Raw genomic sequence first — 71,714 nt, 5'->3', positions numbered from 1 at the left:
TCAGATCCTGGCATCAGCTCTCAGCTCATGTGGTGGGAGCACTGGAGTTCGAGAGGCCAGGAAGCAAGGACCACTGAGGTCTTTCCGGCTGTCAGCATGGGCTCGCCTCTCCCGGTTTCAGCCTCATCGTTTTCCCCAGTCTGCTTCTCGTGACCTTGTCCGTCTGGCAGCACATTGGAGGTCACATTCGTGCGGATGCCCCCCATTGCCACAGAATGCCCCCCATTGCCAGAGTGTGCCTCCCCACCTCACCAGGAGGATTCCTGTCCGCTGGAGTCCCCTCCATACTGTCATAACCCTCGGGGACACTTTGATATGTGGGAGAAGAAATATTTGTGCAAATAAAGAAAAAAGGCAACATCAGGGTACAGATTGCCGGATGATTAAGCCCAAGGCTTGTGGCGAGGCCTTGGGTCAAAGGAAAGGGCCCTCATGGTCAGCCGTGTGGTTTGGGAGCAGAAGCAGGCTGGATTCCAGACTTCCCCGGCCCCCTTGGCCTAGCCTCAGGGCAGTGCATAACCTTCCTGTCATTTAGCTTAGGAACACTTCAGGTCACGGCAACCGCCAGCTGGAGATGGATGTCTGATGTCACTAACAACAGTGCCAGAGGTATTGGACACTTTGCAATGTGTGTCTGTCACCAGGGACGCTCGCCCCGGGTAGATCCTTGCCAGTGTGTCCAGCACTGGATGTTCCCTGAAAAAGAGGAAGACGTTGCTTCCCTTCATGTAATGCTTGGCTATGGGCAGAGGGCGGGGGTGTTGAAGAAAAACTGCTGCTGTTCGCACATGACAGCAGGTCAGCTGTGGAGTTAAATATCTTTAAATGTCTATATTCGCGTCCTTTGTTCCCCATGCCCAGCATAGCGCCTGTGTGGCCACACTGCCCCGGGTTCCACCACTGGCCTTTGTGGCATCTGCAATGAGGCCTTGGGGAGCTGCTCGTCCCACTTCTAGACCTGTCTTTCCCTCCCTCCCATCTAGACCCATTTCTGCTCAGGGCACTGCTGTCCCTTTCCGCACGGTGGCCTTGGTCTTGCCACTCTAGTCAAACAGGACTAGTTTTAGATTTTTAAGCCTTAATTTGTTGGGAGTGGTGGTTAATAGCAGAGGGATCTACCTTTATTATCCCAGGCAGCTTCTCCCTCCTTTTCCAGCTTTGGTGAATATATAGATGGAGATGCGCCAGGGAGAGGACTCCCCACTGAGAGCAACCAAACCCTAAGTCCAAAAAGAGATGGTGGGGGTCTCAGCCTCAGACCCCCAAGTGTCCTGTGCAGTGTGGGTGGGGTCTCAACCTCAGACCCCCAAGCATCCTGTGCAGTGGGGGTGGGGATCTCAGCCTCAGACCCTCCTGTCCTATGCAGTGGGGGTGGGGGTCTCAGCCTCAGACCCTCCTGTCCTGTGCAGTGGGGGTGGGGGTCTCAGCCTCAGATCCTCTCGTCCTGTGCAGTGGGGGTGGGGATCTCAGCCTCAGACCCTCCTGTCCTGTGCAGTGGGGGTGGGGGTCTCAGCCTCAGATCCTCTCGTCCTGTGCAGTGGGGGTGGGGATCTCAGCCTCAGACCCTCCTGTCCTGTGCAGTGGGGGTGGGGGTCTCAGCCTCAGACCCTCCTGTCCTGTGCAGTGGGGGTGGGGATCTCAGCCTCAGATCCTCCTGTCCTGTGCAGTGGGGGTGGGGGTCTCAGCCTCAGATCCTCTCGTCCTGTGCAGTGGGGGTGGGGATCTCAGCCTCAGACCCTCCTGTCCTGTGCAGTGGGGGTGGGGGTCTCAGCCTCAGATCCTCTCGTCCTGTGCAGTGGGGGTGGGGATCTCAGCCTCAGACCCTCCTGTCCTGTGCAGTGGGGGTGGGGGTCTCAGCCTCAGACCCTCTCGTCCTGTGCAGGCAGTGCAGGTGGAGGCCTGAAGCTGGCTGCAGCTGTTGACACCCCGGCTTTGCCTTTTTCCCTGAAAAGAAAGAAAACAAAAACCACTTGAAATTAGTTGACAAGCAATACCTTGAAAAAGAAAACTGCATACGTTTGCTTTTGCCTTGGATACGAGTCTAATGTCTCTTGGTAGTTGATAAGCATTTTATTTACGTATTTAGATCTGCAGGAAATACACATGTATCCCCTACAGTCCACTCTTACTTCCATCTGGAGCCCTCACTCTGTTCAGTGATAGGAAAGGAAAAGCCCTTAATGACTGCCCGTCCCCACGTGGTGTGGAGCTTCAGTGTTCTCGGTGCGGAGGCACGGGGGTTGGCGTGTTCCCCGGCGCAGGTCTTCAGGAGCGGCTCTCGCTGGTCTGGGTCCCTGGTCCCGGCCCATCGGCCTCTTGGCTCTGCCTTTCTTTGCAGCTTCCACACGGAGCCCGGAGCGTGGGAATCTGCTGTGAGGCCCCGGCGCTGCCCGCCTAGAAGCCGTGGGGAGCCATTTCTCCCAGGGGTCTCCCCACCTCCCTTGCTGTGCTGCTGGGAAGTGGGATGCGGCCCCTTCTCCTGGGCTTCCTCGCCTGCCTCTCACTTGCCCTTCTCCTTCCATCGGATATGTGGGGGAGCGGGAAGGGGAAACCCTGGGGCCTGAGGGAACTCCCTACCTTCATCTTCCTGGCCACGTGTGTTCTCAGATCCTCTCCTCCCACCTCCGCTCTGGGGCTGATGCTGCAGGAAACAAGGTCAGGGGCCTCTCAGGCCTTTTCTTCCTCTGGCTCTACCCCTCTCCTCCGGCAAAGAGCACAGAGCCCGCTAATGCCTACACGGGAGGGCAGGGCCACCAGGGTGACAGTGCTGTGTGTGCGATTCGAAGCCCCAACACAGCTGGGCCGCGCAGGGAGCTATCGATTGTGATGGAGGGAGGGAGAAGCGTGGCCACCAGCGATGCCTGGACGGCTGCTTGATTTTTCTAACACTTTCCTACTTCTCGCCTGCAGGTGAAGAAGAAGCAGGAAAAAAAAAAAATAAAGCATAGGTCTTTGTTATTATATTTAAAGAAAAGGAAACCATTTTGGTTAAGGCCACATCTTAGCAGTTGGTAAGAAGGGGAAGGATCCGCCGGTCAGATATGGAGGGTGGGGAGCAGATGAGCGCAGGGGCGGCTGCAGGGGAGAGCCTGTCTTTTGGAAAAGTCGCGGGAGAGGAGTGGGGGCGCCGCTCAGTGTCCCTGCACCCCTGCACACGCTGCGCCCGGTTCCAGTTTGAGGTCGCGGAGTGCTCCCCCAGGCACAGGCTATGTGAAGGGTTTGGGGTTATACGTTTGGGGCATGGCTGGGGGTCCCGCATGAGGGGTGCGGTGTAGGCTCCTGTCTTTCCTGCTGGCGATGCTGGAGAGCCCATAGCCCTGGCTCCTGTCGTGCGGACTCGCCCTGTGCCCTGTGCCCTGTGCCCCGGTTCCTGCTGGCTCTGCGCCTCCTGGACTCACTTCCCTTCCAGGGTCCGCAGCCGCCTCCTGCACTCCGGTTCACTGTTTTCCAGCGGCGGCAGCTTCATTCGCTTCAGCTCCGTGGTTGTCAGAGAGAGAGCCCAGAGAAATGGGAAGGAGTCCTCCTAGATGGGTGAGGACAAGATTTTTGGCAGCAGTTCCGGGGATCCTCCCTGATCAGCCTGTGCTTCCGCCCTGGCGGGAGCCTTTCCAGCCAGGAGGTGAGGCGGCGGGAGCAGCTGGGGAGAGCCAGGGGCTGAGTGAGGGTCCTTTGCTCTCTGAAGTGTGGTTCATCACGGGTGCTGAGGGAGACACAGGGTGCCTGGGTGATCAGTCTCTGCCCTGGAATCTGTGCGTTCAGCCCGTGTCGTATTCTCAGGAGCGATGGAAGCTCCTGCTGGAGAACACTTTCTGGTCTTGACCTCCGATCTCTTGATCCCTGTGGCAGTGAGCCCCGACTCTTGCTCTGGTTGCCACCACATCATCTGTGGGTGCTGGCAGGGGTTGGGGGTAACATGGAGCCTGTGCTAGAATACCGTGGGGGAATGTCCACAGGAGATGGGACGGAAGTGAGAGAAGAGGACACCCCTGCTTCAAGGGGCAAGTGGACACGACCAGAGGATGGGACAGTGTGGCCCTGGAGAATGGCATAGGCTCCATCTGTACCTGGCAGGCCCCAGCCCCAGGCTTGTCCTAGGCCCTTGGCATCTGTGCTGGCAGCAACCCCAGGGCCACCCTCAGCCTCTCATGACTTCTGCCCTTCGCTGGTCCCTGTAGAAATGATATTCAAAAGAAAACACCCAGGGGGCCACAGTGATTACAATAACACCGCCACCTGCACGGAGCAGATGTGAGGGCTGTTGCATAGTAGGCAGAGCTCCTGAAGGGGCCTCAGCTGAGACAGGGCTGGAATTTCCTGTGTGGGTTGTGGGGAGTGACTATGGAATTCAGAGGCAGGGAAGAATCTACTGGGGCGGCAGGAAACTGAGACTCCCGAGGGACCCGGGTGAAACTCTCAGAGAGGAGAGAGCCTGGGAAAGTGAGCCAAGGAACAGGCGTTTGTCCCCAAGGCTGGGGCCAAGGGCCCTGCTTCCCTGGTCAGAGGCAAGGGGGGCCCTTTGGGGTCTCACGGCCTCATGGTTCAGGTGGCCTCTTCTCTTTTAGGCCTCTTCGTCCAGATCCCCACTCACCCCACGCGGCTCAGCCGCATGCGTGGAGTCGGCCTTGACTCTGACCTCAGTTTCCCTGCCCAGAGCCGGCTGCACCCACTGTCATTCCTCAGCCCTGCTTCTGGCAGGCCCTTACCCGGAGACTGATGCTGTGGCATGCAGCACCACATGGGGGACCCTGGGCAATGCCTTGGTGCTTGGCAGACATTGGGCCCTTGGGTCCCCCTCCAGTGCAATGAGCTAACAATTCTATCTCCACCACTCAGATGACAAAACTAGGAGGCTGCACAGCTCAGGAGCTTGTGCGAGTCCACACAGGGAGTGAGTGACGGGGCTGGGATTCAGATGCAGGTGGATCTGCCTCATCTCAGGCTCTGCTGCTCCCCAGACTTCTCGGCCCTCATGCTCCTCTCAGGGTTATGGAACTCTCTTGAATGTCTCTGTTGGCCGCAGGCAGCAAACTAATGACTCTGCATGAACGGGGACTATGGGTGAAAATTTCCTCTGTCCCAGGTGCTGGCTCAAGCCTCCATTCTATTGGGTTAGGGGCCAGATGACTGAGGACCCACAGGAGGTCAGGGCTGCACGCTGAACGAGAACCTTACCTGGGCCACCAGGTCCTTCTGAGCACAGGTGTCGCTCCCTGCAGTCAGGATGTGCTGGCCGGGGTCTCTGACTCCACCTGGAATGCTCCTGGATTCCAGGAGCCCCTGTGAGTCCAGGGAAGCCCCTGTGTGAGAATCTCTGCCACAGTCAGCTGCAGCCTCTCAGGCCTCGTGTCATTTCCCGCTACAGGACCAGGGAACCAGGCTGACCAGAAGGCCTAGGAGAAACAGTAAACTCAGGAAGCTGCAGTGGAAAGCCAGATGTCCATTTCTCTGTCTGCAGAGTGAGTCCCCAGGGAGTCCTGTGGCCATGGCAAGGTGTCAGGGGCCCCGGCACAGCATGGGGGCACCTGTGGGCATGTGACCATATGCCCACCTTGTGGCCTTCCCACACCCCTGGGGTGTCTGAATGCAGCTCCGGGGTGGGGCCAGTCTAGGCCTGGAACTCCTGCAGTTGGTCTAGTGCCAGGCGTGGGGGAAGGCAGAGGTGGAGACTGGGGGGCTTTCCTTCTGCTCATTGTGTCCCCAGTGTCAGTACCTGGCTCAGGACTGCATGAGTGTCCATGTCAGAAGAGGGGCTTAAGCCATGAGGACTGACGCTTCCCTCCAACCTGAGTGGGTGGGGAGGGGTGGGGGTGAGAGTGGTGGCCACACCTGATCCACCCTCTCCCTGGAATAAAAAAGTGGTGTTTTTTTCATTCCTTTCCCTCTCATTCTCCCGTTCATTGTGTGCCAGGACACGGTTTGGTGCTGGAATAGAGTCATAAAGAAGACAGACATAGACCTTGCCTTCAGAAAGCTTTTGTTTGGTGCAATGCTGTGGAAATGCATCTCAAATATTACATAGGAACAATCTGGAGTGGAGCTCAAGTCATTCCAGAAAGTCTCACTGTTGAAGAATTTTACTTTGTTTTGTATTTTTGTATATCTTTTTCGAGACAAGGTCTTGCTCTGTTACCCAGGCTGGAGTGCAGTTCTGCAATCATAACTCATTGTAGCCTATACCTCCTGGGTTCAAGTGATCCTCCCACCTCAGCTTTCCAAGTAGCTGGGACCACAGCTACACACCACAAACTCAGCTAATTTTAAAAATATTTTTGTAAAGATGGAGTCTCTCTCTGTTTCCCAGGCTGGTCTTGAAATCCTGGTCTCAGGGGATCTTCCCTTCTTGACTTCCAAAAGTATTGGGATTACAGGTGTAAGCCAACACATCCAGCTGTCCTCACTTAAAAAAATTTTTTTTTTGAGACAAAGTCTCACTCTGTTGCCCAAGTTAGAGTGCAGTGGTGTGATCTCGGCTCACTACCACCTCCGCCTCCTGGGTTCAAGTGATTCTCCCGCCTCAGCCACCCAACTAATTGGGATTACAGGCATGTGCCATCATGCCCAGCTAATTTTGTATTTTTAGTAGAGACGGAGTTTCACCATGTTGACCAGGCTGGTCTTGAACTCCTGACATCAAGTGATCTGCCCACCTTGGCTTCCCAAAGTGCTGGGATTACAGGCGTGAGCCATCACGCCCAGCCCTGCTCTCACGTTTTATAGGTGAAAAATTATGGAGAATTTGGGAAAATCCCACGAAGAAGAATCACTAGTGAGGTAGTGGGAAAACCCTGGGAATATACTGTTATAAGTAAAATTTTGATGCCTCAAAAGAAATAGCACTAGAAGATAAATCCTCTCAGCAAAGCAGTTTACGTCTATGGAAGGATGTGGCTCACGCATGGAGCAATGGTGACCACACGTTTTGACAAGGGAGGAAAGGGGTACTTGTGTCTGACCGGGGTCGCCCCTACTGTCGTGTCATTCCCTATTGGCTAGGGTTAGACTGCACGAGCTAGACTAATCCTGATTGGCTATTTTAAAGAGAGCAGGGGTCCAAGTTGGAGTGGCAGGGTGGGTGGTGGGTGGTTTGGTGGGAAGGATGGTTACGGGTGGGTCAGAGCAGGTAGCCAGGGGTGACCTAGGTCAAAGAAGGTGACCAGAGCAGGTAACCAGAGCAGGTGACTGGGATGAGTCGGGATGAGTCAGGATGGAGCCAGGGGCTGGGGGAACAGATGTGAACCACTGATTAGAACCAGTGGAGAAGATTGTTTACTGGAACTCCAAGGAAGTTAAACTTTAAAATAGAGAATCAAAGAACAAGAGAGCTGAACATATTGATGTACTGATTCTTTGAAGAGAAACTTGGGGTTCACTGTATCTAGCAGTACGAAGCAGCTGTGGAATTGTACAGGAATTATCCCTCCCTCTCTGTTTGGGTATCCCTTGTCTTTTGGTGGGGTTTTTCATTTCAAAATCAGGTCTCTCGCCTGCTTTTAACTACCATTCACTCATAGCTTTAACCTTCACAAAGCTGTTTGCTAACATATTAATCACTTAGAGTTTAAGAACTTTCTATTTCCACTCCTGATTATTGTCTGTGGGCCTCTTGTGCCTGCCAATATCTCTCTAGAATCTTCCAGAAGCAACTTGACTCTATAAAAAGCGGGCACTTTGTCTTACTTGGCAATAAACCACCACCAGCCTCAGCAGCAATAGCAGCACCCCTACCCCCACCCAACCCAAAACAAACAAGAAAACCTGTGAGCAAAGCCCAGGGGAGCTGTGTTGAATGTAGGCGCAGAGTCGGGCTGAGGGCTGCAGCTGGATGCCCAGACACCAGAGAGAGAACAGGCTGGAAGAAAGCTTATTCAAAATTCTGCCCTTGAGCCGGGCATTGTGGCTCATGCCTTTCATCCCAGCGCTTTGGGAGGCTAAGGCAGGAGGATTGCTTGAGTCTAGGAGTTTGAGACCAGCCTGGGCCACACTGGGAGACCCTGTCTCTACAAAAAAAAGAATTAGCTGGATGTGATGGTGTCTGCCTGTGGTCCTGTCTTCTTGGGAGGAGATGGGAGGATTGCTCGAGCCTGAGAGGTTGAGGCTGCAGTGAGCTGCGATTGCACCACTGCACTCCAGCCTTGGAGACAGAGCAAGACCCTGTCTTGAAATAAACAAACAAATTTTGCTCTTGTCTCTCCTTCAGCCAGCAGCCCGCTCGGCAGGGCACATGTCCTCACAATAATATCAAAGTGGTAGAAAATGTCCTGCTAGGTGCTGACAAACACTGCTGCAGAGGGAGCAGCTGCCCTCCGTGTTCTCTCTCCAGCCCTCCTCCTCCAGCGTCTCAGGATTAGGAATTACAGCCTGCAGACACCACCTCATTATAGTCTGAAGTCACCACCTCCTCCCAAGGTCGTTTCTCACCAAAGGGTTGAAGATGAAAACTGGAAAAAAGTAGCAAACAGAATCTTTTCCGATTTCTTTCTTCCAGTGTTCAACCTTTTAGTCCTGAGGGGCTTTCTGCTCTGGGACTCGTGTTTTCCCTTGATGTTGACTTATCAAATATGTTTTGTTTTGTTTTAAAATTTTAGATAGGCTGTCACTCTGTCAGTTAGGCTGGAGTGTAGTGGCTCAGTTAGGACTCACTGCAGCCTCAGCCTCCTGAGTAGCTGGGACCACAGACATGTGCCGCCACACAAGTGTAGCGGGGAGATCCGATAAGTGCCGAGGCAGGAGCCGGAAGCCTCAGCCTATTTCCATATAAATAATAAAAAAGAAAGTAACTAGAAGTGTAACCATAGTAGTTACTAGTTACTCATATGTGATCTTAGTTATTCATAGGTGATCCTAATTCTTTTATTTTTTTAAATTGCATTTTAGGTTTTGGGGTACATGTGAAGAACATGCAAGATTGTTGCATAGGTACACACATGGCAGTGTGATTTGCTGCCTTCCTCCCCATCACCTATATCTGGCATTTCTCCCCAAGCTGTCTCTCCTCAACTCCCCACCCCGCATTGTCCCTCCCCTATTTCCCCCCGACAGACCCCAGTGTGTGATGCTCCCCTCCCTGTTTCCATGTGTTCTCATTGTTCAACACCCACCTATGAGTGAGAACATGCGGTGTTTGATTTTCTGTTCTTGTGTCAGTTTGCTGAGAATGATGGTTTCCTGGTTCATCCAAGTCCCTACAAAGGACATGAACTCATCATTTATGGCTGCATAGTATTCCATGGTGTATATGTGCCACATTTTCCCTGTCCAGTCTATCATCGATGGGCATTTGTGTTGGTTCCAGGTCTTTGCTATTGTAAACAGTGCTGCAATGAACATTCGTGTGCATGTGTCCTTATAGTAGAACGATTTATAATCCTTTGGATATATACCCAGTAATGGGATTGCTGGGTCAAATGAATTTCTATTTCTAGGTCCTTGAGGAATTGCCACACTGTCTTCCACAATGGTTGAACTAATTTACACTCCCACCAAGAGTGTAAAAGTGTTCCTATTTCTCCACATCCTCTCCAGCATCTGTTGTTTCCAGATTTTTTAATGATCTCCATTCTAACTGGTGTGAGATGGTATCTCAATGTAGTTTTGATTTGCATTTCTCTAATGACCAGTGATGATAGCATTTTTTCATATGCTTGTTGGCCTCATGTATGTCTTCTTTTGTAAAGTGTCTGTTCATATCCTTTGCCCACTTTTGAATGGGCTTGTTTGTTTTTTTCTTGTAAATCTGTTTTAGTTTTTTGTAGATTCTGGATATCAGCCCTTTGTCAGATGGGTACATTGCAAAAATTTTTTCCCATTCTGTTGGTTGCCAATTCACTCTAAAGACTGTTTCTTTTGCTGTGCAGAAGCTGTGGAGTTTGATTAGGTCCCATTTGTCTATTTTGGCTTTTGTTGTCAATGCTTTTGGTGTTTTAGTAATGAAGTCCTTGCCTATGCCTATGCCCTGAATGGTTTTGCCTAGATTTTCTTCTAGGGTTTTTGTGGTGTTAGGTCTTATGTTTAAGTCTTTAATCCATCTGGAGTTAATTATAGTGTAAGGTGTCAGGAAGGGGTCCAGTTTCTTTCTGCACATGGCTAGCCAGTTTTCCCAACACCATTTATTAAACAGGGAATCCTTTCCCCATTGCTTTTTTTGGGTCAGGTTTGTCAAAGATCAGATGGTTGTAGATGTGTGGTGTTGCCTCTGAGGCCTCTGTTCTGTTCCATTGGTCTATATCTCTGTTTTGGTACCAGTACCATGCTGTTTTGATTACTGTAGCCTTGTAGTATAGTTAGTTGGTAATGTGATACCTCCAGCTTTGTTCTTTTTCCTTAGAATTGACTTGGCTATGTGGGCTCTCTTTTGGTTCCATATGAAGCTTAAGGTGGTTTTTTCATAACACCTTCTGTGAAGAAGGTCATTGGTAGCTTGATGGGGATAGCGTTGGGCAGTATGGCCATTTTCATAATATGGATTCTTCCTAAGCATGAGCATGGAATGTTTTTCCATCTGTTTGTGTCCTCTCTTATTTCGTTGAGCAGTGGTTTGTAGTTCTCCTTGAAGAAGTCCTTTATGTTCCTTGTTAGTTATATTCCTACGTATTTTATTCTCTTTGTGGCAATCAGGAATGGCAGTTTGTTCTTAATTTGGCTCTCTTTAAGTCTGTTATTGGTGTATAGGAATGCTTGTGATTTTTGCACATTGATTTTGTGTCCTGAGATTTTGCTGAAGTTGCTTATCAGTTTCAGGAGATTTTGGGCTGAGACGATGGGGTCTTCTAAATATACAATGATGTCGTCTGCAAATAGAGACAATTTGACTTCCTCCTTTCCTAATTGAATACCCTTTATTTCCTTTTCTTGCCTGATTGCTCTGGCTAGAACTTCCAATACTATATTGGAGTGGTGAGAGAGGGCATCCTTGTCTAGTGCCAGATTTCAAAGGAAATGCTTCCAGTTTTTGCCTGTTCATTATGATATTGGCTGTTGGTTTTTCATAAATAGCTTTTATTATTTTGAAATACATTCCATCAATACCTAGTTTATTGAGGGTTTTTAGCATAAAGGCTGTTGAATTTTGTCAAAAGCCTTCTCTGCATCAATTGAGATAATCACGTGGTTTTTGTCTTTGGTTCCATTTATGTGGTGAATTACGTTTATAGACTTGTGTATGTTGAACCAGCCTTGCATCCCTGGGATGAATCCTACTTGTGATGGTGGATAAGCTTTTTGATGTGCTGTTGCAATCGGTTTGCCAGTATTTTATTGAAGATTTTTACATCTATGTTCATCATGGATATTGGCCTGAAGTTTTCTTTTCTTGCTGAGTTTCTGATGGGTTTTGGTATCAGGATGATGTTGGTCTTATAAAATGATTTGGGAAGGATTCCCTGTTTTTGAATTGTTTGGAATAGTTGCAGAAGGAATGGTACCAGCTCCTCTTTGTATGTCTGGTAGAATTCGGCTGTGAACCCATCTGGACCTGGGCTTTTTTTGGGTGGTAGGCTATTAATTGCTGCCTCAACTTCTGCCATTGTTATTGGGCTATTCAGGGTTTCAACTTCTTCCTGGTTTAGGCTTGGGAAGATGCAAGTGTCCAGGAATTTATCCATTTCTTCCAGGTTTACTAGTTTATGTGCATAGAATTGTTTGTAGTAATCTTTGATGACGGTTTGTATTTCTGTGGAATCTATGGTGATATCCCTTTATCATTTTTTGTTGCATCTATTTGACTATTCTCTCTTTTCTTTTTTATTAATCTGGCTAGTGGTCTGTCTATTTTGTTGATCTTTTTGAAAAACCAGCTCCTGGATTTATTGAGTTTTTGAAGGGGATATCAGTTCTGCTCTGGTCTTAGTTATTTCTTGTCTTCTGCTAGGTTTTGAGTTTTTTTGATCTTGCTCCTCTAGCTCTTTCAATTTTGACGACAGGGTGTCAATTTTAGATCTTTCCTTGCTTCTCATGTGGGCGTTTATTGTGATAAATTTCCCTCTAGACACTGCTTTAAATGTGTCCCAGAGATTCTGGTACGTTGTGTCTTCGTTCTCATTGGTTTCGAAGAACATCTTTATTTCTGCCTTAATTTCATTGTTTATCCAGTCAACATTCCAGAGTCAGTTGTTCAGTTTCCATGAAGCTGTGTGATTCTGAGTTAGTTTCTGAATTCTGAGTTCTAATTTGATTGCACCGTGGTCTGAGAGACTGTTATCATTTCCGTTCTTTTGCATTTGCTGAGGAGTGATTTACTTCCAATTATGTGGTCAATTTTAGAGTAGGTTGATGTGGTGCTGAGAAGAATGTATATTCTGTGGATTTGGGGTGGAGAGTTCTGTAAATGTCTATTAGGTTTGCTGGGTCGAGGCTTGAGTTCAAGTCCTGGATATCCTTGTTAATTTTCTGTTTCGTTGATCTGTCTAATATTGACAATGGGGTGTTAAAGTCTCCCACTATCATTGTGTGGGAGTCTAAGTCTCTTTGTAAGTCATTAAGAACTTGCTTTCTGTATCTGGGTGCTCCTGTATTGGGTGCATATATATTTAGGATCGTTAGCTCTTCTTGTTGCATTGATTCTTTTACCATTATGTAATGTCCTTGTTTGTCTCTTTTGATCTTTGTTGATTTAAAGTCTATTTTATCAGAGACAAGAATTGCAACTCCTGCTTTTTTTTTGCTCTCCATTTGTTTGGTAAATCTTCCTCCATCCCTTTATTTTGAGCCTTTGTGTATCCTTGCATGTGAGGTGGGTTTCCTGGATACAGCACACCAATGGGTTTTGGCTTTTTATCCAATTTGCCAGTCTGTCTTTTGATTGGGGCATTTAGCCCATTTACATTTAGGGTTAATATTGTTATTTGTGAATTTTATCCTGCCATTTTGATGCTAGCTGGCTGTTCTGCCCGTTAGTTGATGCAGTTTCTTCACTGTGTCAATGCTTTTTACCATTTGGTATGTTTTCGGAGTGGCTGGTACTGGTTGTTCCTTTCTATGTTTAGTGCTTCTTTCAGGAGTTCTTGAAAAGCAGGCCTGGTGGTGATGAAATCTCTGAGTACTTGCTTGTTCGTGAAGGATTTTATTTCTTCTTCACTTATGAAGCTTAGTTTGGCTGGATATGAAATTCTAGGTTGAAAGTTCTTTTCTTTAAGGATGTTGAATATTGGCCCACACTCTCTTCTGGCATGTAGGATTTCTGCTGAGAGATCTGCTGTGAGTGTGATGGGCTTCCCTTTGTGGGTAACCCGACCTTTCTCTCTGGCTGCCCTTTGCATTTTCTCCTTCATTTCAACCCTGGTGAATCTGATGATTATGTGCCTTGGGGTTGGTCTTCTTGAGGAATATCTTTGTGGTGTTCTCTTTATTTCCTGGACTTGAATATTGTCCTGCCTTGCTAGGTTGGGGAAGTTTTCCTGGATAAAGTCCTGAAGAGTGTTTTCCAGCTTGGATTCATTCTCTCCATCACATTCAGGTACACCTATCAAACGTAGATTAGGTCTTTTCACATAGTCCCATACTTCTTGGAGACTTTGTTCATTCCTTTTTACCATTTTTTCTCTAATCTTGCCTTCTCATTTTATTTCGTTGAGTTGATCTTCGACCTCTGATATCCTTTCTTCTGCTTGGTCAATTTGGCTGTTGAAACTTGTGTATGCTTTGCGAACTTCTCGTGTTGTGTTTTTCAGCTCCATCAATTCACTTATATTCCTCTGTAAATTGTTTATTCTCGTTAGCATTTTGTCAAATCTTTTTTCAATGTTCTTAGTTTCTTTGCATTGGGTTAGAACATGTTCTTTTAGCTCAGCGAAGTTTCTTGTTACCCACCTTCTGAAGCCTGTTTCTGTCAATTCATGACACTCATTCTCCATCCAGCCTTGTTTCCTTGCTGGTGAGGAGTTGTGATCCCTTGTAGGAGGAGAGGCATTCTGGTTTTGGGTGTTTTCATCCTTTTTCTGCTGGTTTCTTCCCATCTTTGTGGATTTATCCAACTGTCATCTTTGAAGTTGTTGACTTTCAGATTCGGTCTCTGAGCAGACATCCAGTTGGTTGATGATGAAGTTATTTATTTCTGTTTCTTAGTTTTCCTTCTAACATTCAGGCCCCTCTACTGTAGGACTGCTGAGGTCCACTCCAGGCCCTGCTTGCCTAGGGATCACCTGCAGTGGCTGCAGAACAGTAAGGGTTGCTGCCAGTTTCTTCTGCTATCTTTGTTCCAGAAGGATACCTGCCCGATGTCAGTCTGAGTTCTCCTTTATGAGGTGACTCTTTGGATATACAGGGGGCAGGGAGCTGCTTGAGGAGACAGTCTGTCCTTTATAGGAGCTCAAGTGCTGAGCTATGAGCTCCGTTGTTCATTCAGAACAGCTGGGCAGGTACGTTTAAGTCTGCTGCAGCAGAACTCATAAATGCCTTTTTTCCCCCCAGGTGCTCTGTCCTGGGGAGTTAGGGCTTTATTTGTAAGTTTCTGTTGTGCTGCTGCCTTTTTTCAGGGATGCCCTGCCCAGCGAGGAGGCAGTCTAGTACTGTCTGCCTGCAGAGGCTTTGCTGAGCTGCCATGTTAACTTCCCTGCAGTCCTTATTATATGGGTATAGTTAGAACTGCCTCGGCAATGGTGGCCCACCTCTGTAATGGCAGACTCTCTCTGTAGTGGTGGACTGTTTCTGTAATGGGGGGCTGCCTCAGCAATGGCAGGCTGCCTCAGCAATGGCGGACTACCTCCATAGTGGTGGACTGCCTCAGTAATGGTGGATGCCTCTCCCCCACAGAGCTGGACCATCCCGGGTTCAGCTGTGCTTGCTGTGAAACTCTCCATCCAGAGCGTTTCAGATTGCTATTTTTTTGAAGGGGTGGGACCAGCCGAGCCTGATCACCTGGCTCCCTGCCTCAGAACCCCCCTTTTTTTTAGTTGAACAGTCGACTGTGTCTCCCAGGTGTTCCAGATGCCTGTTGAAAAGGCACCTGGATCTGTGTGATTTCCCTTGTGATGACCCACTGCACCAGGTGAAACAGCTGTGCTGAGATTCGTGGTGCTTTTTTTGTCCAGGAATCTCCTGGCCTGGCTCCCTGTTTCAGTCCCCTTTTTTATCAGTTGAATGGGTGACTCTGCCTCCCAGGAGCTCCAATTACCAGCTAAAATGGCACCCGGACACGTATATTTTGTATAGAGACTTGCCACACTGGGGCGCCAGCCAAAACAGCCCCACCGGCCAAAACAGTCACACTGGCCAAAACAGCCACACTGCCAAAAACAGCCACGCCGGCCAAGCAGCCACATTGGCGAAAACAGCCACACTGGCCAAACAGCCATGCCAGTCAAAACAGCAGTGCCGGCCAAACAGATGTGCTGGTGACTGGTGGGGCTCCTCCACCTGGGAATCTCCTGGTCAGTGGGCAATAAAAATCCATCTGTAAATGCAGTGTCCACTCACCCTCTGTGCTTTCGCTGGGAGCTGCAATCCTGAGCTGCTCCTAATTGGCCATCTTGGATCCGTTCCTCCAATCCTAATTCTTTTACTAATGCCTCTTAGGTGGGAAGTATGAACCTGGGGTGACACTGTGAAAAAAATGACCCTAAGGCAAGATACTTTAAGCCCTCTGTCACACCCATGTAAGGGCTGCTGGAAGGCGCCTTGGTTTTGCAGCAGCCCCAGTGCTAGGAAAGTGCCTGCTGTTTAGCCAGCTATGGAAGGAGATGTCCAAGACGGCTGAGACGTCTCCTTCCCTGGGGGAGTTAGGAGAAAACTCCACTCCTCTGAGCTCTTGCTGTAGGCCTGATGGCTGTCAGGGAGGCCCCACAGACATCCAGTGGCTTAACTGTCTCTATGTGATGCTGTGCCTCAGTTGTCACATTCCATGTCCACTCTCATGTTCTGCTCTGCACCTGGTTTCTTTTTTCTTAGAAGAGATAATCAGTAAAAGTAATACAAATCTTAATGCCTTTGTTCTTTCTTAACAAGTATGGAAAAGTGCTGATGCATTATGCTTCTTACCTGAAGGTCTTGGGCCCCTACCTATATGACACGTGATGTACTTGACCCTATCACTGACCACCAAGGCCTCGCCCTATCTACCCTGCCCCCAGCTTTGTACTTAATAAAAGTCAGAGCGTCCAGGCACTCAGGGCCACTGCCAGACTCCACGCTTTTGTTGGCAGTGGGCCCCTGGGCTTAAACTCTCTTTTCTCTATCTTTGTGTCTTGTGTCTTTTATTTCTACAATTTCTCATCTCCACACCAGCAGAGAGGGGGTCACCGGACCCTGTAGGGATGGACCCTACATGCAAGGGTAATTTTTAATTTTTATTTTTTTGTAGAGACAGGGTCTCATTATGTGGCCCAGGCTGGCCCTGAACTCCTGGGCTCAAGCAATCTTCCTGTCTTGGCCTCTCAAGGTGCTGGGATTACAGGCATGAGCTACTGCATCCAGCCTACAAATTATCGATATGTGTAATTTGAGACCCACAATGAAGATTTTTGAATTTTTGAATTTGCTTCCAAGTCTCTCTATGGTCGGTTTTTGTCCAGGATGATCTTTTTTTCTTTTAGAAGAAAGAAAAAAAAAAGGAAGAAAGAAAGAGAGAAAGAAAAAAAGAATGAAGAAGAGGAAGAAAAAGGAAGAGAAAGAGAGAGAGAAAATGGGAGTATTGCTTTATTGCCCAGGCTAGAATGCAGTCTAAAAATGGGAATTGAAAACCTCTTTTATGCCATTAATTGTGCTTAACAATGGAGACAGGAAGGAATAAGGGAAGAAAATAACAAACAAGCAGCCAACCAATATTTCATTTAAACCTATGAAATGCTATGCAATTATTGAGGAGTGATTTACTTCCAATTATGTAGCCACTTTTGAAATAGGTATGATATGGTACTGATAAGAATGCGTGTTTTGTGTATTTGAAGTGGAGAGTTCTATAAATGTTTATTAAGTTTACTTGTTCCGGGTCTGAGTTCAAGTCTTGGATGTCCTTGTTAATTTTCTATCTCGTTGATCAGTCTAATATTGCCTTCTTTGCCTCTAATTTATCAGAGGTGATAAATTTATCAGAGGTGAAAATTGCAACTCCTGCTTTTTATTTATATATTTATTTTTGCTCTCTGTTTGGTTGGTAAATCTTCCTCTGTCCCTTTGTTTTGAGTCTTTGTGTGTCGTTGCATGTGAGATGGGTCTGGATACAGCATACCGATGGGTTTTGGCTTTTTATCCAGTTCATAATATATATGAGTTTAATACTGCCATTTGATGCTAGCTGGCTGTTTTGCCCATTAGTTGATGTAAGTTCTTCATTATGTTAATGCTGTTTACTTTTTGGAATATTTTTGGAAAGCCTGATACTGGTTGTTCCTTTATATGTGTAGTGCTTCTTTCAGAAGCTCTTGTAAAGCAGGTCTGGTGATGGTGAAGTCTCTAAGTACTTGCTTGTTCACAAAAGATTTTATTTTTCCTTCGCTTGTGAAGCTTAGTTTGGCTGGATATGAAATTCTGGGTTGAAAGTTCTTTTCTTTAAGGATGTTGAATATTGGCCCCCACTCTTTTCTGGCTTGTAGGGTTTCTGCTGAGAGATATGCTGTAAGTCTGATAGGTTTCCCTTTATGGGTAACCTGACCTTTCTCTCTGACTGCTCTTAGTATTTTCTCCTTTATTTCAACCCTAATGAATCTGACGATTATGTGCCTTGGGGTTGGTCTTCTTGAGGAATATCTTTGTGGTGTTCTCTGTATTACCTGCAGTTGAATATTGTCCTGCCTTACTAGGTTGGGAAAGTTTTCCTGAATAATATCCTGAATAGTATTTTCCAACTTGGATTCATTCTCTTCATCACATTCAGGTACACCTATCAAACGTAGATTAGGTCTTTTCACATAGTCCCATATTTCTTGGAGACTTTGCTCATTCCTTTTTATCCTTTTTTCTCTAATCTTGACATCTTGTTTTATTTCATTAAGCTGGTCTTCGACCTCTGATATCCTTTCTTCTGCTTGATCAATTTGACTATTAAAACTTGTGCATACTTCGTGAAGTTCTTGTGTTGTGTTTTTCAGCTCCATTAATTCACTTATATTCCTCTCTAAATTGTCTATTCTCATTAGGATTTCATCAAACCTTTTTTCAAAGTTCTTAGTTTCTTTGCATTAAAAAAACAAAGTTCTTTTAATTCACAGAAGTTTCTTATCATCCACCTTCTGAAGCCTACTTCTGTTAATGGAACATACTTGTTCTCCATCAGGCCTTGTTACATTGTTGATGAGGAACTGTGATCCCCTGTAGAGGGAGAGGCATTCTGGTTTTGGGTATTCTCAGCCTTTTTACACTGGTTTCTTCCTATCATTGTAAATTTATCCACCTGTCGTCTTTGTGATTACCGACTTTCAAATTACATCTCTGAGTGGACGTCCAACTTGATTTCCAGCGCCGAAATCTGAGCAATCCACTGAACCAGCCAAAACAGCAGTGTTAAGATTGATGGTGCTTTTCTGCTCAGGAATCTCCAGTCTAGCTCCTTTCCTGAGTCCATCCTGAATAGGCGACTCTGTCTTTACAGAGCTCCAAACAACATCGGCCAAAAGGGGACCCAGTCCCGTTCACTCTGCACCAAGAACTGCCGCACTGAGGCACTGGCAAAACTGCCGTGCCGGCCACAAGAGTCACGCTAGCGACCCGTGGGGCTCCTCCACTGGGAATCTCCTGGACTGTGAGCAACAAAAATTTGTCTGAAATTGTGGCGTCCTCTTGTTCTCTGCACTTTCACTGAGAGCTACAATCCCAAGCTGCTAGTGATCAGCCATCTTGGATCTCTCTTCAGGATGATCTTAAACCAATTTCAAGACTTGCAGTTCCTGGAGCCACCCAGAGGATCCAAACAGAGCTGTCATTTCAGGTGGCTGTTCCACTTGTAGTTCAATGTCGCCCAAGGGTGCAACCCTTTAGAAGCTCAGCTTTTCAGGGGAGGATGAAGGTGTCTTCTGTTAAGACTCTGACCGAGCTGGCCCTTGTGTTCTGAGCTGGCTAACTTTAGACAGGCTTTTCCCTGACTCTAGGCCTCTGACCTCCTTTTTCTTTGAGTAGTTACTTTAGAAATCTTGTACTTGTCCGTTCTTTCTTTGTCTGCTTGAGATGCAAGTCTTTCAGAAAGCCTCTTGTCAGTTTTACAACCCATGACTGTCTTTCTCAAGGACCTACGAAACGTAAAGATCGAGGGAGATAGAGCCCCTCTGGCACCAATTAGAAAACACAGCTGGCTTGATCACAGAGAACATTGGCAAACCCAGGAAGAACTCACTGTGCTGAACTCGTCCTGCTGGTCACCTCCCGCTAACCTCCTCCAGGACTTTCCAGCATCGGCATTGGCACTTGAGGATCCTCCCACTTTATGTTTCAGTGGAGTGGAGTTCAGACTGAGTTCGGGCCTCTCTCCCCTGCTATAATAGCCTGGAATAAGGTCCTCCTTGCCGTTTAATGTTGTCTGGTGCAGTTTTTGCTTTGACGCCTCTCATTTTCCAGGACGGTCCAGTGTCCTCAGGAAAAGCCATTGTCTATGCTCGCTTACTTCTCAGGTTCGTGCATTGGCCTGGTCATTCTTTATCATCTCATTGGGCCTTGGGTGAAGTTGAGAAGATTTAGACATATTTTTACTCTCTTTATTTTTAGTTATTTTTGGTGGGAGCATTGGCATGAACAATCCTTGGGAAACAGGAATCAATCAAGACCTTTGGCTGTCTCTGCCTGCTCTGTCTCTGGAAGCCTCAAGCCCAGCATCTCCATGCCGATGTGCTCATCTCTAGCAGAACACTGGTCTCTCAGCCCTCTCTCCATGAAGGCCACTAGAAAGTGCTGTGATGCCAGTCTGCTCCACATCCAGGCAGCCTGGGTGACCAATACCTTTTATGAGAATCAGAAAAAGGTGTCCCTTCTTCAAGTTAAAGTTTTATTTATTTTATTATTATTATTTTTGAGATGGAGTTTTGCTCTTGTTGCCCAGGCTAGAGTGCAGTGGTGCGATCTCGGCTCACTGCAACCTCTGTCTCCCGGGTTCAAGCGATTCTCCTGTGTCAGTTTCCCGAGTAGCTGGGATTACAGGTAAACACCACCATGCCTGGCTAATTTTTGTATTTTTAGTAGAGACAGAGTTTTCCCATGTTGGCCAGGCTGGTCTCAAATTCCTGACCTCAAGTGATCCACCTGCCTCAGCCTCCCAAAATGCTGGGATTACAGGGGAAGTTAAAAGTTTTAAAATAAGTATATTATTTCTTAATTATTATAACAGACATGGATTGCATTTGAACAAGACACTTAATTCCATAAAAAACTGTCAAAATATACAAATTTAGTCACAAGACACTTCACTACCATCTGCCAAAGCTGTAGTAAACACACACATTTTCCGTCTTTGAAATGAAACAACATATAACAATATTTTCCAAAATAACAAAGATGTCTCTGCTGTGACTAGCACTCCCTTTGATGTGGCAGCTGGAACAGTTGTGTTAGCAACTGTGAATTCATTAAAAAAAAATTCTTTTATTATTTCTTTCTTTCTTTTTTTTTTTTTTTTTTGGAGACAGAGTCTCACTCTTGTTGCCCAGGCTGGAGTGCAGTGGCGCAATCTCAGAGGCTCCCAGTTCAAGCAATTCTGCCTCAGCCTCCCAAGTAACTGGGACTACAGGTGCCCGCCACCACACCCAGCTAATTTTTTGTATTTTTAGTAGAGATGGGGTTTCATCAGTTGGCCAGGCTGATCACAAACTCCAGACCTCAGTTGATCCGCCTGCCTCGGCCTCCCAATGTGCTGGGATTACAGGCGTAAGCCAAGATCGTGCCATTGCACTCCAGCCTGGGAAATGTGTGCAGCCCTTCAAGACTTAGGCATTCCCTTTCCCACGCAGCCTTCCCTCCTCTGTGCCTTGCAATCTTCTCCACTGCAGTACCTGCCACAGGAAATGGTGGGTTTATGGATTTGTTTATAAGTTTATTTCCCCATTTGGTTGTTTTTCCATCTTTCAGGGTGTACATTACCTCCTCTTCACTAGCATGGCGGCCAGGACGCATCTCTATCATGGCACATTACCTTGTTTTGTGACTACAGCCTAGTCTTTTCCCCACCCTCAGACTGCCTTAGGGCCCCTTGAGCCAGGGATTCACCTTGCTAATCTCTGTGTCCTCTGTGTTCAATACGGTGCTTGGTCCTGGTCGATTTCTCCTTGCTTGCATAACTTGTGTCTTCCTGGCTTATTTGATTTCTGGAAGTCCAGTCCTTCTCCCTACTCTTACACCTGCCTGCTGAGTGAGGAGGGCTCTCAGCCCGCTGGCGAGCGTTTTGCTGCACTTGTCATTAGCCTCAAAGCCACTAGGGGGCAGGGAGCCCCCGTCCTTCCTCAGATGGGTATCAAACCAGAACCCGGCAGCCTTCCTTCCGCACAGAAATCAATTCTCTAAGAGCTGATTTGCTGAAAGATCATTTTGCAAAATGGTCAGCTCAGCAAATAATTGACTTGATACATCTTTGAGGAGTTATTTGTAGCTTCGGTTTTACTCAGAGCAACCCCAGGATGCTTAATATTTCATTTATGTGGGAGCCTTTCTGGCTTAATGTTTCATTTAAGAATGAGGGAAACTATTTTGGGAAAACAGTTTCTTGCTGAGCCTCTGCCTCTGTCAGTATGCCAGCGGGGATGCACTGCACTACCTGGCTTAGGGTTTTTGTCTTATCTTTTTAATGAGTTGGTGGTTTTATGTGCGTTGACCTACTGCAAAGGAAGGGTAAGGGTTCTTCCAAAATAGATTCTCTTTCAATGAGGAGGCAGGTGGGGTGAGGCATGAGAGGGGCTTTGTCAGTTTTCGCCACCAAGATGTGTCCTGTGTGTCCCCAGACTTCTTCTTGGCCCATCCCAGCATAGCCAGGGTTTCCTTCAGGTTTGTAATGAGTTGGAGCAGCCGGCAAGGTTGGTGCATGAAGACCAGTCCAGGGGGAGGCGGATCCCTTGGGACGTGATAGGCCGAGAGCAGCACCCCAAAGTCTGTAGTTTTGACTACTGTAGAGACTTCATATCTGAGGCACGCCCCCCTCCCCCCACTTCAGCCACCCCCACTGCTCCTCCTCCTGTGGAAAGCTCAGCATCACCTCAGACATTTGGAAAATCGACGTGAGCTCCAGTCCCTCGAGGCCCCAGCCTCTGCTTCCTGTGCGGACAAGGGTCCCGCGCTCACTTGTATAAACCTCGAGGGCACCCCTGCTCAGTCTCAGAAGGGCGGACACTGTGGGACTTCACTCACACGAGTATCTGAAGTTGCCAAAAATCATAGAAATAGGCCGGGTGCGGTGGCTCACACCTGTAATCCCAGCACTTTGGGAGGCCAAGGTGGGTGGATCACTTGAGGTCAGGAGTTCGAGACCAGCCTGGCCAACATGGCAAACCCTGTTTCTACTAAAAATACAAAAATTAGCCTAGTGTGGTGGCGCATGCCTGTAATCCCAGCTACTTGGGAGGCTGAGGCAGGAGAATCGCTTGAACCTGGGAGGCAGAGGTTGCAGTGAGCTGAGATCCCATCACTGCACTCTAGCCTGGGCGAAAGAGCAAGACTCCATCTCAAACAACAACAACAAAATAATAGAAACATAAAGTAGAAAGGTGGTTGCCTGGAAGGTGGTTACCCAGGCTGGGGTTTGGCGGGGGTCGGGGGGGTGATTTGGGGTGGAATGTGAACAGAGTTTGGGTGCAGCGGGATGAAAAGTCCCGCAGATCTGGCACACAACAACGTCACTGTACTTTCTACTGTGGGCTGTACACTTAAAAATGGGTAAGATGGTCATTTTTACTCCAATGAACATTTTTTTAAAAAGCCTTTCTCCATGTTTCATTTTCTTATGAAGTAGAGACCAGGGATTTTGGACACTATGATCTTTCACAAAAGGGATTTGATTCTGTGAAACGTTTGAAAGCATTGAAGTCTAGCATTTCACGTGTTTTGCAAGCTGGGGAAAAGCATTCATTCCCCTGAGAAGCAGCGTTGGTCTGTTGGGCTCTGAGTTACTGGGGTTGTGGGTTTTAGGAAAGGGAAGGGAAGTGAGGAAGCACTTGTTAGAAGTCCTACAGGCCACTTCTGCGCACGCAGCCACCAGGAGCTGGCTTTGCTCAGAGCCCATAGCGGCGCTGCAATCTCTGTTGTCTCAAGGACAGGAACCAGCTTGACGTCCTTCTCCTGCCCTACCCAAGCCCCTGTTCTTGCAGCCCTTCCGAAGCTCAGCCTGGCTCCTGCCCCGGCACCCCACCCCCGGCCAAACCTCTGCTGTCCTTTCTCCTCCCTCCTCTTAGTCTGCAGCTGCGGCAAGGGCCGTACTCCCCAGTTTCTGCTGTGTTGTGACCCCGCAAGATGCTCAGCACCCTGCATGGAACTTCCTCTCCGACTGAGTTTATGACTCTGTGTATGTGAAGCTATTTCTAGAAATCTCTTCCTTCGCAGAAACACCCGAAATCCTCCTGCCAGGAGGACCAGGGTCCAGGAAGCGGGTCACTCCCCGGAGGTCCTCCCCTCACCCTCCTCGCCTTCCTCATGTCCTGTGCCCTGGGGCACCAGCAGCTGCTTCCACCCAGGTGAGAGATGGAGGGATGGAGCCAGGACAGGACCGCAGTGTGTGTGTGATGTGTGCACGCGTGTGTAGATGTGTGTGCACTGGTGCCTGGTTGTCTTGGGGGGGGATGGGCTTGCCATGGGGAAGGCAGCCTGCTCAGCCATGGGAGAGGAGGCTGCCTGCGGGGTTGGATCGCAGGGACCTGGGAAGCTCTCCTCCTGGTCCAAAGCATGTCTCTCCAAACTGCTGGGGAGCAGATTCGGCAGGAGGGAGACAGAGGCACATTCCTGGACATCTATGAGAGTGACTATCCTAAGAGAAGGCGTGTCGGGGAGTGGGTGTGAGCCCTAAGAGGAGGAGGGCTGAGGCTGGCAGAAGGGAGGAAGAAGCAGGTGGAAGGGGCTTGTCAGGAGCGCCCTGAGGCTGGGATGGTGCCACAGAGCAGTCCCCAGGAGGAAGCCTTGACATGGAGCCTCAGTGTCCTTGGGCTAAGCGATGGAGAATGGGTGGGAACCTTCCAGGCAGACAGGAGGATGGGGTGGGGGCAAGGGTGTGCTGGACCATCTGGGAAGCTGTAGCTGAGGTGACAGCGGAGTGAATGGAGGCCTGATTGTGAAAGGTGCCATAGTAACAGGCTGCACATTCTGTTTGAGCCTACAGGAACACTTACAAAAATTTCACTGGGCCAAAAAGTAAATCTCAACCAATGACAGATAGTTTATACAGACATTGTTCTCTGGCCACATTGCAACCTTTGAAATAAATAAAAAGGTAGCCAATGTTTCAATACATTTTGAAATTTAGTAATCACTTCTCTCACCTTATGGGTCAAAAAGAAATAATAATTGAAATTAGAACATATTTAAAACTGGTCAACAAAAAAGAATGGAGGGAAAGACTCACCTATATAAAGATACCAATTTTTCTCAAACAAAGCTATAACTTCAGTGAAATGGCATTCAGCATTTCAGCAGGCCTTAAGGAAATTTACAGCTGATTTTAAAAGTCCTATACCAGATTAAAGAGCTGAGAGGAGCCAAGACAGTTTGGAATAATAGCAAGGTGTTGAGAGTTGCTTAATCAGATAACTAAGACTTAAAGTTATACTAATTAAGTAATATTGGCATTTAGTAATGAAGACATTCTTGTTCAGGATTATACTGAGTCCAATAGACAGAACAGAGAAGCTAGAGATAGAACTGTGGACCTATGGGCACTTGGTATCTGATAGAATCATTGGAGAAGTCATGAACTGTTCAGTAAATGATGCTGGGAAACTTGGCTCTTCATGTGGGATCATTTAGGAACGCTTTTTTTAGCTTTTTTTTTTTTTTTAAGACAGAGTTTTGCTCTTGTTGCCCAGGCTGGAGTGCAATGGCGTGATCTCAGCTCACTGCAACCTCTGCCTCTGGGGTTCAAGCAATCCTTCTGCCTTCAGTGTCCCGAGTAGCTGAGATTACAGGCATATGCCACCATGCCCGGCTAATTTCGTATTTTCAGTAGAGACTGGGTTTCTCCATGTTGGTCAGGCTGGTCTCCAACTCCTGACCTCAGAGCGGTCCGCCTGCCTTGGCCTCCCAAAGTGCTGGGATTACAGGTGTGAGCCACAGCGCCTGGCCAGGAATGCTTATTTTTAACTAAAGGTGGTTTAAATCAGAGCATGTTAAACTTGAATGCTCATGAGAATAACCTGGGTCTTGTTAAATTATAGATTCTGATTCAGTACATCTGGGGCAGGGTATGATTCTGCAGTTCTAATGAGATCCCAGTTCTTGGCAATGTTGCTACTCTGTGAATTGCACTTTGATTAACAAGCTCTTAAATCATCAGAATATTCAGTGCTCATTTAACAAAGAGGTGGTCTCTGGGACGTTCTGGAAGCTCAGTGATAGCAGCAGGAATCCAAGTGCCTTTTATCTTTCTGCTTGGTGGTATGTGTTGACTTTTTGTTTTAATACTTGTGAACTTATTGCCCCATACCATCTGTCACAATTCCAGATATCACACCTCAATTCCATGCAAGAAGGGGGAAAGGTGTCCAACAGGAGCTGTCTATTTGAGTCTGTCTCTATCACCAAGAAAATAGTACTAATATTCCCAGAAGTTCAAAGCAGACTTTCATGTAACTGTCATCTGGTAGAACTGGGTCACATGGACACCCCTAGTTAGAAGGGAAGCTGGGAGAGAGAGTGTATTACTTTCCTATTTCTGCTGTAACAAATTGCCACAAAATTAGTGGCTAAAACCCCACAAATTTATTTTACAGTTCTGGAGGTTGAAAGTCCTGAAATCAAGGTTTTCTGGGCAGGAATGTGGTCCTTCTGCAGGTTCTATGAAATAATCCATTTTCTTGCCTTTTCCAGCTTCTAGAAGCCACCAGCATCCTCTCGACTCCTGGCTCCTGCTTCTTACTCCATCTTTAAAGCTAGCAATGTGGCATCTTCAAGTCTGTCTCTGTGACCTCTGACTCTGTCCTCAAATCTTCTTCTCACTCTGACTTTCCTGCCTCCTTATAATAAGGACCCTCCTATGGACCACTGGATGATCCAAGATGATCTGTCTCAAAATCCATAATAACATTGTCAAAGCCCCTTTTACCATGTAAAGTAATACAGCCACAGATTCTGGGGATTAGCACATGGACATCTTGGGTGACCATTCTGTCTACAACAGAGAGTACTTAGATTCCCCCCTCCCCAGCATTTATAGTGAGTGATGTGTAAAAGAGAAGGGAGTTAGTGTGTTTAGCCAATCAACAGTGTCATTTTTTCAATATGGAAAAATGATAAAATTAGTTGCCTGCCTCATACACATAGTATGCGTTGTGTTGATAAGAAGAAAGTGCATTGTGTAGCTATTGGAGGAAATGTTCTGTAAACATCTGTTAGGTCCACATGATCTGTAGTGTAGATTAAGTCCATGTTTATTTGTTAATTTTCCATCTAGATTATCTGTCCAATGTTGAAATTGGGGTATTGAAGTCTCCACCTATTATTGTATTGGGGTCTATGTCTCTCTTTAGCCCTAATAATATTTGCTTTACATATCTGCATTAGGTGCGCATAGATTTATAATTATTATACTCTCTTGCTCAATTGATCTCTTTTTCATTTTATAATACTCTTTTTTGTCTCTTTATGTTTTTGATTTAAAGTCTATTTTGTCTGATTTAAGTATAGCTACTCCTGCATGTCTTTGGTTTCTGTTTGTATGAGATATCTTTTTTTTTGAAATTCCTTCACTTTCATTCTATGTGCTTTACAGAGGAAGCGAATTTTTTGTAAGCAGCATATAGTTAGGTCTTATTTTATAATCCATTCAGCTAGTCTATACCTTCAAATTGATAAATTTAAACCATTTACATTTAAGATTGATAGATGAACTTACTCCTGTCGTGTTGCTGTTTTTGGATTGTTTTATATAGTCATTGTTCCTTTATTTTTCTCTTATTGTTTGTCCTTGAAATTTGGTGGTTTCTATAGTAACAACATTTGATGTTTTTCTTTTTCTTATTTGTATATGTGCTCTACCAATGAGTTTTGTACTTTTGTGTATTTTCATGGTGGTAGAAACTGTCTTTTCACTTTCAGATGTAGGAATACATTAAGCGTTTCTTGTAGGGTTGGTCTAGTGGTAATAGATTACCTCAGTTTTTGCTTGTATGGGAAAGGCTTTATTTCTCCCTCAATTTCTGAAGGATGGTTTGTCTGGGTATAGTATTCTTGGCCAAAAAAGGTTTTCTTTCAGCACTTTGAATATATCATCCCATTCTCTCCTGACCTGCAAGTTTTCTGATTAAAAAAAAAAAAAAAACATGCTGTTAGTCTAATGGAGATTCCTTTATATGTGACTTGACACTTTTCTCTTGCTGTTTTTATAATTCTCTTCAGCTTTGATTTTTGACAATTTGACTATAATATGCTTCAGAGAAAATGTTTTTGGATTGAATCTATTTGAGAATTTTGAGTTTCCTGTATCTGAATGTCTATATCTCTCACAATACTTTGGAAGTTTTCAGCTATTATCTATTACATAGATTTTTCTATGACTTTTCACATTTGTCTTTTTCTGGAACTCTCAAAATTCAAATATTTGTTTACTTTATGGTGTCCCATATGTCATATACGCTTTCTTTATTCTTTAAAAAATTTTTTTTCAGACTGAGTTATTTTAAAAGACATGCCTTCAAGTTCAGGAATTCTTTCTTCTGCTTGATCTAGTCTATTTTTGAAGCTCTTGGTTATATATATTTTTTTCCTTTTTTTTGAGACGGAGTTTCGCTCTTGTTACCCAGGCTGGAGTGCAATGGCGCGATCTCGGCTCACCGCAACCTCCGCCTCCTGGGTTCAGGAAATTCTCCTGCCTCAGCCTCCTGAGTAGCTGGGATTACAGGCATGCGCCACCATGCCCAGCTAATTTTTTGTATTTTTAGTAGAGACGGGGTTTCACCATGTTGACCAGGATGGTCCCGATCTCTTGACCTCGTGATCCACCCACCTTGGCCTCCCAAAGTGCTGGGATTACAGGCGTGAGCCACCACGCCCGGCCTTGGTTATATATTTTTAAATTTTGTTCATTGAATTATTCAGGTCCAGGATTTCCATTTTTAAAAATAATACCTATCTCTTTATTGAGTTTTTCATTCATACCATGATTTGTTTTTTTCAGATTTCCTTGTATTGTCTATCTGTGTTCTTTTGCATGTTGTTGATCTTCCTTAAGATCATTGTTTTGAATTCCTCTTCAAACAGTCCATAGATTTCTTTTTCTTTGGGATCTGTTACTAGAGGATTATTGAGTTCCTTTGAAGATATTATGTTCCCTTGCTTATTAATGTTTCCTGTGTTTTTGCACTCTGTACATTTGGTGTAACAGCTCCTTCTTTCAATTTTATGCATTGGCTTTCATAGGGAAATACTTTTTCCAGTAAATTTATCTCTAGTGTTGATTGGGTAGGGTGCTTTGGCTTTGATTCTGGGTAGGTGCAGTAGTGTAGTCTTCATATGATTTGTTTGGCTGTAATCAATGTCAGTGTTGTCTGAAGGTTCCTCAGTGGTATAGCCTGTGGTTGTTAGTAAAAGCTGTGGTAAGGTTTTCCTGGGGATAGAGACATCAAGTGGCCTCACCCTTGGGCCCTTGGGTGATGCACACGGGCACCAGTATTGGTGGCTATGGGCTATATTGGTCAGTACTCAGTCCTCTAGAGGGTATACACAAACTGATAGTGGCAGGTGGAGGACCTGAATAGGCCAGTATTTGGTCTCCCAGGTGGTGTGTGTTGGCTGCAGCAGTGGGTTTGGCAGGCCAGTCCTTGGGCCCTTGGATGATGTATGTGGCATTGGCAGTGCCAGTAACAGTGGTGGGCCAGCCTTTAGACCCCCAAGTGGCATGCATGGGCCCTGCTGGTGGCAGTAGTGGACTGGGTTGGCTGGAATCTGGGCCCCTGGGCAGTGTGTGTGGGTGTCAGTGATGAGCAGGGTGAAGTAAATTATTTTACTACTACTTGTTATTTTCAATATTCAGAGTAATTTCTAGGTAAATTTTCCTCATACAGAGTTTACATTAGCTTCAGCTGGACACATACATGTAAGTATGATAAAATGAAAAAAACCTAAAATGCTCATTTACATGTAATAAAAACACTACAAATTGATATGATTCTTTGCAGATGGCAGATCACTTTTCAACCATCATTTTGTTTATTTTCCAACTTATTTTAAGGAATACGTTATTCTTATTTAATGAAAATATACTTTATTAGAAAAGTTGTTGTCAAATGATGCAAATGAATGTGTTTATGAGGAAATTATGGGCTGAGTATGGTGGCTTATGTCTGCAATCCCAACACTTTGTGAGGCCAAAGCAGGAGGCTTGCTTGAAGCTGGAAGTTTGAGACCAGTCTAGGCAACATAGAGAGACCCCCATCTCTACAAAAGGTTTTAAAAAATTAGTTGGGCACGTGGTGTGTGCCTGTAGTTCTAGCTAATCTGAAGGCTGAGGCAGGAGGATCACTTGAACCCAAGAGGTTGAGGATGCAATGAGCTATGATCCCACCACTGCACTACAACCTGGGCAGCAGAGAGAGACCTTGTCTCTAAAACAGAAAAAGAAAAGAAAAGAAATTATATGCATTTGTTTTTTGCTTTTTTAAAAATCATACTTTAAGTTCTGGGGTACATGTGCAGATCGTGCAGCTGCGTTACATAGGTATACATGTGCCATGGTGGTGGTTTGCTGCATCCATTGCTCTGTCATCTACATTAGCTATTTCTCCTAATGCTATTCCTCCCCTAGCCCCCCACACCCTGCTATTCCTCCCCTAGCCCCCCACCCCCCAGGCCCCGGTGTGTGATGTTGCCCTCCCTGTGTCCATGTGTTCTCATATTTTAACAAAGGCTATTTATGGATGATGGATCCATAGAAGATTTTTTTCTTTAACATTTTCTGAATATACCAAATTGTCTAGAATAAACATAAAACTTCACAATTAGAAGAATGTAAAGAATGGAGAGGTTATGACACAGAGTAATCAGATAATGAGTGTAAGCACATTGTGAATTGGCAGCTGAGGGATTTTTACCCTCTCCTGGAGCGGTTTTTACGGAGTGGTACAAATCTGTCCCCAGTGACTGGCTCCTCCCTGAGGTCCCATGACATTGTCCTCACGTGTGTCACCTTCTTATCTGCTTGCTGCATCTTTGCCTTTTATTTGTTGTTGTTCAGTCTTTTCATACGAGTGACAAAAAGGTTACTGGAGCAGGCTTGGTGGGAAGAGGAAGGAACCCATCAAGGGGCAGAGACTCTAGAAGAGGGTATGAAATAACATGAAGAACTTTCTGACTTCACCATGGACCCTGGAGGGCTGGGTGCCACACGAAGGTTTCATAGGGAGAGCCAAAAAACTAAGTTTTTAAAGAGAGAAACACAGGATCCCAGGTGTAATCCTGTGTGGGAATCACGGCTAATTGCTCGTGTGCCCTAAAGGGAAAACCTGTGATTATGGTAGAGGGAAGTTTTCTCCTTGCAGTGCCAATTTTGCCATGAATTTCCAGGCCTCACTTGATTTCAGGTCAGGGACTCCTGTGCAATCCAGGGGAAAATGTGCAAGGAAGAGTGATTGGACAGTTACTGCAAATCAGCTCAAAACATATGTCGAACAAGGTGGAGCCTGAAATACAAATACAGATGAGTAGTTCTCTCTTCCTTTGAGATTCTGATTTGATAGGTCTAGGCTGGGTCCCAGGAATCTGTATTTTTTAATCATCTCACCATTACTATTAATTACGAGATTTCCTTCAACTTTAAAACATGTTATTTACTATGGTTTCTAACATATCTGACTCCTTGTGGTTCCTAATGGTAAAAAAAATTTTAGAAAACTAAAAGGGATCTCTGGGTTTGTCTCAGAGATGAGAGAACAGGAAGATCCTGGGAAACAGTGTTTCTTGTTCTAATCTAGTCTGGGTCCAGAGCTTCAGTAGCTCAAATCCATTGGGGGCAATTTGAGTCAAAAAGAGAATGTCTTTTCTTGCTGTTCTCCTGTCCACTCTGTGTGGGGGTTTAACATTGATGTTTTGTTTCTGTCCCAACAGAACCAGCGGGAGCCTGTGTCAGGAGACCATGTCGGAGCAGAGCTGCCAGATGCCAGAACTGCGGCTCCTCCTCCTGGGGAAGTGCCGCTCGGGAAAAAGTGCCACAGGAAATGCCATTCTGGGCAAAGATGTGTTCCCATCCAAGTTCAGTGATCAGATAGTGACCCAAATGTGCCAGAGAGAAAGTCAGGTCCTGAGAGAAAGGAAAGTTGTGGTCATTGACACCCCTGACCTTTTCTCCCCAGTAGCTTGTGCTGAAGACAAGCAACGTGACATCCAACACTGCCTGGAGCTCTCCGCCCCCAGCCTCCACGCCTTGCTCTTGGTAATTACCATTGGCCATTTCACAAGGGAGGATGAAGAAACGGTCATGGGCATCCAACAACTGTTTGGAGCTGAAGCCACAAGGCATATCATTATTGTCTTCACCCGGAAGGATGATTTGGGGTATGACTTGCCGCAAGATTTCATTCAAAACAACAAATCTCTCAAGCAGTTGGTTCAAGACTGTGGGGGCCGATACTGTGTTTTCAGCAAGGCTGATACTAAGGATGAGCAAGTCAGCCAGGTGTCGGAGCTCCTTCACAAGGTCGAAGATTTGGTGGAAATCAACCGAGGACCCTATCATGTGAACCTCAAAGGCAGCAGATTTCAAGTAAGAATTTTGTTTAATATCTCTAAAAATCTCTATGTTGCTGAAGCTAGTGGGATGAAAATGGGTACAAATAAATGAAATATTACATTGTGTGATGGAACATGGGTTTTGTTTCATGAGATTTTGATACATAATTTGCAGGAATAAGAGGTATCAGATTGTAGGGTACTTTAAATATCAGCCTAAGGACTTTAGGCTTGATTAGCAAATTAACGGACAAGTTTAACCCCTTATCTTACTTGGTTCCTCATATTATTCAACACAAGTGACTTGCTAGACTCTTTCTTCCCCTGGCTTTCATATAATTGCCCTCTCTTTGTTTATTTGTTTTATTCCTCTTTTTCTGGCTATTCCAAGGATCACTGAGTCCTTTTCTAATCTCTGACCTCTAAAAATGAGCATCCTCAGGGCTTGGTTCTGGCCTTCTTCAAATCTTCTGTACTCTCTTCTCAGATGATCCCATGCTTTTGTGGCATTGAGCTTTATCTACTACTAACAGTTTTCAAATGAGTGGTAACTCTAGGCCAGGTCTGTCCTCTGAGTTCTTCCTCCTTTGCAAATTGCCGCTTGGCATCTCCATGTGTCTCTCTTATACTTTCTCACACTTAACATGTCCACATTTTTGATCTTCTCTCTTAAATCTATAAGACTTCTCCTTCATACCTCAGAAAAGGGCTGTGCTATTCACCGTGCTCTTTGTACCTACACCCCAGTGCCAGCTCTGCTACCCTGGTAGCTCTCCTTGGAGAGCCAAGAACTCATCAGGTCTTGTGGGATCAATATACCCGGAATCCACCTACTTCTCTCCATCCCACTCCCACCGCCTGGTCCAAGCCAATGTTGTTTCTCGCCTGTACTATTTTAACATCATGATTTTCTCCTCATATATTCTTGGGCTTTATCTGCAATCCCTTTCACACGTAACAGCCAGGGGGAGATTTTATTTAAGCTTTTGACGTGAAAGGAAAATGTATTTGTAACTAAGAAAGAGACAAAAGTGCAGTCTTTTGCCTTAGAGGTGCTTATACTTCAACTGGGGTGGCTGATATATAAGAAACAAAGCGTTCCCGGCTGAGGCTGAGGGGGATGCTGGCACAGAGGATTTGGCAAGGGGAAGCCCCCGAGAGGGTACAGCAGGCACGTGCTGAGCCTGGGGGACGTTCTGGTCAGAGAGAGACTTCTCAGAGGGGAAGAGTAATAAGCCCAAGCAGGATGGAAATAAGAGGGAAATCATTTACTGAGTGCCCACTAAATTCCAGACACAGACATGAACTAATAAAGCCCTCACGACAACTCTACGGACAGATGCTCTACATGTGAGGAAACTGAGGCTCAAGAGCACTGAAGGCACTTGCTCTCTTATTTCCTAGCCTGAACGCTCCCTCCTCTATGACAATCTGTCACTTCCTTGAGGGCAGCATGGAACAGGGATGTCAGCAAAGAGAAGAATGGGCATGTAATAAGTTTCCTATAATGAAACACTCTGGTTTGACATGCTCCAGTGACTTGCTGGTGATCGTAAGGTAGAGTTCAGAATCCTTAATTTGTCTTGGCTTCTTGCTCTGTGCTCTGCTGTCCATGCCTTGGTCCCTCTGGCCTTCCTGTTCGCCCCGGAGTTACACTCACATCCACTCCTGAGACTCGAGCCTGCAATTCTCTCTGTACTGACACTTGCTCTCCCAGCTCCCACCCTGAACCAGGTTTGCTTTTATTTCTCCATCTGCATCAGCTCAAAGTCGCTTCCTCAGGGAGTCCTCCCTGACCATCCTGACTCTCAGGCCTGGAATGAGCCCACAGCTTCCTTTCCTCATGGCACCATCACCACCATATCAAGTGATTTCACTGGTTGTCTCCCTACTAACTCCATGAGGACAGAAGAAATCGTATCTGTTTGGTCGACTACAGCATCTTAGTTTTGTCTTCTGTAAAGCAGAGATAATAATCACATGTATCTCAGGAATTGCTGTGAGAATTAAATGAAATGCTTATAAAGTTGTTAATGAACACTTAAAACTTGGTAGGTGTCCGGTAATTATTAGCTGTTATTGTTATTATGATGAAAATGCCTGAGGATTAAATAAATTAAGGAGACATTTAGGAGTTTAACAATCCAGAGGCTGAGTCGGAGCCATACTTTTAGGATTCTATGCCCTGGACATATAAAAAAAAATTAGTATAAATAAAGATATATGTACAAGCATAGGCAGCACAGGATCATTTGAAACAGTAAAACCAGAAATAACCTGAAGACTTTTTTTTTTTTATTGCATTTTAGGTTTTGGGGTACATGTGAAAATCATGCAAGGTTGTTGCATAGGTGCATACATGGCAGTGTGATTTGCTGCCTTCCTCCCCTTCACCTAAATCTGGCATTTCTCCCCATGCTATCCCTCCCCAACTCCCCACCCCACCTCTGTCCCCCCCACTCCCCCCCAACAGACCCCAGTGTATAGTGCTCCCCTCCCTGTGTCCATGTGTTCTCATTGTTCAACACCCACCTATGAGTGAGAACATGTGGTGTTTGATTTTGTGTTCTTGTGTCAGTTTGCTGAGAATGATGGTTTCCAGGTTCATCCATGTCCCTACAAAGGACACGAACTCATCGTTTTTGATGGCTGCATAATATTCCATGGTGTATATGTGCCACATTTTCCCTGTCCAGTCTATCATCGATGGGCATTTGGGTTGGTTCCAGGTCTTTGCTATTGTAAACAGTGCTGCAATGAACATTCGTGTGCATGTGTCCTTATAGTAGAACGATTTATAATCCTTTGGATATATACCCAGTAATGGGATTGCTGGGTCAAATGGAATTTCTATTTCTAGGTCCTTGAGGAATCGCCACACTGTTTTCCACAATGGTTGAACTAATTTACACTCCCACCAAGAGTGTAAAAGTGTTCCTATTTCTCCACATCCTTTTCAGCATCTGCTGTCTCCAGATTTTTTAATGATCGCCATTCTAACTGGCTTGAGATGGTATCTCAATGTAGTTTTGATTTGCATTTCCCTAATGACCAGTGATGATAAGCATTTTTTCATATGCTTGTTGGCCTCATGTATGTCTTCTTTTGTAAAGTACCTGTTCATATCCTTCGCCCATTTTTGAATGGGCTTGTTTTTTTTTTCTTGTAAATCTGTTTTAGCTCGTTGTAAATTCTGGATATCAGCCCTTTGTCAGACGGGTAGGATGCAAAAATTTTTTCCCATTCTGTTGGTTGCCGATTCACTCTATTGACTGTTTCTTTTGCCGTGCAGAAGCTGTGGAGTTTGATCAGGTCCCATTTGTCTATTTTGGCTTTTGTTGCCAATGCTTTTGGTGTTTTGGTCATAAAGTCCTTGCCTACGCCTATGTCCTGAATGGTTTTGCCTAGGTTTTCTTCTAGGGTTTTTATGGTGTTAGGTCTTATGTTTAAGTCTTTAATCCATCTGGAGTCAATTTTAGTGTAAGGTGTCAGGAAGGGGTCGAGTTTCTGCTTTCTGCATATGGCTAGCCAGTTTTCCCAACACCACTTATTGAACAGGGAATCCTTTCCCCATTGCTTGTTTTTTTCAGGTTTGTCAAAGATCGGGTGGTTGTAGATATGTTGTGTTGCCTCCGACGCCTCTGTTCTGTTCCATTGGTCTATATCTCTGTTTTGGTACCAGTACCATGCTGTTTTGATTACTGTAGCCTTGTAGTATAGTTTGATATCAGGTAGCGTGATGCCTCCCGCTTTGTTCTTTTTGCTTAGAATTGACTTGGCTATGCGGGCTCTCTTTTGGTTCCATATGAAGTTTAAGGTGGTTTTTTCCAGTTCTGTGAAGAAGGTCATTGGTAGCTTGATGGGGATAGTGTTGAATCTGTAAATTACTTTGGGCAGTATGGCCATTTTCATGATATTGATTCTTCCTAACCATGAACATGGAATGTTTCTCCATCTGTTTGTGTCCTCTCTTATTTCGTTGAGCAGTGGTTTGTAGTTCTCCTTGAAGAGGTCCTTTACGTTCCTTGTTAGTTGTATTCCTAGATATTTTATTCTCTTTGTAGCAATTGTGAATGGCAGTTCATTTTTGATTTGGCTCTCTTTAAGTCTGTTATTGGTGTATAGAAATGCTTGTGATTTTTGCACATTGATTTTGTATCCTGAGACTTTGCTGAAGTTGCTTATCAGTTTCAGGAGATTTTGGGCTGAGATGATGGGGTCTTCTAGATATACAATGATGTCATCTGCAAATAGAGACAATTTGACTTCCTCCTTTCCTAATTGAATATCCTTTATTTCCTTTTCTTGCCTGATTGCTCTGGCTAGAACTTCCAGTACTATATTGAATAGGAGTGGTGAGAGAGGGCATCCTTGTCTAGTGCCAGATTTCAAAGGGAATGCTTCCAGTTTTTGCCCATTCAGTATGATATTGGCTGTCGGTTTGTCATAAATAGCTTTTATTATTTTGAGATACGTTCCGTCGATACCTAGTTTATTGAGAGTTTTTAGCATAAAGGGCTGTTGAATTTTGTCGAAGGCCTTCTCTGCATCAATTGAGATAATCATGTGGTTTTTGTCTTTGGTTCTGTTTATGTGGTGAATTACATTTATAGACTTGTGTATATTGAACCATCCTTGCATCCCTGGGATGAATCCTACTTGATCATGGTGGATAAGCTTTTTGATGTGCTGTTGCAATCGGCTTGCCAGTATTTTATTGAAGATTTTTGCATCTATGTTCATCATGGATATTGGCCTGTAGTTTTCTTTTCTTGTTGAGTCTCTGCCGGGTTTTGGTATTAGGATGATGTTGGTCTCATAAAATGATTTGGGAAGGATTCCCTCTTTTTGGATTATTTGGAATAGTTTCAGTAGGAATGGTACCAGTTCCTCTTTGTATGTCTGGTAGAATTCGGCTGTGAACCCATCTGGACCTGGGCTTTTTTTGGGTGGTAGGCTCTTAATTGCTGCCTCGACTTCAGACCTTGTTACTGGTCTATTCAGGGTTTCGACTTCTTCCTGGTTTAGGCTTGGGAGGAGGCAACTGTCCAGGAATTTATCCATTTCTTCCCGGTTTTCTAGTTTATGTGCATAGAGTTGCTTGTAATAATCTCTGATGATGGTTTGAATTTCTGTGTAATCTGTGGTGATATCCCCTTTATCATTTTTTATTGCATCTATTTGGTTATTCTCTCTTTTCTTTTTTATTAGTTTGGCTAGTGGTCTGTCTATTTTGTTGATCTTTTCAAAAAACCAGCTCCTGGATTTATTGATTTTTTGAAGGGTTTTTCGTGTCTCTATCTCCTTCAATTCTGCTTTGATCTTAGTTATTTCTTGTCTTCTGCTAGGTTTTGAGTTTTTTTGATCTTGCTCCTCTAGCTCTTTCAATTTTGATGATAGGGTGTCAATTTTAGATCTCTCCTTTCTTCTCATGTGGGCACTTATTGCTATATATTTTCCTCTAGAGACTGCTTTAAATGTGTCCCAGAGATTCTGGTATGTGGTGTCTTTGTTCTCGTTGGTTTCGAAGAACATCTTTATTTCTACCTTCATTTCAGTGTTTATCCAGTCTGCGTTCAGGGGAAAGTTGTTCATTTTCCATGAAGCTGTGCAGTTCTGGGTTGGTTTCTGAATTCTGAGTTCTAACTTGGTTGCACTGTGGTCTGAGAGACTGTTTGTTATGGTTTCCATTCTTTTGTATTTGCTGAGGAGTGATTTACTTCCAATTATGTGGTCAATTTTAGAGTAGGTGTGATGTGGTGCTGAGAAGAATGTATATTCTGTGGATTTGGGGTGGAGAGTTCTGTAAATGTCTATTAGGTTTGCTTGTTCCAGGTCCGAGTTCAAGTCCTGGATATCCTTGTTAATTTTCTGTCTCATTGATCTGTCTAATATTGACAATGGGGTGTTGAAGTCTCCCACTATTATTGTGTGGGAGTCTAGGTCTCTTTGTAATTCTTTAAGAACTTGCCTTATGTATTTGGGTGCTCCTGTATTAGGTGCATATATATTTAGGATCATTAGCTCTTCTTGTTGCATTGATCCCTTTACCATTATGTATGTCCTTCTTTGTCTCTTTTGATCTTTGTTGCTTTAAAGTCTATTTTATCAGAGACGAGAATTGCAACTCCTGCTTTTTTTTTTTTCTCCGTTTGCTTGGTAAATCTTCCTCCATCCCTTTATTTTGAGCCTTTGTGTATCCTTGCATGTGAGGTGGGTTTCCTGGATACAGCACACTGATGGGTTTTGGCTTTTTATCCAATTTGCCAGTCTGTGTCTTTTGATTGGGGCATTTAGTCCATTTACATTTTGGGTTAATATTGTTATGTGTGAATTTGATCCTGTCATTTTGATGCTAGCTGGCTGTTTTGTCCATTGGTTGATGCAGATTCTTCATTGTGTTGATGCTCTTTACTATTTCGTGCGTTTTTGGAGTGGCTGGTTCTGGTTGTTCTTTTCTATGTGTAGTGCCTCCTTCAGGAGCTCTTGTAAAGCTGGTCTGGTGGTGTTGAAATCTCTGAGTTCTTGCTTGTTCACAAAGGATTTTATTTTTCCTTCACTTATGAAGCTTAGTTTGGCTGGATATGAAATTCTGGGTTGAAAGTTCTTTTCTTTAAGGATGTTGAATATCGGCCCCAACTCTCTTCTGGCCTGTAGGGTTTCTGCTGAGAGATCTGCAGTGAGTCTGATGGGCTTCCCTTTGTGGGTAACCCGACCTTTCTCTCTGGCTGCCCTTAGTATTTTCTCCTTCATTTCAACCCTGGTGAATCTGATGATTATGTGCCTCGGTGTTGCTCTTCTAGAGGAATATCTTTGTGGTGTTCTCTGTATTTCCTGGACTTGAATATTGGCCTGCCTTGCTAGGTTGGAGAAGTTTTCCTGGATGATATCCTGGAGAGTATTTTCCAGCTTGGATGCATTCTCTTCGTCACATTCAGGTACACCTATCAAACGTAGATTAGGTCTTTTCACATAGTCCCATATTTCTTGTTGGCTTTGTTCATTCCTTTTTACCCTGTTTTCTCTAATCTTGCCTTCTCGTTTTATTTCATTGAGTTGATCTTCTACCTCTGATATCCTCTCTTCTGCTTGGTCAATTCGGCTGTTGAAACTTGTGCATGCTTCGTGAAGTTCTCATGTTGTGTTTTTCAGCTCCATCAATTCACTCATATTCCTCTCTAAGTTGTCCATTCTCGTTAGCATTTCATCAAGTCTTTTTTCAAGGTTCTTAGTTTCTTTGCATTGGGTTAGAACATGTTCTTTTAGCTCATGAAAGTTTCTTATTATCCACTTTCTGAAAGCTGATTCTGTCATTTCATCACACTCATTCTCCATCCAGTCTTGTTCCCTTGCTGATGGGGAGTTGTGCTCCCTTGTAGGAGGAGAAGTGTTCTGATTTTGGGTGTTTTCTTCCTTTTTGCGCTGGTTTCTTCCCATCTTTGTGGATTTATCCGCCTATCGACTTTGTAGTTGCTGTCTTTCTGATTTTGGTAATTTTAAGTCTGCAGCAGCAGAACTCATAAACCCCCTTTTTCTTCCCTCCCGGTGTTCTGTCCCAGGGAGTTAGGGCTTTATGATTTTCTGCTGTCTTGCTGTTGCTTTCCCTGCCCACAAGGTGGCAGCCTAGTCGCACTCAGCCTGTCGAGGCTTCGCTGAGCTGCTGTGGGCTCCGCCCAGCTTCCTTGTGAACTTCCCTGCAGTCCTGTTTATATGGGTGTAGTTAGAACTGCTTCCACTACATTGGCCCGCCCCGTAGTGATGAAGTCTCTGTAGTGGCAGGTTGCCTTGGTTATGACAAATTGCCCTGGGAACTGCAGGGTGTGTCCTAATGGAGGACGCCCCTCCCCCACAGAGCTGGACCGACCCAGGTTCAGTTGTGTTTCCTGTGGCGCTTTCTTTGCCCAGGAATCTCCTGGCTTGACTCCTTGTTTCAGCTCCCCTTGCTGGCTTACAGGGGACTCGGTCTCACTCTCTCTGCAGAAGGAGCCACTGCCCCTGCCTCAGGGCGCAGGCCGAGCGGCTGCGCCAGTCAAACCAGCGGTGCTGGTGACCTGTGGGGCTCTTCCGCCTGTGAATCTCCTGGTCTGTGGGCAGTAAAAATCTGCTGCCCTGTGAGCCATTGCGGCAGCTGAAGCAGCGGCTCTGAGATTTGTGGCACATTTTTGCCTGGGGAATCTCCTGGCTTGACTCCCTGTTTCAGCTCCCCTTGCTGGCTTACAGGGGACTCGGTCACACTCACTCTGCAGAAGGAGCCGCTGCTCCCTGCCTCAGGGCACAGTCCTAGCGGCCGCGCCGCTCAAGCCAGCAGCGCTGGCAACCTGTGGTGCTCTTCCGCCTGTGAATCTCCTGGTCTGTGGGCAGTAAAAATCCGTCTGGAAATGCGGTGTCCACTCACCCTCTGTGCTTTCTCTCGGAGCTGCAATCCCAAGTTCCTCCTAATCGGCCATCTTGGATCTCATAACCTGAAGATTGATTAATAAAAAGATGGCCGCATCAGTTATGCATGTCCGTACTATGGAATAAATTGTATCTACTTAAAGAATGCTGTAGATCTATTTATATTGACTTCTACAGATGTACAGAATGCATTACTAAGCAGATTGTAGAAAAAATAACCTAATAAGTCTCTATATGTTCATGTATGCTTGTATGTATTTGTATGAACATAGAAAAAGATAGAAGGATATATACCAGTTAACAACCGTTACTTTTCTGGTGGAGTGGGAATACAAAGATCATTATTTTTATATTACACATGTTTACCTCATAACAACCTTTTGCATTTAAAGAACACTAAAGAATTTGAACTGGGCTGTGTAAGGTTAAAGAAATCTGATAATGACAGTTAAATGCAGAGGATGCAGAGAGAGGGATGGTTGAAGGTATCAGTGATATTGAGCAAAGCCAGGCAAGAAAGCAGAGGGAAGGTTTCCTTGGCCAGCATGAAGATTTAACAAAGACAAGGTTAAAATGAAGTCTAGGAAGCTTCTAAGACTAGCAGGTTCATAAAATTACATACCGTTTATTCACTTCCTTTCTTGATTCCACGACAATAAATATTTTGGAACTGAGTATAAGGATTCCCCAGGAAGGAGAAGGGGATGTCAATTATGTGTTTGGTTCTCTATCCTGTTGTCTCTATTTGCCGGACTTGGTGGGGGATGGGATTCCAAATGATATTGGACTATTCACCTCAAATTAGAAGAAGCTTCCTCTCCATATTGGGAGCAGTGACGAAAGGAGATGTTGAAGACTGCACCTCCTCTGGGAGCCAGTCACAGCAGCATCAGGGGGTCTAAACAGCCACTGCCATCGTGGACAGGTCCACAAACACTGACGAGGACCATGATCAGGGCCTTGACCTGACCGCATCTGAATTACACTCTGAATTACATACTTCAATTTCTTTCTTTCTTTTTTTTCCCCTTTACTTTGTGGAAGATGAGGTTTTAGATCTGTGTACACCATTTTTTCCTTTATTTTCTAGGACTGTGTGAATGAAGCTGCATCTCAAGAGGGAGACAAGCCACATGGTGAGTTGGTCTTTAAGAAACATGAAGCTGACGTTTCTTAAATGTTTCTTTCGAATGCATTATGCAGCCAAAGTGAAGCAGAAACATTGTCCATATAAATCAGAACAAAAATTCACCCTGGGGACCTAGCTTAGGTTGGTGCCTGCAACCTGTCCCCCGGGGGATTCTTAATACTTTTGAGTAGGTACAGCATCTGCAAAGGTCCTGGACCCAGAGAGGGTGTCCTTGGACTTTTCTGAAGTGTTACAGAGCTGGGCTTGCCTCTTGTGTCTTTTCCTAACTCAGACTCTTCTTTCTGGCCTTGGGTCTAGCCCTGCCCAAGTTTTGACTCCTCTTAGGTAAGCAGAAATCACTCCTTCATGGACAACACCAACTTGCGGAATTGTCTGCTGGAGTGTGGTATCCATGCAACGATTGCCAGTAATGATAGATCCTGCACATCTGCTTAAGTCAATATGTATAGATCTATCTCTTTCTGTTTAGTAGATGCAGTTCATTTCACAATGTGAACACACACAACAAATGCAACTGTGCCTTTACTGATGGATTGCGGGTTATTTCTGAGTCAGCTCTGTGCAAGCTCTGAGTGTCCAGCTGTGAATAAGATAGATAAGATCCTTTTCCTCATGGAAATCTCCCAGATAATAAAATCATAATTTTAATAGTATTGATAATAATTGCAGCTGAGGCCAGGTGTGGTGGCTAATGCCTGTAATCCCAGCACTTCGGGTGGCTGAGGTGGGTGGATCACTTAATATAGCCAGGAGTTCAAGACCAGCCTGGTCAACATGGCAGAACCCTGTCTCTACTAAAAATACAAAAATTAGCCAGGCACGGTGGTGCATGCCTGTAGTTTCAGCTACTTGGGAGGCTGAGACATGAGAATCACTTGAACCTGGGAGCGCAAGGTTGCAGCAAGCTGAGATCATGCCACTGCACTCCAGCCTGGGCAATAGAGCAAGACCCTGTCTCAAAAAAAAATTGTACTGACATTATGTCCTGGGAAATAACTTTTATATATGTGTAATTCAATCTTTATAGCATATTCATATATAATCCTCTTAAAATACACAGTTCAGTTCTCATAGCAACCTGTAAAGATGTCATGAGCCTCATCCTCATTTCACAGCTGAGTGCTCTCAGGCCAGAAATATGTGAACTCAGGCAGAAGGGTTTCAAAATTCTGGCAATGCCTTTTGGCTAAGACCTCCAGGAACACATGTGTGACTGAACAAAATTGGGTTTATTGACCTGTGACTGTGAGGGCCCAGCACACCATGGTGAGTCACAGGCAATGTCAGAAAGAGGGAGCTGGGAAGGACTTTTTATAGGATATAGGTTTGTGTTGGGTGATTTTGAGGAAGGTTCCAGGAAGTGGGACTTTGCTCCGGGATGGATGCTCTTAGGAAGTGGGATGTAGTTCCACAATGAAGTGTTTGAATAATTCTTCTGTCCAAGGTGACAAGGGTGGAGTGAGGCTAAAGCTATCAGGAGGCAGCATCATCCGCGTAGCCAGGGCAGGGGATGTTCGGGCAGTGCTGCTGTTTTTGTGTGCTCAGACATGATTGCAGAGTGGTTGTGGTTGTGCAAGGCTCGTGTCTGATTTTCTGTAATATTGTGGATGAGGGGCTGGGCACAGTGGCTCACACCTGTAATCCCAGCACTTTGGGATGCTGAGGGGGGTAGATCATGAGGTCAGGAGTTCAAGACCAGCCTGGCCAAGTGGTAAAACCCTGTCTCTACTAAAAATACAAAAATTAGCTGGGCATGGTGGTGGGCGCCTGTAATCCCAGCTATTTGGGAGGCTGAGGCAGAGAATTGCTTGAACCTGGGAGGCAGAGGTTGCAGTGAGCCAAGATCATGCCACTACACTCCAGCCTGGGTGACAGGAGGATGAGGGACAACAGGATGCCACGGCCTTGCTGTGGAGGCCAGACCAGCTCCTGGCTCTCAAGGGGGACTTATTATTCCTTCTCACTTTTACTTTTAACCACTACACCGTATGGTCTCTCCAAATTGAAGAGAGCCTATATTCGAAATAAATAATAAATTATTATTTTCATAGGAATAGAGGAAATATATATAGTAGCAAATTTGTATGGTTTTTCGGGGAGCAACTTAGATGAAGCTCTCTTGAAGAAGTTATATTTACACAGGAACACGAGCAGCCAGCAGGAGTTAGGGAGGGAGGCAAAAAGTGCTGTCATATGGGCAGAAGTCCTGAAGGCTGTAAAGCAGGAGGTGGAAGTGTGAGGGAGGGAGGGGTGCTTCCAGGCCTGACTCAAGTTCCTTCTTACCTGCAAAGCCTTCCATGAACACTTCCGTGGAGCCAAGTACGAAGGGCTTTACCGGCGCTGTTTTCTTTAGTCTTTTCAACCTCAATGTGGGCATTAGATTCCCACTCTACCAACATGGAAACAGATACGCAAAGCAGTAAGTTTTCCAAGGCAACATGGCGAGGGCTTGGCGTCACTGGCATTTTTGCTGTCTTTGTGTTTAAAACCGTGTCCATCCCACCTTACCAACTTGCTGGTCAGACCATTCCCATGAAGGCTGTTGATGACTCAGCGTCAGAGAATGCTCCCTGCAGTTGCTGACTCTCCCTTTTGCTCAATACATAGGTCTGGTGTTGGTGTTGGTGCTGGCTCAGTCAGGGGATGTGTGGAGAGATAGCTATAGGGTACAGTTCTGCAGGTTTTTACAGCAATTTATTGAGATATGATTTACATAGAATAAAATGCACAAATCTTAAGTAAACAGCTTGATGCCTTTTTCCATATCTATACATATGGGATCCCTATCCAGATAAAGATATAGAGCTTTTCCATCATCTTAGACATTCTTACTGCCCCTCACCACAAAGAACCACTGTCCAGACTTCTATCAACATAGATTAACTTGGTCTGTTCTTTTTTTTAATTGCATTTTAGGTTTTGGGGTACATGTGAAGAACATGCAAGATTGTTGCATAGGTACACACATGGCAGTGTGATTTGCTGCCTTCCTCCCCATCACCTATATCTGGCATTTCTCCCCATGCTATCTCTCCCCAACTCCCCACCCCCTGCTGTCCCTCCCCTGTTTCCCCCCAACAGACCCCAGTGTGTAGTGCTCCCCTCCCTGTGTCCAAGTGTTCTCATTGTTCAACACCCGCCTATGAGTGAGAACATGCGGTGTCTGATTTTCTGTTCTTGTGTCAGTTTGCTGAGAATGATGGTTTCCAGGTTCATCCATGTCCCTACAAAGGACATGAACTCATCGTTTTTTATGGCTGCATAGTATCCCATAGTGTATATGTGCCACATTTTCCCTGTCCAGTCTCTCATCAATGGGCATTTGGGTTAGTTCCAGGTCTTTGCTATTGTAAACAGTGCTGCAATGAACATTCATGTCTGTTCTTTAACTTCATATGAAAGAATTATATAGTACGCAGCTTTTGTTTCTTGCTTCTTTCACTTAGTGTGTGTTTTGAGATCCATTAATATTGCATATCACTAGTTCACATTTTTTTTAAAAAATTGCTAAGTGTATTTGATTTTATACCACCAAGGGGTATTTGAAAATCAAATTCTCCCTACTCCTGCCTTAGCCCCTGGGCTTACCTTTGGTAAGCCATGTACTTACCTTTGATAACAAAATGAAAGGAACCCCAAGCACCAAGGCTGATGAAGGCCAAAGTCGGCATGTTCGTGTTCCTGGGGAATCTTAAGCTCCATGAATATTGCTTAGTTCACTCTTGCCCCTGTCTGTGGCTTTCACCTTGATGGAGGGCTTCTGGCTGAGAGTAGAGTTCTACTGGGTTACAGTGTTGTTGCCATTCTCTATACAAGTTGGCAGGGATGAGAAATCATAAAACCTGCCCACATCCATATTCAGCTACAGGAAGAGACTCTGAACCTGTCCATTTGTCCCACAGGCCCAAGGGAGAGGCAGCTGCAGTTCACAGGACCCAAGCAGAATCCAGGGACATCAGAACTAACGGTCCTCCTTGTGGGAAAACACGGTGCTGGAAAAAGTGCAGCAGGAAACAGCATTCTGGGGAGGCGGGCCTTTGAGACCAGATTTAGTGAGTGGCCAGTAACCCAGAGCTTCTCGTCTGAGAGCAGAAGCTGGAGAAAAAAGAAAGTTTTGATCATTGATACTCCGGACATCTCATCTTTAGGGAACATTGACTCAGAACTTAAAAAACACACCTATCCAGGCCCCCATGCCTTCCTGCTGGTGACACCACTGGGCTTTTACACTAAGGATGATGAGGCAGTGCTGCACACCATCCAAAGCAGTTTTGGAGAAAAATGCTTTGAGTACATGATCATACTCCTTACCAGGAAAGAAGATTTAGGGAATCAGAATCTAGAGAAGTTCTTAAGAAACAGCAGTAAAGATCTCTGTCGTCTCATCGAGAAATGTGAAAACAGATACAGTGCCTTCAACTACCGAGCCACAGCAGAAGAAGAGCAAAGGCAGGTGGACAAGCTCCTGCAAGAAATTGACAGCATGGTGCATGAGAACGGGAACAAGCATTGTATTTTCAGAGAAAAAGGTAAAACTGTGAATAGAATACATATTTTTATTTATACCATTTAAAAATAGGTATAAAATACACAAGAACTTTTAGTTTTCTAAAAGACATAGAGAAGACAGAAAGGACAGGTCTTCTGTTCCTGTGTTAATTTGGCCTCCAGCTCCATCTATGTTACTGCAAAGGACAGGATTTCACTTTTTTATGGCTGCATAGTATTCTATGGTGTATATGTACCTGTATCTAAAATAAAAGTTGAAATAAAAGAGAAAGGAATTAAAACTGGCGGAAGGAAAAGGAAGGACAGGTCCGTTCTATGGACTATTTTCTCTCTCTTTGTTTCTCAAATTGTACTGAAGTTATAGCCTTCCCTTGCACATTCTTTTGAACTGGTCTTTAATTTTTTTCATGATCCTTACTATCTCTTCAAGTGGATGGTTGAGTCTTGAGGAAAGGAGTTGAGCCTTTCCAACCCTTTGTTTCCCCGCAGAGTACAGCTGCCCAGGGCTGGGCACAGTGTTCTCTTTGCTACTTAGGAAGGACTCCTCATCCGCTTAGTGCTACAGGTTCAGTTGACCTACACTGAAGTCCTTCCATTCTTACTCATTCCATTTTTTTTTATGCTTCAAACATCTTTACCCAGGAAGAACATAAAACCCAAAGCAGCATATTTTCTTATTTGGACTCTCCTTTGGAAGTATAGATACATGGGAAAGTCAGGAGAGGCTATGTATAGAAAGCCCAATTTGAAACAGATTTTGGAGAATGGATTAAATGGCCGAGCAGAATGCTGGAAGATATTCCAGAGAGTATACCAGTTATTTGAAGCAAAGAGGTAGGACAAAGCATGTCACCTATTAGGGTACAAAGAAGAATAGTGTCGGTGTGGATGGGGGTTCACAGCTCTAAAGAACATCTTCCAAGAACACTGAAGATTAAGACATTGAACATTAAGAACACTGAATTAGAGAATATGGGATGGGGAGTCAGGCTGGATTTCACAGATACATGAGAACCGCACCCTCTGTAGGTGCAGAAGTAGGGACTGAAGCATTTGACAAATATGGGAATGTTGAAGATTAAGCCATTGTTCATCTGTGAAATTGTAGGTTCTGGATAAGCAGGTTAATAACTTCCCCTTGAAAGAAGAGCATGCGATGTGCTTTCCTCTTCCTTTGCATTGAAGTAGATATTAGCTACTTGATATGGAATTCATAATGGAAGAGAACTATGAAGAGACTTGAATGGGCACTGGACCGTCGCAGTGCAAGTGCAACAGCATAAGGACAATCTTCAAAGAACACATATTTGAGGTCTCTATGCGTCTGTAAATTCCATTTATGGGGAAATTCGTTCTCTTTCTCCATCATGGACTCCACACACACAACAGTGTTAGTGGATACTCATTATTATAACCATGTGGTGTCTTTCGACTCATCAGTGAAAGGCAAATAAGTTCAATATGGTTTTAATGAGAAATGAATTTTCACACAACCTAACTAAGGAAACTGGTAATCTATCAGTGGTATGTAGAGTTCCTTTTTCAGGAAAGTCAATTTTACAGAGTAATTCTTTAAATACTGTAAGGAGATGTTGCCACAGTTAGCAGTAGTTGGCAGTGAGAAGATGTAGTTGTAACAGGAGCAGAAGACAAAGGGATGAGATGTGTGGACTGGACCAGGCTGAGGGTAGTAGAGAGTGCGAAGGCCAGGGGGCACTCACAGGTGCCAGGGAGTCCAGAAGGTGCTGGAAAAAGGGAGCAGAGTGGATTCCGTGATAGGAACAGTGCTATGTTAGTGGATGAACCCTGGCTGGAGACTGTAGTCCAAGTCCTGCTGTGATTCCACAGACTGAGCAAGCTGGGCCAAGTCATTTCCGTGTTTGGAGATTCCCCTCCTTGGGTGAGACGGAGGCCTTGATGCTGTTTGAGCATCCTCTTTGTTTAGTGATGTAATCTTGCTTCATGGCATAACTTTAAAATCCAATTTCAGATCGGCCCATGGTCACAAATCTTTCCCACTTTGCTTTGACAGAAACCCTGAGCATTGTCCTCATGGGGAGGAGTGGGACTGGAAAGAGTGCAACCGGGAACTCCATCCTGGGGAGGGTCGTCTTCACCTCTCAGCTCCGGGCCAAGCCGGTCACCAAGACCAGCCAGAGTGGCAGGAAGACCTGGGATGGACAGGAGGTGGTGGTTGTGGACACTCCTTCCTTCAGCCAGATGCTGGATGTCGAAAAGGACCCATCCCAGTTAGAAAAGGAGTCCAAGCGCTGTTTGTCCTGCTGTGAAAAAGGGGACATATTTTTTGTCCTGGTGTTCCAGTTGGGACGATTCACTCAAGAGGACAAAATAGCGGTGGCAAAACTGGAGTCCATCTTTGGAGAAGGCTTTGTGGAATACGCGGTTGTGCTGTTCACCCGGAAGGAAGACCTAGGGGAGGGGAAGCTTGAGGACTTCATCAAGAACTCAGACAACAAAGTCCTTAAGAACATTATTAAAAAGTGTGGGTGGCGCGTTTGTGCTTTTAACAACAAAGAAACTGACCAGGCCCAGGAAACCCAGGTGAAAGCCCTTTTAACAATAGTCAATGATCTGAGAAGGAAACATGGGTGGAATGGGTATCCCCATCCATGGGAGAACATCAGCAAACCAACTAGAAATGTCCAGGAAATAACCCAAGCAAAAAAACTCTTTAAAAGTTTAAAAGACATGTTACTATAGGTAGCCGAAGTGCCTGGGGTCTGTTCCATTAGGGACACCCTCAGGTTGGGGGGAGGGGCGGGGCATGGTAGGACTGGTGGGAAGGCAAGAGGGCTCATGATTTTGAGAGGTAAATGCATCCCACCTTGCATCCCGCCTCTATTATTTGTAGATAAATAAATTTCAGGTCGGGGTGAATAGTAGGGGATCATAAAGGAGAAAGAAGAGACAAGATGGGGAAAAAGGTATCAGACATTAGGCTGATATTAAGAGGTAGAATAGAGTTACAGGAATCAATATACACTGTTATCAAGGCTGAGAACACCCTTGATCAGAATATAGATAGTTGCACAACATCCCCGGGGATGCAGATACACGAGACCAGGGTAATGTTCAGGATACTCCTGGGCATGGCAGATGTGGGAAGCAGACTCCAGAGGGCCTTCCTGTTGTCCAGAGCTGTTGGCTCCCAGGGCTCTCCTGTCTCCTTTAGGATGTGACTCAGGGCTAGAGTGTTCCTTTCTTCCCATGGTAGATATTCCTCACTGCTCTTTTCATTCCATGCTTAGATGTGAAGTGGGACACAGTCTCCCATTCCTGGCTGTCTCCGAGGAAACAGACATGAGTCTTGGAGGTTTTGAGTGGTTTTATTGCTAATTATCACAGTGACATAGACTAGAATGGCAATTAGCAGCATAGTAAGTTTGCCAAAATCAGAGAACCCTGCAAAGTTCTGTAATTCCACATTTCCTCTAGAGAAGGTTATTAGAATCTTCATTGCATTTCTCTTTCTCCCTCTCTTTCCCCTGAGGTTAGGAAACAGGTTAAAACTCAGAGAACCCCAATAATAAGGGTTTAAAAACACCAGGGGATTCCTGTATCTCATGTCAGAAAGCCGGGGAGTAAGCAGTCTGGGGCTGGTAGGCATCAACATCCCGGCTTTGTTCTATCTTTCTGTCCCACCTGCATTGGCATGTGGCTTCTACACTTGAGTTTGCTTCTTGGTTTCAAGACAGTGGTGTTCTTTCCATGGCTGAACAGATTATTTTGAGAGGCGGGTGACATGTGAGAGAGAAATCTGGAACCTTCTTCTGGGTAGATACAGGGTAAGATGTTTTAAATGTTGAGCGTCATCTGCTTTTGTCCCTAGATAATATCAGGTTACTTTCAGTATTAATCCATTTAAAAGAGCATGGACTGTTGCCATTAATACTTGGGGATTCCACATAACTCTTAACATGACAACTTCTAGAAAATGTGTGTGCCATGGACACAAGGGAACAAGAGACAGCAGGGTGTACTTGAGGGTGGAGGATGGGAGGAGGGTGAAGATTGAAAGGTTGCCTATTGGGTGTTATGCTGGTTTCCTGGGTGACAAAATTCTCTGTACACCACACCCCTGTGACACGCCACTTACGTATATAACAAACCTATGCATGTATCCCTTGAATTTGAAATAAAAGTTGGAAAGTAAAAAAAAAACCATGTAAATATATTTAGTTGAATCAAATAATAAAGATGAATCAGATTATGAATTCATATTCTCTTTCTGATTTGTATTTTTCTGAGTTAGGGAAGGAGCATACCTTCATGAAGAGACAATTCAGATGTTTAGGTACCTTGACTCAGGTGAGCTGTTTGTATCTTTGGTGCTTGAGGATCCTTATTTAGACTGAGTGACAGCCACTTGGGTGTCAGGTCCCTGACAGCTCAGGTATCTTTCATTCTGGACATTTTACTACAGCAAGGACAAATAAACATAACCAGTATTAGAACCAGAAACATGGGCCGAATAAGGTCTGAAAGGCATTCTGTGCTTCTTCCCTGAGCTTCGCTTCTGCTTGAGGGCAGAAACAAATCCCAGTGTGCTACCTATGGCTGAGCAGGCGACGCTGGGAGCTGCACAAGGTGGGGGACGTGTGGGCTCAGCCATGTGGCATCCTCTCACAGGTAGGCTCTGACACAGCTTGCTGTTTTCCTTTAGGTCCAAGCCTGAGTGGGGTGACAATACTGATGTGTCAGTTTCTCTGAGAAGTTCATGCTGAGAAAGAGTGTGGACATAAGAGGTTTATTTATGGGGAATGCCCATGAAAGAAAAAAGAGGGAAGAAGCAGAATTGGGCAGGGAAAGTCTTCAGACTGTGATTTACACCTGACATTTGCAAGAGGAAAGTGGGGAGGAGCTGAGTTGGGCAGGGAGAGCCTGGCAAAGCCCGGGCCACCTCAACAGGGAATTCTGGGGCAAAGACAGACCAGTAGCCAAGTCCTGCATTGGACAGGCACTAGTAGCTCTGCTGTGCTCAGCTTAAGGCTAGGGGCTGCTGGGAGAAAGCATGGCTTCAGCTCAGAAGCTGAGGTGGGGCCTGACAGTGTTGCAGCTGGAGGCTGCCAGCTAGCTGCATTTCTTGGAGCTGAATGGCAAGTTTCTTCTTGAAATGAAAGCCTTCCAGAGTGGCGTCCCTTCCTCACTGCCATAATTGGCTGACATGCTCCATGTCTCACTAAAGACCCCTACTTGAGCTGGAAGTCCAGAATTGATATTCCACTCTCTTAAGTATATGTGCCTTACCAAGGCCACTAACATGCTAGCCACCTATTGCTCATCCTGCCTCTTCAATGTGACGTCATTGAGGTAATGTGCTGGTTCTCAACTGGAAACAATTTTGCCCTGTAGAAAACATTTGGCAATTCCTGGAGAAATTCTTAGTTGCCTCAACAGGGAGTGGGTGCTACCAGCATGTGGTAAGCGTAGTCCAGGGATGCTGCTGAATAGCCTAAAATGCACAAGACAGTCCCCCACAACAAAGAATTATCTGGACCAAAATGTCAATAGTCCTGAGGCCGAGAGACCCTGATACGGCGGATCAATGTGATAGATTGCAGTAAGTACAGATGGTCCAGACCTTGTTTGGTTAGAGAGTGGAGAGAAGTAACTTCTAAGGAAGTGTTTTTTTGCCTATTTACAGTGTCTCTGTTTTGCTAATGCACTAAGAACATGCTTATTTTTCACAACGGGTCATCCAGCGCCCCAGGCTCCCCTCCTTCCTCATAGCAATTCTTTTCACTTCATTTCTCTTTTCCTGCACCGAGAAAGATGTACGGAAGAACAAGGCTTTTGTGATGAATTTAGCATAAAGAGTAAAAACAATAGTTTCATGATTACATAAAGACAGAAAATCCCATAAAATTGGGCTAAATTTCTGCAAAGGAATCAGCTGAGTTGCTGACATGATCTGTGAAACCTGCCAGCAAGCTCACGCCCCTAGGAGAATCCCCAGGTCACTTGGCTATGAGCCCCTTCTCCTCCTACCTCAAATGAAGCATCCACCTTTTCAGTGAAGACCCTCTCCTTCCTAGCCCATCGTTACATCAATTTGTTCCATGGACCCGTTTGTCCAGCCTCTACCACTAGCACACTATCATCCTCCCTAGCAGATTAAAGCATCAGCAGGTCGTACCTCCCATTTTCCCGTGAGAGGCAACTTGATGTTCATGAGAAAGCTCTGTGGCCTTTGCTCTTGCACCTCTGTATTTCTGTGAATACACGTAGGATGTACTCGACAGACTGGTGAAAAATCTGGTTGTGAACAGCATGATCAGCATGGCACATTTTCCTCTTCAGCTACAAACGGTTGCTGTTTATTTCTCTTCACTTCATATCGTCCTCATGTACGTTAGTGTGTGGTAGTGTGGCAGGCCTGCATTTCCTGACCCGCAGTGTGTAGGCTAGATTAAAAGGCGTCAAGCCTGGGCCAAGGTGCCATGCTTAAAAGACACTCTGGGAATATATTTGCAATTTGTCCTTTGCAGGTCTTCAGTAACCCGAAGTTTAAAATGACGTCATGTTGACAGTAATAACGGTGTTTTCCTAGCTTGCAACTCGCCTGCTCTTGCAACACTCTGGGCTGCCAGCAGGTTCCTATTTCCTCTGGATTCATTTCTGAGGTTATGAGTTACATTCCATTCCAATGAATGAGTTACATTAGCTACTGAAAATTTCTGTCACTTGCCACGTGGCATTTACCCTGATTTTACTCTTGTCCTGATCCAAATCCTTCTCCATTGGGTACTGCTTACTAGGCACTGTTAACTATCAAGCATGACTTTCAATCCTGTTGGCCACCATGTCTTCAAGTCAACACTGCAAGTTCTACTGGGTATTGGAGAATCCACTAAACACTTTTGGAGTTTCTGCTATTTTTGTTTTCACTGGGTAATGAGATTCTCACGGGCACCACTATTGGCCCTGCAGGCTGCTCATCACTTCCTTCCTGGGTTTCCTATTTTCTAAGTGGTGCCATAATCTGTCAAGTTGTCCAAGCCAGGAGCCTTGACTCTTTCTTCCAATAAATAACAAAAGAATTATGTATCATAAAGGCTTCATATCTCTCTGGAGCATCCACTGTTTTATTCCTTATCTCTACTCCAGTTATGGTCACCATCCTTTCTGGTCCGGATTGTTGCAATGGTTTCTTTGGATTGAACCTGTTTCGATCAAATTATCTTTCTATCCAATTATCTTTCACACTGCAACCATGATGCTATATATTCATAAGGCAAATGTAGTTGTGAGACAATGTTATCTCATCATCTCACATTAGCATCATTAGCAGAATAATGCCCTCCAAAAATCTCCACGAAAGAGAGAACACTGTCAAAAATAGACAGAATCAACTCTTCTCTTTTTTTTTTTCTGGTGTCAGCCCAAGGCTTGAAACAATATTGAGAGTGTTAATTCAAGAAAAATGGTGAGTTTCATGGTGCTTTGACTCACCCCTTTTCTATTACCCCCAACTCCGTGGTAACCTTGAAAACCAACAAATGAAAATCACTATGAAAATTAGCAGCCTGGAAGCCACTGAAGGGGGCTGAATGGAGTTAGAGCTCCTTAAAAGTCCCATTCCTAGAAAAATGTCATTATCTGGCCTTTCTAGTGGTGTCCTGGAAGACCCCATTTGCAACTCAGGAATGGAAAACCAAATGGTGTAAGTGGGAGCTAAGCTATGAGGACATGAGAATTATGTAATGGACTTTGGGGAAACGGGAGGGGGGAAGAGTGGGAGGGGGATGAGAAATAAAAGACTTCACACTGGGTAACAGTGTACTCTGCTCAGGTGACAGGTGCACTAAAATCTCAGGAATCACCACTAGAGAACTTACCCATGTAACCAAAAACCATCTGTACCCCAGAAACTATTGAAATAAAAATAAAAATTAAAAAAGAACAAGGTAATGAAAAAGAATAAATATAGTACTAAAAGAAAGAAAAATCCCCAAGTCCTCCCCACTGTTTCTAAGAGTCCTCTTTTTCCTCAGCCTCCTCAGTCCTACGGAATTACGCACTGTTTCTTTGTTAGAGCAAGACTCTGAAAGCCTAAAATGTGGTGTTTTTACTGTTACTTAAAAAAACACACGTTTATATTCACACACACAATTATTCCTATTCAACTTTTTCTTTTTCCTGGTTTTTTTTTTTTTTTTTTCAGTTTCAGTAAGTTTTACTGAAGATTCTGCAGAGAACATGCAGCGCCAGCATGCAGGCTTCCTTCCTGATTCTGATCACTCTTCCTTTTGCTCCTTCCTCTTTAAAAAAATGGCAAGATGCTTTTATTTGTGTCTTTCAGAGACTGTTCCTTAGTGGATAATAATATCTCTCTTTTAGTCTGTCAAGCTTTGGTTAAAAAAACTCACTCCTACCCCCTTCCACATTATATTGAAAGGTAGGAAAAGTCACTTTAATAAACATTTAAAAACCTCACATATTCAGAATATTGGACACATTATAAATGTTTAGAGTACTCCATCAGGTTTAACGAGAAGATATATTTATACTGATTTCTGGCATTCAATTTATGTTCCTTAACTGTCTAAAAGACTTACTTCTAAATCTTCTAGCTCCTGGAGAAGGGCTGTCTCTTTTTGAATTTTCTCCAGCTGATTTTTTTTCCTAGCAGTTTGCTGGTTGTTGCTTGTTATTTCAGTTGTTTGATTGCTTTCAGTTTCTTAGGTTCTCATGCTTCCCCCTCTGTCTTAAAATCTCTTAATGTTGGCTGAGAGAAGATATTTTGTAGTGTGCTTCCTGTTTTGCAGCAATTGGCCTCATGCTTCCTTTGTTCTTAGGGGATTTTTTTGAAAATTGTTTATTATTTGTCCCTGTAGTTTCATAGTCTCTGTGGCCCCTCCTCATGTAGCCTAAGATCAATGACTTGTTCATTTCTTCTAACTGGAGTTCTAAAAGTCATTGTAATATTGGCTCCTCATGGGGGTACTTAGAACTTCTTGATAAGTTACTGATTTTACTGGAAATACTATGTCCAGAATTTTTTGCTAAGGATTTCTGCATTTGATGGCATGCTATTCTTGTGCAGCATAGAGCTATATAAGGCAAAATCTTGCACCCATTATTAACACATAACCTGCCGGCACACGTAGTAGTTGTTGCAAGACAGGTTCGTTATACAAATATCAGTTATGTATCAGACCGTATTAATAGAATGAAGGAAAAAAGTTACATCATCATGTCGTTGGATGCAGAAAAAACATTGTACATTTATCTGGGCACCAAGCAAAATATGTAAAATTTGAAGCCAAGTTTTGGAAATAAGTTTGTGGTTTTTAACACCCCACAATTTGTCCCCTTGATTTCCAAACCCCTACAGTAGTAATACGGCTATATGAAGGCTGTGGTAGACTGTGTTACGAGAGCCAGTTCCAAAGTGAAGTTTACAATCACACAGCAAGTAGAGAATTGCTGCTTTGACAAGAGTTTGGCTAGAAGGCCCAACTCATTATAAATGGGATCACTCTTCAGTATTTACATTATAGCATTTTATTTATTTGTTGCAGTATGGAAACATGTTTGTTATTGATAGTAGGAAACTATGGTTTTGTTGACATCTGTACTACATATTACCAACTCACCAGTAGCTTTTAGATTGTACTTTAGTTCTCACTGCTAATATTACTTTGCCTCAAACCAGGATTCCGTGTTCCTTCTCTTGGGTTCCTAGATCACCCTGCACCCATGTGTAGGTAGGCTGCCTGGGGCTTCCTGTTTCCATGTTGTAAGCTGACTGGAGTAGGTCTATTTCAGGCAGATTCAGGCTGATCTTTTCCTCTTCAGGTTTACTCTTCTCAGTCTAATGTGGTATGGATGTTAGCTCAGTTGCAATCTGGGCTCACACTACTCCATTTAGGAAGAAGGTCTGGGAAGTCTTACTCTGAACTTTGATTCTTGCTGTGTTCTTCACTCCAACATATTAGGGGGCCCTGTGTTTTGGATGAAAAGTTGATCATTTGCCCAAGCCACTCCATTCTTTGTGTATAGATGCTATTATTCAAAGCTATGGAGGAAAGAAGGGACTCATCAGCACTCTGAATCTAAACAGTAACACCTGGAATGTGAATGGTACTTTGAAAAGTATTAGCATACTTACTTTTTTGGTCTCTCTAAGCACATGAACATGTGCTAAATTCTGTCGTAGGTGTCCGTCTGTCCTCAGGGGAAATTAAGATATGTTTGGTTGTAAAAGAGATGCCAAGGGACAAATAAAGGTAATATTCAGATTCAAATATTTTAAGAAAATGGGCCGGGCGCGGTGGCTCAAGCCTGTAATCCCAGCACTTTGGGAGGCCAAGGCGGGAGGATCACGAGGTCGAGAGATGGAGACCATCCTGGCCAACACTGTGAAACCCCATCTCTACTAAAAATACAAAAAAAAAAAAAAAAAAAAAAAATTAGCTGGGCGTGGTGGCATGCGCCTGTAGTCCCAGCTACCCAGGAGGCTGAGGCAGGAGAATTGCTCAAACCTGGGAGGCGGAGGTTGCAGTGAGCCAAGATTGCCACTGCACTTCAGCCTGGTGCCTGGTGACAGAGCGAGACTCTGTCTCAAAAAAAAAAAAAAAAAAAAAAAAAAGAAAATGGCTTTGCATAAATCCAATGACATTGCAAGACAAGGTTTTGTCTAAGTTATCCAGGGTCGTGCTTGGTGGGGGAGCAATCTGTTTTTCTGTTTCACTCCAGGCACTTACCAAAATATTTCAATCACATTTATCTTCCCAAAAAGTACTCTGATATCAGCTTAACATTACAAACTATTTCCCCTTTAAATGAATGAATGAATCACCTCTAGCTACTACTAACTCTTAGTACACAATTTTTTAGAACAATCTCTGGGGCTTCTGATATTTGTTTTAAGTTTTAATCATTAATAGATGACTGTTTCTGAAAATCCGCTTTTCTCCTTACATTTGTGAGACAAAACAAAACAGACAGTAAATGTCAGGTAAGGTTCAGCCAGAGAATTAAATTCTGTACAAATAATGGTGCAACAGCAGTGTGTTTGGTTGTTGGGCAGCCTGCTCTCACAACTGCAACACAGCACAGATGTTACATTCAACTTCCTTTGGAAATAAAATAAAATAAATTTAAGTGTAAAAAATATATTAAGACTTCTTGATAAGGAAGACTGGGGACTCTTTTTACATTTAAGTTTTGAATAAATAATATATTTAAATGATTCAAAAACCAGAAGAATATGAAATGGCAAATATTAAGATATCTTGATTCCACCTTGCCTACCTGATTCTCCCACAGTTTTCTAAAAGTAACCATTGTTTCTTGGGTATGCTTACATTGTTTCTTTCTAAAAATATAATCGAATCTTAGTACACATTCTTAATTTCTTTCTTTCTTTTTTCAGATACTATGTCTCCCTCTGTCACCTAGGTTGGAGTGCAGTGGCACGATCACAGTTCACTGCAGCCTGAGCTCGTGGTCTTCCTGCCTCAGCCTCCAAGTAGCTAAGACTATCAGCATGTGTCATCATGTTTAAAAATCTGTTTTGCACAGATGGGGGTAGGGAGGGTCTCACTATATTGCCCAAGCTAGTCTTGAGCTCCTGGCTTCAAGCAATCCTCCCACCTTGGCCTCCCAAAGTGTTGGGATTATAGGTGAGCCTGTGTGCCTGGCCATATATTCTTAATTTCTTCTCTTTTTTAGCATAAAAGGTAGCATACTGTTTATATGGCTCTATATCTTGTTCTTTTCACTTAACAACATATCATGGGGATTGCCCCAAATCAGTATCTAGAGAGTCTCTAATTTCTTTTATACAACTGCGTTTATTTTAAACAACTGTACTTTATACAGCTGCAATCCTTTGAGTATCAATACCTGCATTGTGTTAACTTGCTTGGTTTGGGATATTTTTAAAACTTTGCAGTTTCAAACACTACTTCATTGTTTGCTAGATTTCACTCCGTACAGGTCATGCTATTCTGCATTTTCACTAATGAAGTGTGAAGCTGCCTGTTTGTTCTCATATCATGGGTTTTGAAAATCTGATGGGGATGGTGTGGAGAAATAGGAACACTCTTACACAGCTGGTGGGAGTGTAAATTAGTTCAACCATTGTGGAAGGCAGTATGGCGATTTCTCAAGGATCTAGAAATAGAAATTCCATTTGACCCAGCAATCCCATTACTGGGCATATATCCAAAGGATTATAAATCATTCTACTATAAAGACACATGCACACGTATGTTCATTGCAGCCCTGTGTACAATAGCAAAGACCTGGAACCAACCCAAATGCCCATCAATGATAGACTGGACAAAGGAAATGTGGCACATATACACCATGGAATACTATGCAGCCATAAAAACGATGAGTTCATGTCCTTTGTAGGGACTTGGATGAATCTGGAAACCATCATTCTCAGCAAACTGACACAAGAACAGAAAGCCAAACACTGCATGTTCTCACTCATAGGTGAGTGTTGAACAATGAGAACGTGTGGACTCAGGGAGAGGAGCATCACACATTGGGGGCAGTTGGGGGTGGGTAGGGGAGAGACAGCGGGGGGTGCATAGGGAGGGGAGGGTGGAAAGAGATAACATGGGGAGAAATGCCAGATATAGTATGCACCTAAGTTAAATAAATAAATTAAAAAAAAAAAAGAAAATCTGATGGGGAGTAATCATATCTCAGTGCAGTCTGAATTTGCATTTCTCTCCATGTGAGTAAGATTAAGCATCGTTTCATATGTTTAATATCAGTTTGTTTTCCTGTTAATTTTTTCACATATTTTGTCCATTTTTACCATGAATTGTTGGACTTTTACATTTTTATAAACAGTAAACTTTATTTTTAAGAGCAGTTTTAGATTCACAGCAAAATTGAGCAGAAAGCACTGAGTTCCCACACTCTCTGTCTTCACACATGTCCAGCATCCCCAGCTATTGACGGCCAGCACCACAGTGATACACTTGTTACAAGCAGTAAGCCCAGCCTGACACTCTACACAATAAGAGCTTAGTCACTTGTCTATTCTACGAGTTACAAATACTATTTTTCAGGTTGTCATATTTTACTTTGTTTTTGTTATGTAGAAGTGTATCACTATTATGTAGGCAAATTAATCAAATTATGTGTATTTCTGATTTTTGAGTCATACCTTCCACATGTATAGATTTTAATGGAATTGTTTTCTGTTTCCTTCCAGGACTTAAAATTTTTTTTTCTAGCATTTAAATGTTTTATTCATTTGTAACTCATCCTAGGTTTATCAAGCAATTCTTCTGCCTTGCCTGTATAAACTGTTCTTCCAGCTACGAAATAATTGAAGAGAAAGGGAATATCTTAATAAAAATATTCTAGCTACTTAACAGAAACGACATGTTAGAATACAATATCACCGTTTTGCAATATGCAATAAACTGACAAATCTATACAATGCTCATCAATAACTGCTAACATAAAGAGAGGAAAAGCAAGGCATCAAGTGCCCCCCGATGGAAATACACAACACCATCTATGGGTAACAGTGTCAAAAAATTGAACTTGATTGTGATCTCTCTGATCAAATCAAACACAACTAAATTCCAGTTTATAAAAATGTGTGAGACTGAGCAACATGGCAGGTGATATCAAACAGAAAAATGCAGAATGGAGAAAAAGCAACAGTACAATCTATATAGTATTTTTAATAAATACATTGCAAGAAAAGAAATGGGGGAAGAATCTTTTGTTTCTGGCCATGATAGAGTAATGGGAACTGTTATTTACTGTCCTTCCATAAACAACCAGAAAAGTAGTAAAATATATAAAGGAATTGTTTGCAGACGTTGGACAATAGGCTGCTCAGGACTGATCCATGAGATAGGTCAGCTGGGTGGAAAATGAAAATAGATGTCAACTGAGATTTCCACAAAAGAATAAGAGATCAAAAATAGTAAGTACTTGGAAAAATACAAAATATTCTTTAAAAAATTATTTAAAAGAGAGATGATAGACTCTTGAAAGCATTTTCATTGAATTTACCTTTTATGAAAATGTAAAATCTTTGACAACAATAATGCAGAAGATGGAAGAAAGGGAGTGAAAGCATAATGTTATAAAGGTCTTATAGATGAAGGGACATAATATTTACTGATGGTAGAATGTGATGTACAGAGAATAAAATAAGGTGCAGCTAATAAAGCAATAGTGGAAATAAAATAAAATTTTAAAAACTTGCCATAAAAGGCCTGGTGCAGTGCCTTGCACCTATAATCCCAGCACTTTGGGAGGCCAAGGCAGGCGGATCACCTGAGGTCAGGAGTTTGAGACCAGTCTGACCAACATGGTGAAACCCTATCTCTACTAAACAAAAACAAAAACAAAAACAAAAACTAGCCTGGCGTGGTGGCGTGCACCTGTAGTCCTAGCTACTTGGAAGGCTGAGGCAGGAGAATCTCTTGAATCCAGGAAGCAGATATTGCAGTCAGCTGAGATCATGCCACTGCACTCCAGCATGGGTGACAGAGCAAGACTCTGTCTTAAAAAAAAACAAAAAAGTTGGCATAAAAAAGAATAGTTGGAATAAATAAAAATGAATAGCAAAATCATGAATTTAAATACAACCATATTGATAATCATTTTAGATTAAATTTCTAAATGCTCCAATTATAAAACATGTTGTCAGATTGGATAAAAAAGCAAGACCTCACTGTATGCTATCTAAAGGAAAGTCCACTTTAAATATAAAGACACAATGGGTTAAAAGCAGAAGAACTAAAAAAGATACATATCATGCATATATCAGACATAAAAAAATGGCAATGGCTATATTAGTTATCAAAGTGGGCTTTAGAGCAATGCTATCTCTTCACCAGGAATAAAGAAGAACACTTCATGACAATAAATAGGTTAATTCATCAAGAAAATATAATAATACTGTCTGTGCACCCACCTAGTTAAAAACTAACAGTTCGCTTATTTTTAAAAAATAAGTGAACTTCAAAATTCAAGAAGTGAAAATGGACAGAAATGAATGGAGAAATAGACAAATCCCCAATTATAGTTGGAGATTTCAACATACCTTCTGTAATAACCCGTACTATTTCCAAACACGTATAAGGACCTTATTTTTCTTAAGATTGAGCGCAGATGACCAAAGAGAAACTGTTTTGTAATTCAGATTTCTGCCCACCAACCTTTGACTTAAGGTTTCATTTCCCAATTTCCCATCATCTTACTACTAAGTGGGTGGGTTGGGATCTGAAGAGATGCATGAAGGGACAGAAGGAGAATGAACCATTTTAGATTAGGGTTCCTGATCTTGCACAGTGGGTGGCTTTGTTTATGCATCTAAACCAAGATTCATAAAGCAAGTTCTTAGATTCATAAAGCACCCAGATTCATAAAGCAAGTTCTTGGAGACCTACAAGAACTTAGACTCCCATACAATAATAGTGGGAGACTTTAACACCACACTGTTAATATTAGATCAACGAGACAGAAAATTAACAAAAATATTCAGGACTTGAACTCAGCTCTGGACCGAGCAGACCTAACAGACAGCTACAGAACTCTCAACCCCAGACCAACAGAATATATATTCTTCAGTGCCACATTGCACTTATTATAAAATTGACCACATAATTGGAAGTAAATCACTCCTCAGCAAATGCAAAATAATGGAAATCATAACAGTCTCTCAGACCACAGTGCAATTAAATTAGAACTCAGTATTTAAAAACTCACTCAAAACAGCATAACTACATGGAAACTAAGCAACCTGCTCCTGAATGACTACTGAGTAAATAACAAAATGAAGGCAGAAATAAAGATGTTCTTTGAAACCAATGAGAACAAAAACACAACATACCAGAATTTCTGGTACACATTTAAACCAGTGTGTAGAGGGAAACTGATAGCATTAAATGCCCACAAGAGGAAGCAGGAAATATCTAAAATCAACACCCTAACATCACAATTGAAAGAAACTAGAGAAGCAAGAGAAAACAAATTCAAAAGCTAGCAGAAGACAAGAAATAACAAAGATCAGAGCAGAACTGGAGATAGAGACACAACCCCCTTAATAAAATCAATGAATCTAGTAGCTGGTTTCTTGAAAAATTCAGCAAAATAGATAGACCACTAGCCAGACTAATAAAGAAGAAACGAGAAGAATCAAATAGATACAATAAAAAATGATAAAGGGGTTATCACCACCAATCCCACAGAAATACAAACTACCATCAGAGAATACTATAAACTCCTCTATGCAAACAAACTAGAAAATCTAAAAAAAAAAATTCTAGAAGGAATCTAGAGAGGAATTCTGGATACAGTGGTTGTGCCCAACTGAGGTGGGCTCTGCCCAGTTCAAACTTCCCTGTGGCTTTGTTTACACTATGAGGGGAAAATCGCCTACTCGATCCTCAGTAATGGCAGGTGCCCCTCCCCTCACCAAGCTGAAGCATCCCAAGTCAACTTCAGACTGCTGTGCTGACAGTGAGCATTTCAAGCAAGTGGATATTAGCTTGCTAGGGTCCATGGGGGTGGGATCTACTGAGCTAGACCACTTGGCTCCCTGGATAAAATCCCCTTTCCAGGAGAGTGAACGGTTCTGTCTTGCTGGAGTTTCAGGTGCCAGTGGGGTATGAAGAACTCCTGCAGCTAGCTCAGTGTCTGTCCAAATGGCCACCCAGTTTTGTACTTGAAATCCAGGGCCTGGTGGTGTAGGCACTCGAGGGAATCTCCTGGTCTGTGGATTGTGAAGACCGTGGGAAAAGCATAGTATTTGTGCCAGAGTGCACTGTCACTCATGGAACAGTCCCTCTGGGCTTCCCTTGGCTACTGAAGGGAGTTCTCTAACCCCTCGCCCTTCCTGGGTGACGCGTCATCCCACCCTGCTCTGGTTTGCTGTCTGTGGGCTGCATCCACTGTCTAACCAGTTCCAATGAGATGATCCGGTACCTCAGTTGGAAATGCAGAAATCACCTGCCTTCTGAGTTGATCTTGCTGGTGGCTGCAGACCAGAGCTCTTTTTATCCTGCCAGCCACCTCCAAAACTTATGGCTAATAATATTGAACATTTTCTCATGCACTTTTAAAAACCACCTATACATCCTCTTCAGTAAAATATCTCTTCATGTGTTTTGTTTATTTTCTAATTGGATTGTTGTTTTACTGTTGAGTTTGGACAGTCCTTTATTTAGTCTAGATATCATTTCTTTGTCAGATATGTGCTTTGGAAATATTTTCTCCCAATTTGTAGCTTATTTTTTTTTTATTCTCTCAAGAAAGTCTTTTGCATAGCCTACTGTTTCAGTTTTGTTGAAGTCCAGTATATCATGTTTTTCTTTTATGGATCATGCTTTTGGTATATTATCTAAGAATGTTTTACCTAGTTCTAGATCCAGAAGATTTTTTTCTTAAAATATGTCTTACAGTTTTACATTTTACATTCAGATTAGTGATACATTTTGTGTTAATCTTTGTATTAGGTATGAGATGTAGTTCAAGGCTCATTTTTTTTCTTTTTTGCCTATTGGTATTTATTTTTTCCAGCATCATTTGTTGAAAAGGCTACTTTTTCCCAATAAATTATTTTTGTATCTTTGCCAAAAATCATTTTGAAATATTTGTGAGAATCTATTTCTGATTCTCTGTTCTGTTTCATTGATCCATATATCTTTGTCTTTGTTTATACCACACAGTTTGGATTGCTATAGTTATATAATAAATCTTGAAATTGGGTAGACTGATTCTTCCCATTTATTCTTCTTTTTTCAAAACCGTTTCATTTTTTCTAGTTCATTCTCCTTTGCACATACATTTTAAAATAATCTTATCCATATCTACAAAAGTATTGCTACCTCTTTATGTTAGGGAGAACCGATCTCTTAACTATGTTGGATCTTTCAATCCATGCACATGGTATATTTCTCCATTTACCTAACTTTCTTTGATTTCTTTCATTAGTTTTGTGTAGTATTCAGTGTACAACAAGTTTGTACATGTTTTGTTACATTCACAGCTAAGTATTTTATGTTCTTCTGAGTGATTAGAAATGGCACTATATTTTATACTTCAGTTTCTACATGTTCATTATTAGTGTATAGAAATACAATTTATTTTTGTATTTTTATCTCATTTCCTGTGACTTTCCTGAACTCACTTATTAGTTTTAGGAGATTTTCTTAATAGGTCCCTTGGCATTTTCTACACAGACAATGGTGTCATTTGAAAATAGATGCCATCTTACTTCTTCCTTTTCTGTTTTCCTTGTATTTCTAGTTCTCATTTTATTTCACTTACTGAAACTTCCAGCACTAAGAGTGGCAAAAGCAGATATCTTGCTTGGTTTTCAATCTTGGGAGAAAGCATTCATTCTTTTACCATTAAGTACAATACTAACTGTAAGGGTTTTTTGGTAGATTCTCTAATTTTTGAGAGTTTTTTAATGCATAAATGTTGATTTTTCTCAAATGTCTTTTCTGCATTGATTAACATGGTCATATAATTTTTAGCCTGTTAATGTGGTAAATCATACTGATTGATGTTAAAATATTGAATAAGCCTTAAATCCCTAAAATAAACTTTACTTGTTCATGATGTTTAATTCTTTTTATATAATGCTGAATTTTATTTGCTGAAATTTTGTTAAGGTTTTTTACATCTGTATCCTTGAAGAATATTGATCTGTAATTTTCTTTCTTTGTACTAATTTTACCTGGCTTCGATATCAGAATAATCAATACTAGCTTCACAAAATGAGTTAGAGAGGGTCTTCTCCTCTGTATTTTTTGGAGGAGATTGTAGAATTTGTGTTAATTCCTTAAAAGTTTGGTAGAAATCTCCAGTGAAGCCATCTGAATATAGAGATATCATTTGTAGTATTTTGAAGTTATGAATTCAATTTTTTAAGTTGTTATAGGGCTATTCAAATTACTCATTTCAAATGGAATGAGTTGTAGTACCTTCTTTTATCTAGGAATCGGCTCATTTCATCTAAGTTGTCAAATTTACTTGTGTAGAGTTGTTCACAGCATTCTCTTATTATCCTTTTGATGTCTAAAGGGTCTATAATGATACCCTGCTTCATTCCTTGTATTGGTAATTTGTATCTTCTTTTTTTTGTCACTCTTGCTAGAGAGTTTTCAATTTTATTAATCTTTTCAAAGAATTTGTTGTTTCATTAATTTTCTCTACTTTTTGTTTTCTGTTTCACTGATTTGTGCACTTATGTTTATAATTTCCTTCCTTCTGCCTGCAATAGGCTTATTTTGCTCTTCTTTTCCTAGGTTCTTGGGATGGGAGTTTAGATTATTAATTTATTAATATATTAATCTTTTTAAAGGTATGCATTTAGTGCTATAGATTTCACTCTCAGCATTGCTTCAGATGTGTCCCACAAATTTTGATATATTTTATTTTCACATTATTGAGTTTGATATAATTTTTTTTGGACTTTCTTTTTGGCTTACAAATTATTTAGAACTGTGTTGTTAAGTTTCTTTTTTTAAAAATATGTTTTATTGAATTTTAGGTTTTGGGGTACATGTGAAGAACATGCAAGACTGTTGCATAGGTACATACATGGCAGTGTGGTTTGCTGCCTTCCTCCCCATCACCTATATCTGGCATTTCTCCCCATGTTATCCCTCCCCAACTCCCCACCTCCCGCTGTCCCTCCCCTAGTTCCCCCCCACAGACCCCAGTGTGTGATGCTCCCCTCCTTGTGTCCACGTGTTCTCATTGTTCAACGCCTGCCTATGAGTGAGAACATGTGGTGTTTAATTTTCTGTTCTTGTGTCAGTTTGCTGAGAATGATGGTTTCCAGGTTCATCCATGTCCCTACAAAGGACATGAACTCGTTGTTTTTTATGGCTGCATAGTATTCCATGGTGTATATGTGCCACATTTTCCCTGTCCAGTCTGTCATCAATGGGCATTTGGGTTGGTTCCAAGTCTTTGCTATTGTAAACAGTACTGCAATGAACACTCGTGTGCATGTGTCCTTATAATAGAAAGATATATCCAAAGGATTATAAATTATAAAAGTTTCTTTTTTAAAATTGTAATTTAGGTTCTGAGGTACATGTGCAGATAATGCAGGATTGTTTCATAGGTACATACATGGCAAGGTGGTTTGCTACCTTCTTCCCCCCATCACCTATATCTGGTATTTCTCCCCTCGTTATCCCTCTCCTCCCTCCCTTCCTCTGCTGTCCCTCCCCTAGCACCCCCTTACTGACCACAGTGTGTGATGCTCCCCTCCCTGTGTCCACATGTTCTAATTATTCAACATCTGCCTATAAGTGATAACATATGGTGTTTGGTTTTCTGTTCTTGTGTCAGTTTGCTGAGAATGATGGTTTCCAGATTCATCCATGTCCCTATGAAGGACACAAACTCATCATTTTTAATGGCTGCATAGTATTCCATGGTGTATATGTGCCACATTTTCTTCAGTCTATTGACGTTGTTAAGTTTCTACATGTTCGGATATTTATCTTATTTTCGTTATTGATTCCACTGAGTCAGAGAACATACTCTGTATGATTTCAATTCTTCTAATTTTGTTGAGGGTTATTTCAAAAATCAGGATATGGTCTATCTTAGTATATGTTCCATGGTCACTTGGAGATAATGTGTATTCTATTGCTGGGAGGGGTGTTCTACAAATACCAATTAGATCTTGTTGGTTGATGATGTTGTTGAATTCTTGTATATTGTTTCTCATTTTCTGTGAAGTTGTTCTACAATTTCTGAGAGAGGAGTGTAAAGTCTCCAATTATAGTTGTAGATTTGTCTATTTCTCCTTTCAGTTTTATTGGTTTTTGCCTCATATATTTTGCAGCTCGTTTGGTAATATACATTTAGAATGCTACGTCTTCTTGGTAGGTTGGCCAATAAAATGTCTCTCTCTGTATCTGATAATTTTATTTGCTCTGAAGTCTCCTTTATCTAATATCTGATATTAATATAACCATTCATTTTTTCTTTTGAATAATATATATCATCCAAATATTGTATATTAAATATATATATTCATCCTTTTATTTTCAACCTTTCTCTATTGTTATATTTGAAACAATTTTTTTTGTAAAATCATAGAATCAGGTCATAGTTTTATATCTATTCTACAAATTTTTGCCTTTTAACTGGTGTATTTAGACCCATTGTAATTAGTATGATTATTGGTCTATTATGGCATGAGTCTGGAATTTTGCTTTATTTTTCTCTGATTTTCATTTCTTTATTTCTCTCCTACATTCCCTGTGGTATACCTGAATACTTTTCAGAATTCTATTTTGATTAATATACAGTGTTTTTAAATTTTAGATTTGTTTTATTTATTTATTGAGATATGGTCTCATTCTGTCATCCAGGCTGGAGTGCAGTGTTGCTATTATGGCTTACTGCAGCCTCGACCTCTCAGACCCAAGTGATCCTCACACCTCAGCCTCCTGAGTAGCTGGGACCACAGACATGCACCACCATGCCCAGCTAATTTATATTTTTTGTAGAGGTAGGGGTTTACCATGCTGCCTAGGCTGGTCTCAAATTTCTGGTCTCAAGCAATCTGTCCACCTCAGCCTCCCAAAGTGCTGGGATTAAAAACATAAGCCACCATACCCAGCCTTAAAATTTATTTTTAATTGATAAGTAATAATTACATATGCTTACCCCATACATAATGTTTTTTAAATGTATTTTTCTGTGTAACGTTTTAAGTGATTGCTCTAGGTATTAAAATATATACACATAACTTATCACAGTCCACTGATGCTATCATTTTTCCAGTTTGTGTGAAACATATAAACTTTACTTTTCTTTGCATCCCTTTAACTTCCCCTATTTACAATATACATTGTTGTAAATGTTTTCTACATAAACTTAGAACCACACTGGACAATGTTGTAATATTTTATTCAACCATCAATCGTATTAGAAAACTCAAAAGGATAACATGTTATTCTTCATATTTTTGCTTACTGAGTTCTTTCTTCTATGCTAGTGTTCCAAGTTCCTTCTTACATTGTTTCCTTTTTGTTTATAGGACATCTCTTAGTCTTTCAGAGAGGTCTGCTGGTGACAAATTCTCCTAATTTCTTTTCATCCGATAATATCTTGATTCCTCTTTTATTCCTGAAAAATGTTTTCTCTGGCTATAGGATTTTGGGCTGACAACCCTTTTCTCTCAACACTTGAAAAATGTTGTGTCACTTACTTCTGGCCAACGTGGTTCCTGGTGAGAAATCTGGATATAGCCCTACACACTATGATGAAAGCAGAGCTTGATATACCTCTCAAAGGTGTGCCACCTCTGCTCCCTCTCTACAGATTTGAGGCACCTTCTCCCCATTCCAATATATTTAGGTGTCAGGAGTATGAGCCTCATAGGACTTTTAAATTTTTCCTTGTGGATATCCTTCTCCAGGATCACTTTGTGCTTGAATGTCCCCTAGTTCTATAGCAGGCCTTGACTTTGGTTTTGGTCAGCACCTGGTCCTTTAGGACCAATGTGCTCCTTTGGTCACTGCTGCCACCACCATGCCTTTCTCAGAGGAGAGCGGTTGGGAGGAGTCTGTACTTCCCTCACTGCCCTGCCTACCCACACTTATGTACCACCTTCCCTTTCATCCCCGGAATGGCATCAACATATAATTATTAGTGTTGACCAGGATTAACTAGAGAATCTCAACATGGAGGATGTACCAGTTTATTAGGGCTGCCATAACAGAGCATCACAAACTCGGTGGCTTGTACTACTAAAAATGGATTCTCTCACCATTCAGGAGGTCCAAAGTCTGAAATCAAGGTGTTGTTAAAGGCATGCTCCCTCTGAAGCCTCCAGAGGAAAACCCTTGCTTACCTCTTTCAGTTTCAGGTAGTCCCAGGTGTTCCTTGGCTTGTGGTAGTAAAACTCTAAATCTCTGCCTCGACTTCACATGGCTGTCTTTCCTCTGCATGTGTCCCTGTCCAAATGTCCCTCTTGTTATAAAGATAGCAATTAAATTGAAGTCTAACTCTAATGACTTTAATCTTAACTCAACTAAATATAAACTTGATTAAATTTATTAAATTTACAAAGACCCTATTTCCAAAAAGTCACATTCATAGGCATGGGAGTTTCAGTATATCTTTTCTGCCGGAAACATAATTCAACCATAAAAGTGGAGAAAAACTTAAAAAGTGAACCAGAATATAAATGTCAACAGAATGCTAGAAACTAAAGTTAAAGTCCTCTTAAGGACACTCTCATGAGCCCACCCCAGTTCTGGATGTTTTGTGTAAATAGAATAATGTATTTACATGGTGTTTTGTGTCTGGCTTCTTTTTCTTAGCATAATACTTTCAAAGTTCATTCATGTTGTAGCATGTATTTATACTTCATTGCTTTTTATGAGTAGATAATATTCCATTGTATGAATATACCATATTTATTTATCCATTCATTAGTTGATAGGCATTTGTGTCGTTTTCACTTGGGGGTTATTATGAATAATGCTGCTGTGAATATCCATGTAGAACTTTCTGTATGAGCATATGCCTTCACTTCTCTCAGGCACATATGAAGAAAGGAACTACTGAGTCATATGGTAAATCTATGTCTAACTTTTTTAAAGAAATGCCAAATTGTTTTCCATAGCAGTGGTACCATTTTACTTACCCACCAGAAACGTATAAGGGTTTAATTTCCCCACAGCCTCATCAACATTTCTTACTGTTTTCATTAAAAAATTTATAGCCATCCCAGTGGATCTGATGTGACATTTTATTTTGGTTGTTGATTTGCATGGCTTGATGACCAATAATAATGAGCATCTTTTCATATTCTATTGGTCATTTTTGTATCTTCCTTGGAGAAATGTCTATTCAAATATTTTGTCCATTTTTAAATTGGAGTATTTGTCTTTTTAGAGTTGTAAGAATTATTTGTGTATTCTGATACTTGGTCTTTATCAGCTATATTATTTATTTCATTTTATTCTGACAGCTGTCTTTTCACTTTCTTAGTGGCATTCTTTGATAGACAAAGATTTTTTGTTTATGAAATCCAATCATTATGCTAAATGAAATAAGTTGAACAGGGAGAGACAAAGAGTGCATGGTCTCACTCATTTGTGACGTCTAAAATAGTCAAACTCATAGAATAGTAGTTGCCTGGGGCTGAAGGGAATGAAAAATATGGTGATACTGGTCAAAGAGTAAAAGATGTTAGTTATGCAAACCCAGTGAGTTCTGGAGATCTAATGTAAAGCAATGTGACTATAGTTAACTATGTTGTAGTCACTGATGCATGATGATGTTTTGGTCAATCAATGATGTATCACATATATGATGGCAGTCCTCTAAGGTTATATTAGAGCTGAAAAGGTCCTATTGCCTAGTGACATCTTAGCTGTCATAACATCATAATGCAATTACTTTATTTTAAAAATAAATTTAGTATAGCCTAAGTGTACAGTGTTTACAAAGTCTACAGTAGTGTACAGTAATGTCCTAGGCCTTCACCTTCACTCATCACTCACTTACTCACTAGCTCACCCAGAGCAACTTCCAGTCCTGCATGTTCCATTCATGGTAAATGCTCTATACAGCTGTACCATTTTTCATCTTTTACACTACATTTTTATATATACGTTTTCTATGTCTCTATGTTTATATGAGTTTCCATACAAAAATACTTACCATTATGTTGTAATTGCTTACAGTATTCAGTACAGTAACATGCTGTACAACCCTATTCTCTCAACACTTGAAAAATGTTGTGTCACTTACTTCTGGCCACCGTAGTTTCTGGTGAGAAAGCTGGATATAACCCTACACTATGATGGAAGCAGAACTTGCTGTATCTCTCAAAGGTGTGCCACCTCTGTTCCCTTCTCTACAGAGTGGGGACCTCATTCTCTCTATTAGCCTAGGAACAATAGGTTATGCCATATAGCCCAGGTATGTAGTAGGCTCTACCACCTAGGTTTGTGTAAATACACTCTATAATGTTTGCACAATGACAAAATTGCCTAATAATGCATTTCTCTGAACATATACCAGTCATTAAGCAATGAATGACTGTCCTTGGAATTTGCTAAAAGGGTAGATCTTAAGTCTTCTCACCATGCACAAAGGTAACTGTGTGAGGTAATGATATGTGAATTAGCTTGATTGTGGTGGTATTTTACAATGTATATGCATATCAAAACTCCAAATTATGTGCCTTAAGTATATGCAATTTTTATCTGTCAAGTACACCTCGCTAAAACTTCAGGAAACCTAATTTATCTATTTATCCTTGGTTGCTTGTGCTTTTGGTGTCATATCTAAGAAACCGTTGCCTAGTCCTAGGTCATGAAGCTACACACCTGTTTTCTTTTTAAGACTTCAATTGTTTTAACTCTTATATTTGGATATTTGATCTGCTTTGAGTTAATATTTGCGTATAGTGTAAGGTAGGGCGTCCAACACTCTTTCACATGTGGATATACAGTTGTGTCAGCACTATAGGTTGTTTTCAACCATTGATTTGTTTCAGGTGTTTTTCATGACATCCTTTATCCTTTTGTGTATATCCCACTACATACAGGCAGCCTTGTAACATACTGTATACCAAACATACTCTCTTCCCTAGTGTGTCTTGCATTCAGCCCTAGCTGGGTGTAGGTTGAACCAGACAATCACCTTTCTCTCTGGGATTCCTGGAGTTCTCCTTCCACACTCCCACCTGCAGGGTCACTGGCCCTTAGGAATTGCCTGGGCCCCATTCCTCCTCAACTGAAGAGCAAGAATCAAGTGTTTCTCACTCAATTTGGGGCAAGGGTTAAAACCTTTGATTGGTTACAGGGGGCACTTTGCTATTCTTTTGTTTTTTTCACATTTATTTTCATCAATGATCATTCCCTTTCTCTTCAGGCTGCCAATGGCA

The 71,714-nt window shown here is 43.0% G+C and overlaps 1 protein-coding gene across 2 annotated transcripts; it reads left to right on the top strand.

Moving 5' to 3' along the window:
* Positions 1–22,993: 22,993 nt before the first annotated feature.
* Positions 22,994–50,050, top strand: GIMAP8 (GTPase, IMAP family member 8). 2 transcript variants are annotated; one of them, XM_012443339.3, is made up of 5 exons: positions 22,994–23,564; positions 31,135–31,789; positions 41,243–41,288; positions 45,205–45,831; positions 47,844–50,050. In XM_012443339.3, the coding sequence occupies exons 1-5, from the start codon at positions 23,524–23,526 to the stop codon at positions 48,530–48,532; spliced, it is 2,058 nt and encodes a 685-aa protein (XP_012298762.2). In that variant the 5' UTR covers positions 22,994–23,523; the 3' UTR covers positions 48,533–50,050. The 2 variants fall into 2 exon arrangements, with proteins under 2 accessions (XP_012298762.2, XP_012298756.2); XM_012443333.3 differs by lacking the exon at positions 22,994–23,564 and having other exon boundaries at positions 30,624–31,789.
* The last annotated feature ends 21,664 nt before the right edge of the window (positions 50,051–71,714 follow it).

Source organism: Aotus nancymaae, unplaced genomic scaffold (assembly GCF_030222135.1).
Source record: "Aotus nancymaae isolate 86718 unplaced genomic scaffold, 86718_ANA_hifiasm-v0.15.2.pri h1tg000002l, whole genome shotgun sequence".
Lineage (NCBI taxonomy): Eukaryota > Metazoa > Chordata > Mammalia > Primates > Aotidae > Aotus > Aotus nancymaae.
Note: the sequence above shows the minus strand (reverse complement) of the source record. Positions and strands in the feature narration are given on the sequence as shown.

Bases quoted from the DNA above. Each gene is read 5' to 3' on its own strand.
- GIMAP8 (XM_012443333.3), top strand. From the start codon at position 31,061: ATGTCTTTTCTTGCTGTTCTCCTGTCCACTCTGTGTGGGGGTTTAACA. The intron at 31,790-41,242 runs GTAAGAATTTTG...TTTATTTTCTAG, and splicing joins TCAAAGGCAGCAGATTTCAA to GACTGTGTGAATGAAGCTGC. The intron at 41,289-45,204 runs GTGAGTTGGTCT...TTTGTCCCACAG, and splicing joins AGAGGGAGACAAGCCACATG to GCCCAAGGGAGAGGCAGCTG.